The sequence below is a fragment of the Kryptolebias marmoratus genome, linkage group LG15, assembly GCF_001649575.2.
Source record: "Kryptolebias marmoratus isolate JLee-2015 linkage group LG15, ASM164957v2, whole genome shotgun sequence".
In the NCBI taxonomy this organism is placed as follows: Eukaryota; Metazoa; Chordata; class Actinopteri; order Cyprinodontiformes; family Rivulidae; genus Kryptolebias; species Kryptolebias marmoratus.
This window is the reverse complement of record NC_051444.1, coordinates 13009799-13081887: the sequence shown is the minus strand read 5'-3', so window position 1 is coordinate 13081887 and position 72089 is coordinate 13009799. Positions and strand designations below refer to the sequence as shown.

The 72089-nt window shown below is 36.8% G+C and overlaps 1 long non-coding RNA gene across 1 annotated transcript; it reads left to right on the top strand.

The window, feature by feature from the left end:
• Positions 1 to 32686: 32686 nt before the first annotated feature.
• LOC112450583 lies at positions 32687 to 66874 on the top strand. Its single transcript, XR_003039245.2, has 3 exons — positions 32687 to 32893; positions 65976 to 66108; positions 66307 to 66874. It is a non-coding gene; the product is annotated as an uncharacterized LOC112450583 (long non-coding RNA).
• The last annotated feature ends 5215 nt before the right edge of the window (positions 66875 to 72089 follow it).

Genomic DNA, 72089 nt, shown 5'->3' with positions numbered 1-72089 from the left:
AATACATTTACTAAGGCTTTATCCATAAAGGCTAATTACTTCCAAAAACAACATGTCAATGTTTATTCATACTTAATAACTCATGAATTAACTATTCTATTTACTGTGTGCATATGTATGTAAATGCTCATATAAATGTACTTTCACACCATGTGTTAAACTTGTATTAATGTTTAGAGAATGTTTGAATTGACTATGTTGCTAGTAGCTAGTTAAGTCTTTTTGTGAACCCTTCTAAAGTGAAGACTATTTATGCTTTAATGTTAAAGTTAATTTTGGTGAATTGCTAATACTAAAATGGCTGCGACTTGTGCACTGCTGTCTGTTTGGACGACTCAGCAATAAACTACTCAGTCATTCAGGGTCTTGTTCCGCTTCCTGCCAGCAGTTCTCTAAAAGATAAAAGTCAAATCCAAATTCACCCAACCCCATACCCATTATAGTCCTAGCCCTATGTTTTGTGCATTTAGGCTAGAGGGTTGGGGTATCCCAACCAAAATATTTTATATTTCCAAAATATTTTATTTAGTGATGGCCCGATCAAGATTATTTTTCCTCCCAGAAATCTCAGTTTGTCACGAACAGAGACAGAAAACTGAGCTGTAAAAAAAAAATAAAAAATCATAATAACTTTGAGAAATGTTTGCAAAAATCACAGTTTCTAGCTCATAAAATGCTGTTTGCGTGAGGATGGCAGGTGCAAATGGAGCAGATAAAGTTAACTTTACAAAATATCTGTGTTTGTGTTGGCCTTACTTTCAGATCAGATATGTGCCAGGTTGTGCTCTTGGGCTGTGTGACCTTATTGCCTTTATGACACATAAATGCAGGCTTGTTTAAGTTTGGGTGGATAGAATTGTTGCGAATCATATTATTTGCTCCAGGATGTGGAGCCACCTGTAAACAGTATGGTTTACGCTCTTTATTGTTGGCCACAGTGTGGATGGAGCTGTTTAAAAACTGTGGCAATAGCAGTAATCTTGAATGCTCTGACCGCTCAAGTGTAAGCCATGATAACGTCTTTCTCCTTTCCTCTCGCTGCTCTCCTCCATCCTAATCCCCTGCATGCTGTCTGGCTGGTGGGTTCTCTTGCCTTTTTTTTAGGTCCCTACAGAGCTTGGCAACAGTGGCAATGGACCCTACTGAGAAAAGGTGTGGAAATTGCTTTGTGCTTTTCTCCAGCAATTGCAAGCTGGGCAATTTACACCTGGGTGTCCCCTGCCTTCCACTTGACACGGGGTGAGAGTACTGAATTTACAAAAAGGTGCATCAGAGAGACACGGAGAGAAAAAAAATGTGAAAGCAAGAAGACATCATATCTGTGGAAAAAAGAGAGACAATAGGGCTGGAGAAAAAAAAAATTAAAACATGAGATGGAGATAAATGGATTATTGGCAGAGCAGTTTTTATTTTTCCAAAAACTGTTTTCTTCTCAGTCCGTTCTTCAGGACTGGATTTGCATCGGTACATGCAGTGATTTCCTCATTTACCAGATTTCTCCCTCTATACCCACAGACTTCCCCAGATACACATGATGTTTTTCCTTGGGTGTGAGATGACCTCAATATTGTTGCCCAAACGGTTTGTTGTGGCACAGAGTCCCACAGCAGTGTGCACAAACACCTGTCACTGCTCATAAGTCACTTTTTCTATGAGGGTAATCCCGTTTTTGGTGTGAATTAATGGTTGCCGCTTCACTGCCGAGGGACCGACAAAATCAGCCTTCATTACCAGTTTGTGGAACAGGTCCAGGATTTGTTTCTGAAAAAATAAAGAAATAAAACTTTGCCACTTTTCTAATGTGGCAGCTGGGACTGCTTTTTATTCATTTTGTTTTATGTGTCACCTGTGAATTTTAATGAGTCTGATCAGCCCATGGTGCACTGGACAATTGTACGTCAACATAGCAATCTTTTGGACAGCTTAGACAAAAGTTTCTGTGCTACATAAATAATTAAATCAAATCACACCCTGTTACATGGTTGCTCTACCTCGAGAAACGACTGACTTAAAGGTCAGCACTGTTTCCTTGACAAGCTACCTGTGCTGCATTCGAGAACTGACATTAGTGAGATACTACGCACCTCAGCTGTGCTTTGAAATATTAAAGGGATAGTTCAGATCCTTTGAAGTGTGGTTCCGTGGAAGGTTTATGAACAATTAATATTGAAGCTGTTGTAGATAGCTCTTTGAACAATCTCAGTTTAGAGAAATAAAGTTTAATTCTGACTGGACTGATGCTCCTGCCTTAAGACAGCTCCAGTCCCAAAGATTTTAGAGCAGCTTATGGGAAACACTATTTTATAAACCTTCACACTTCAATCATAGTTTCACATTACACTGTTATTTCAGCAGAAATATTTTACCATTCCTGCCAGAAATGCTGCAACAAAAGTGTTAAAGCTAGCTGCTGCTGTCACTATTTGTGCTTACAAATAATGATAAAATCCTATGTACATAACCACGTAATGCAGAACGGACAGCAGCACAAAGGTTTTAAAAACAGCATTTGGATAAATTGCTACAACATTTTTGAGATTGGAGTTGTTTTAAGATGACAGCTGACTATTTTGGTCTTTATCCAGATCAGAAAAGCCTGAATCCTGATTTTAGGTGGGCCAAGTAGTGACTGGGATGTTCTAAAATAATTAGTTTTCAGTGATCTAAGACTGTGTGAATGAAAAGAAACAAAACAAACAACCAAACAAAACAAGCACAGGCACACATAAAAAGATATTTTTTACAGTAAAAATACTTGTGAACATACAGACCAAGACAAAAGAAATGCTAATCAATCCAACACAGAATCACATGTTCATCTCTCAGGTCAACATGTATACAAGTATCATCCAAGCAGGATGTGGAAGAGGTGTTGGGGGTGGTTTGGTGAATCTGTGTGTTTCTTGTGACTCTGATGGATGCCCTATGATTGGCCACATTGTTTATTCATAATCAGACGAATCTGAGCCAAATGTAGAGAGCAGCAGGCTATCAGCTCAAAAATCTGAGCAGAATAGTAATGACCAGGGGAAATCAGGAAGATTGCAAACTCTGGAGGTAGAATTACAATTAGCCAGGTACCTATAAATAATATTAGAGGAAGTTTAAATGGAAATTAATTGATTATATACAGTATATATTATGCACATATGTGCACACTTGTAGTCTGCATGTACAATAAATATAGTAAATGTAAAAAAAATTCATGCACATACTTGTTGTTGGATATAAAACTTATATTTGGCTGCAGAAAGCTGGATAAGATAAGGCAGCCTTACAGAAAGAATCTACTGGAACGAATTTGAACCTTTTTAATTAACTGCGAGAACTCAAAAAGGGAGAAAAGGAGACATAGATCACGGAGAAAGGCAAAGAAAAAAAGAGGGAGAGTGTTTACTGAGAAGCAAAGTCAACATCTTCATTTGATGAAGGGAGAAGAAAACGTGGGAGAGAGAAATAGACTAGAAGCACATGGATAAATGAAATCTCCAGAAGGCAGAAAGAGAAAAGCCTCACAGCAAAGACCTCCTGAAAGAAAAGCAAGACAGGGAGGAGTAGAACAACTTTGCTCGGATAAAAGAAGGAGCGTAATCGCCCAGTTGTTTCTGTTTCTTCCTCCCAGAGGCCTTTTAGAAAACAACTGGTGCTTTAAGTTTGGACAGATAGCAGACAGACGGATGATAGTTAGAGGAGGAGAATACCACAGAGAGCTGTGAGACTGATGAACACACACGCACATGCACACACCCCACACATCAGTGTTCTTCAACATGCAAAAACGCGAAGGCATGCAGATATACGATCAGAGAGAAAAGCATGCGTTTTCTAACACACACAGCACCAACAACAAGCAAACAGGCACTTTTCCTTTGAGCTCTTACTATAGTATAAAAGGAGCAACAGTCACAAGCCACCCCCTCCCCCCCACACACACACCACAGACACACACACAATTCTGGACAAACTTTTCCTTCCTTGTCCCCGTGGAGCTGAGATGATGGAGATGGAGAGCAGTGTGTATTGACTGTGACTGTGACACAAAGCTGCCTCCAACACAAGAACCTCAGAGGAAAAAGGCTCTGCTTCAAAAACAAGACCCTCAGTGTGCTGCTCCATCACTCTGTCACAAAATATTGTGAAGAGAGAAGAAACTGCAGCTTCCACACCATGGACAGAAATGCAGGTGAAGATACAATCTGTCAGTCACGTCACATACAAACTGGACATCCCAATTTATCTTTCTCGTCTGAAAAAAAGTTATATGTTCAGATTAAATTAATGTAGCCGTAAAAATAAACACAAAACAGTTTTAACATACTTATACGAGGAGGGATTTGCATTTCAGGGAACTATAAAGATTTAACACCCAGGCTTATGTTGTTTGTCATTCTGACTTTATGTCTGTTTTATTGCACCTGTTGCTAAATTAATTAACAAATTAACAAACTGGTATACAGGCATATTAAATCCTAATTCAATCCTAGGAAATCTTCTTACATAAACAAGCAGTGAAGTAGTGCTAATATCACTCAGCTTAGGCTAAAACCTTTCATAAACTTCACACCCTTGTTGGAAAAACAAATAAATGGAAATAAAAAAACAGAAAATGCTTCTATTGTTACTTGTGAAATCAGTTTGGCTGAATCCCATCCCTTTACTATTTGCAGCTGTTGAAATATACCTCTATGAAATGGGACACCCCTTCAAAAAACCATTATGTCTTTACATAAACAGACAGAACATCAATATGCCCATATGTGCTGCAGACTTTGACTTTAACAGTTGTCACAGTAAAATATAATGGAGAAACACAAAGCTATTTTTGATATTTTTGAAAAAGATTGACAATAATATCAAATACATTGTTATCCATTAAACTAGACATTACAATTCTGGTGGTGATAGTAAACTATGTCTTAATGGAGACATTTGTAAGTTTTTTGCAAGCAGAGCTCAGAAGGTTGTGTTTGAATAACTAGATAACCTTCCCTCTGCCTTTACATCACAAACTAATCAGGACACCTGTACCTCTTCACACAATGTGGAGGTGGGGCTAAAGGGCAGGGGTGAAATGGGATTTAGCCTTCTCTAATTCTATTCATACAATGCAGATCTTTGCCTTGTGGAGAAACTTGTAGCTTAACGGGCCTGCTGTGTCTGGTAAAGCCTCCCCTGAGACAACCACGATTCAGTTGAGAGGGTGCAGAGATCAGTTTTGCTGTAGGTGGCCACCATGCATGTCTGCTGCGGCTCACTCTGCCAATATAGGTCCGGCCAAACAAATGATTCCAGCATGAAAAAAAAAAAGAAGACAAAGCAAGTATTTAGATCATCAAATCAGCAGGTGTCTGACAAGCAGCATCTGAAACCTCTGCTACATCACCAGAAACTGTTCAGCCAACAGATGTGGTACATAATTATAGCATTCAGTATCACTGCTCGGTGATGCAGCACTGCCACGATACAGCTGCTGACAGAAGGAATTATAGAAAGTATAATATGAGTCAAGACTCTGCTGGGCTACAAAGCATTTTCTTTTCTTTGTGAATCAGAAAAAAAAACTCAAAAAGGTTCACTGTATTCTGGATCAATCACATTTACAGGTTAAACGGTATGCAAAGACTACTGCATGTATTTGAAGGGGAGTTTCATATAACACATTTTTTTTAAAGTACATGGTTCAATTAAGACCCCAGTTCTCACAATGTTTACATCCCTTTTCCCCCTGAGCTACAGAGGACCACAGGATCAAGTTTTAAAGCAACAACAAAAAAATAAAAGGACCCTCAGAAGCATCAAGAGGCATGTTATGGGAATTAAACAAATGTGAAAGTTATTTCTTTCATTCTCCTGGGTAATGGATGACTGATGAGTGGAACAGAGGATCAGAAGCGAGAAGACGAATAATGAGGATCAGCTCTAACTAACCACCTCAACCCTCCGCTAATATCTGGCTCTGTTACTCCATTTCTTGAACCGTGACACTGAAGAGCAAACATGTCTCTGATTTTTTAACAGTTCCCTGAGGAAACACTCATTTTAAAACTTTCTGCAATCCAAATAAAAAAATAAATAAAAATAATGCCAGGGTTTCAAGCTGACAGGCAAACTTCACCAAGCTTTCACAAAGAAGGAGTTAACGTTTTCAAGAAACTTACTAAATTACTCACCCTAAAATCAAGTCAGGCTTATCTAAAGAATCTCTTTTTGTCTTCATTTGATTTCTCTGGTTGCGTTTCCAGTTGTACCTCTCAGTCAACAAGCAGTTATTAAATAGCAGTGTTTGCTTTCTGCTGCCTGGCAGAATCAACGAAGAGAAGGAAATGCTGCAGAAACTTTGACACTGATGACTATATTAAGACACTATAAAAAAGAACTTTAAAGCAGTTTACAGTTTTTGACCTTTCCTGACACTGTGGTTTATAATAGTCTCAATTACTTTTACAGCAATATAGTAGTGTATAATAAAAACATTATAAGCTATCACAGCCTAAAAGTAACCACACACTTGTAGGAGGACAAGTAATCAAATGGTAACTTTACAGCCAGATGCAAAATATGTTTTATTCCTTTCTGCTTAAGCCTGCTTTAAATCTAAATGCAGTATCAATAATGAAAGGGTTTGTGTTTATTCAAATATATATGTCCTCACTGATTTCATATTCTGGAGCACAGTCTCTTAATTTCAACCTTGATATACAGTTTGAGCTTGTGCGTACATTATTTGCATTTCTGTACAAGAAAACATTTCGTCAGGCTGTTTATTATTAGTCCTATCTTACTGGTAGAGTCAGAGATTTGTCTTATTTTTTTCTCTTAATAATAATTTAAAATCAGAAATGTGGCGAGGCAGAGGCCCCATTACAGTACAGCTGTGATTTTCACAACCAGTGTTTGTGTGAACAAAATATAAAGCAGGAAAACAGCTAGAAAAGGCTGGGTGAGCGAAGACACTTCATGTCTTCGTACCTAAGTTTTGAAAGCATTTGGTTTCCCTTACAGAAAAACCACATAAACTTCATGTGTGGAAACATCACATAATTTTACCTGTGAAAGCATGTTAAATTCACATGCGAAATACATGTTTAACACATATTTCCTGAGTGATTTTAGAACATTTTCAACATGTTTGTGTGATCATGTGACCACATGTGATCACATGTGAAGAAACAAGATAACTTAATGTGGTTTTTCTGTATCTGTTAAGTGGAAAAGAAGTTGTTTCCAACTGGACAAATAAACTAAGACTAGCACAAACCTGGTGCTTGCTTGAACTTCCACAAAGCTTCATTCTAAAGCTTCGAAAGCTCCATCATTTGATTAAACAGTGTTATAGAAATACAGCTGAGAACTTGCATACTGTAGATGAGTCCACCTGGGGATCGAAAATGACAACAGGTAAATGAAAGTGAGAAATTCAGCTATCTGAGAAGACCTCAGAGTAGAACGGTTGCTTCTCCGTATTGAAATGAGCCAGCAGAGGTTGTTTGTGCATCTGGTGAAGATGCCTTCTGGACTTAATCTTTAAAAGGCGTTTTGGACATGTCCCGCTGGCAGGTAACCTTGGGAAAGACACAGGTCCTGCTGGAGAGATTATTTCTGACAGGTGGTTTGGGAACTCCTCAGAGACCTGCAGATGAAATGGAAGAAGTAAAGGAGAAAGTAGGGTCTGGAGCTCTCTGCTCAGGTTGTTGCCCTGGTAACCTGATCCCACATGAGCAGCAGAAGATGGATGGATGAATGAACAGGTGCACAAGTAAAAAATGTTCAGATTTAAAAAAAAAAAAATGTTTTAAACAGTATTAGTTATTCAGATTTTACAATTTCAAAAACAACCAACAAAATTAGCCCTAAGCAAATTAGGGGCACATACATGTAATCAGCTCTTTCACTTTTTTGCCAAATTTGTGAAGCTCCTACAGTTTAAAGGACTGTTCTACGTATCAGGATAAACTTTTAATCATTTCATGTCTATGTGGTCAGAACAAGAGCAAGAACAACAGCTTTCTAGCAGTCCAAAAACTTCTTCTGTTGGAATGTTTTAAGTTGTATTTAAGACTTTAAGTTCACCTCAAGTGCCCCTTTTATTGTCATTTAAATCAAATAATGCTGAGGAGGCAGCACCTAAATGGACGTTTGCTGTCTTTTTTTTAGCTTTCTGCTTTGTAGGCAACATTGTTTTGAATTTTTATATAGAAAGTTAGAGGCTTATTGTTGAGTCGGGGTGTGACGAGGCAGATATTTATAGATATATAAATCATTATGGTCTTTATTAAAGATTAATCTAAACAAGCTACAGTCATACTAACCTAATTAATGTCTGACAAATTGGTAAATGTTTTCTGAAAACACATTTCTCACACAAAGTCCATGCTGTGATATAGTCAAGAACGTTTATTCCTCCACATTTGAAGGTCTTGCAGATCTTTGAAGGAAAAAAAACAGCACAGTTCAAATAAATTTTATTAAAGAATGCCTTCTTAACTCCAGCTGTCAGAGAACATCATTTTACACATTTTGGTCTACATCTGAATTAAACAGTGTTTATTTAACCCTAACTGAGATATGGACCATTTTATAGTCCTAGATGTGCAACTTTTTCTTTGTTTCACAGCTGTGGAAATCTCACAGATGCATCACTTCACTCCTTTACTGTCATTCATGCTCTACCAAAACAATGTCTCAACTCCTTTCTGTGAATCTGTGGCACAAAAAAAAAAGTCTGGCAGACAAGATCCCTCTCACCTTTAAGCGATCACTGTTTTCACATTCAGCCCATCAAGATGTCTTTCTCTCCCCTTACTTTTACAAATCTCAAACAGAATTATTTAGTCGTAGCCCGTGGCTATGAAGACAAAGCAAGAAGCAGAAGGCGAGGGAGAGTGAAAAAGATGGGACGTAAAAACAGAGAGAGGCTTTTTATATTCATAACCCAAATCATTCTTTTAATCAACAGAGCTGCTTTTATGAACTGAGAAAATGCTTTAACCAGATCAAATAGATGAATAAAGTGTTCAAAGAGCAAGACATCTACTGTTCTTCTTTTTCTATCCCATGTTTTCTTTCCTTGTAGGTGACAACTATCCTTTATTTATTCTGTCATTTCACTGTCTTGTCAAACTTGTTTTTTTCCACCCTTTTTAGTTTACCTTCTTACATATTTTGAAAATGTGGACATAAACCTTGAGGAGGCCTTTTCTTTTTCTGTAGGTTTAAGCCTCACCGTATGTATTTTTTTTTCTGATTTCCTCACAGACTGAAGTGCTGTCAACCAGCTAAATTAAACCTTAAATTACCTGTGACCTGGTGAAAGCAGCAGAGGGCAGAAGAGACTCTCAGCAAATGGTTAGCAACACCCACAGCAATGATCACAAGAGTTTTTCATGAGCTGACAGAAGTTACAACCCGATAACAAAGTGTAAAACATTGCTCTTTAACCTTTCTGGAAATTGCAAACTCAAATAATCTCAGTGTTTCTTCTGGTGCCTTTATATGTTTCATAAAATAACAAATGCCTCAATGTTTCTTGTGTCACTTCCTGGTCTTGTGGTAAAACAAAAGCACTGTATTTCTGCTGATGGACACAAACTGTTCACCGTTTTACTGCCAACAAAATGCCTGCACTCCACAGTTTGTTTTACATATGAGGAAGGATTTACCTTGTAAGCCATAATACAAAATCAATAAAGTAGTTGTGGTTCTATTGTAAGGCATTTTTCATTACTTCTTTTTCATAAGATTTTTAAAACTCCTTTTAATTATTTTAATGCTTAAAATTAACCCAGTGGTTTTCAAAAAAAAAAAAATACATTTAATAAAATATTAGTTTAAACTCTTAAATTTAGCCAAACAAGATGATTAAACAAAATTAAACGGCAACTAAATGCAAAAAGAAGTTAAAAATGATGCTTTAGCTCAGGTTTATTTGATGATGACAATGCATGCAAAAGTTGACTTTTTACTTTTTAAAATAGGTCTTTTTTAAAAACGGAACAGTTTAGTATCATGAAGCAGCAAACAAGCTCACATTTGTCAGCTTGGGATGTTGGTGGCAGTTGCAATACACGCAAATGCATAGCAGAAATATCCACATACATGCATAACATCTATAGAAAGAAGCATTCACAAAATACACACAAAAAAATACACAGTTTCACATAAATTGCAGCAATTTAGAACACATTCCTTTCTAAAGATCGCTTGAGAACAAACGTCAAGATTGTACCCATGGCTGAGAAACATTCAGATAATATGTACTGACAGTTCCACTTTGTGCCATAAAAAAAGATTAAACATGCTCTGTATAAAGTTTTTATAAGTGGCGGTGGATCGCAGTTTGCAAATGCATAAAACTCCTAAACAAACCAGAGTACAATAAAATTATTTTATGTTGTTTTAGTATTCTCTGCCACGTCTGTATTCTCCTTGTCCTCTATTGTCCCCTCTGTCCTGGATTACTGGTAGACTGAAGATGAGGTGATAGGATTAGGGACTGTTTGCTGAAGAGACAGTAACACAGTGTTTCGCCGATTTCAGATGGGCTTTGGCGAAAGGGTGGGAAGGAGAAAGGGAGAATGATTGCAAGAATATAACACTGCATACCTACTTATCTGCTAGGTCAAGTGGCTTATGACACTTTGACCTTTTCCACAAACAGAAAGCCGCCGTTCATGTTACCTCCAAGATGCTCTGAATTCTAAACATTTTCAGGGATGGGCACACAATCCAGGGAGAGCTGACAAAAGATTGTCAATTTTGCTTGACTATAGAGCCCGAATGTCAAAGCCAGCTTCCTCATTAGAGAGAATGTCACAAAGAAAATGCTAATTGGCCTTACTTCCCAAATAAAGGCTTATTTCTTTTACCGTATCACTGTAGCCTATCTAAACTTGCTTAATGAGATGGGTTGCCTAATGAAGGATGTTATAGTCTTGGTCTGGGAGTTTGGTTCACCTTGGAGTCCAATATTGCTACATGGCTCACCCCTCTATCTCAGTCATTATTCGAGAACCTAACTCTTTGCCTTTACTCCACCTCGTTGGTGCACACAGGCAGGACAGGAGAGGTGACATTGTGCTATGGAGAGTTGCTGTTCAGCTTTCTACTATCTTATTTAGTTTAACAGTTCTTTGAGAGCATCGCTTGCCTTTTTGAGCTATCGTTAAAAGTTTCTGTGTTCTGATTTGAAAACTTTGGCTAAAGCCCTTCAAGTTTGTAAATTAGACAATACCGTTGATGATCAAAGGATCACTCTGTAAGAAAAAGTTAGCTTGTGTTATATTTTTATTTAACTGGACAGTCAGTGGCCAGTGTAGGCGACAGGAGAGATGGAAACTAGACAGAGGGCGGATGACATCCCACAACGACTGTCAGCCAAGTTCAAAGACATTGCAAGTACATATCAAGTGTCACAGCCCACTGAGCCATCAACTTCTTCAAATAGCTGCCAGTCATTTGAAGACAGGACATTGTGCTGGGGCTTTAATCAATTCTTTACTCTTAAAGAATTAAAAAAAATGTTTTGTGTGTAGGAGAGCGTCTAGCTGAGAAACTCAAAGAATTTTTGGATCTGGTTTCACTCTAGGATGATCCATTTATGAGCAGACCACAGATAAAAGGTGAGATTTAGCAGTTAATTTTTAATGGTTTACATGACTTTAACCTTTAGAATTGCAGATGAGATGTGAAGGCAGCGTCTGCGCCTGTTATTGTGGCTTACATAACTTGTTGAAATAACAGGGTCAACACGGCTCGGTAATGAGGTTTCTGGATGTCAAATCAAAGGTCGTCTGACTTCACGCTTCTGTTTGCTGGAACAGTGCAAAAAGACTGTGATATTAATTGTTTTCTACTAGTTAATTGTTTAAGTTGTTTTCAGCAGGGAGTGAAAAACTCTCTTACAACACAATGCATATCCTAACAGAGAAGAAGAATGTGTGACTTGCAGACAAAATAAGTTGAAATGAGCACAGGTTGCAAGACAAAAGGGTGAAAACATTGATTTTTGCTATAATTGAGATTTGCCTTAAAAATGAGTCCATGAAGACACCATTTAGCGATCCCGGAAACTAACATAGCATATAATCTTACTAATCTACCTTTAAATTGTAGTTTTCTAACAGGTATGCCTTCAAAAATAATCCTTGTAATTATAATTCTTTTCATTTTTATTAAAAGCTACCATTTTGTCTTCCAGCTGCTATTGTGTTGGGACATTTCTTGTATAATGTTTGGCATCATTGTGAAGCTTAAGAATTTAGGGATGATTATCTGGAAAGAGTTTTACAACACATGACGGTTTTAGGTTTTGCAGTCACTATAGAAATGCAGACTGTTCACTCGTTAGTTGACTGCATTTATCAAGACGAATCCATCATTAATCTATTGTTTCTTCAAAGAAGAAACCATGTTTCTTCAAGTAAATAGCTGGAAGTTCCAGGTAGGGAACCAGCTGTAAGTCAGCCTGCCACTTTTATGCCTCTGAGCCACCAAGAAAGGTAGTCAAACATCCGAAACGGTCTTTGTATGAAAGGGTGAGCCATCACTGTGGCTCGAGGGTTTGATGTAGTGATGATTAATGGTGTGTGCAACCAGCTGGTTGCAGAATTTAAAATGAGAGATGTCTGACAGATCTTATATGTACTGTAGTGTTCCATATCAGTGTTGTTGAGTTATGCTTCATGCCTCCTTTGGTTCCATGATGTCAACTTCATTTATGAAAGCTTGCAAACTCAAAGGATGTGACAAGCTTGATAATTTATGAAAGGTCAGAGGAAGCTTACAGAGAGATTTTGAGGCCATATTGTAGAATTGTTTCATAAAAAGGCCTAGGTTCTCACTCTCTGATATTAGCCATATTTGGAGGAAAGGGTTTTGGAGATACTAACCATTACAACAAGCACCTCAAATTATTCTGAACTCCTCCTGACTTTTTTGCACATTCAGTTTTGTGATATGACGACTTTTTTTCACTGTTTTACAATATGATTTGTTACCTTTTTAGGAACAATAATTAAACATTTAATCTAAATTCTTATATTACTCGTGTCTTAATTTGATTGGAATACAAAGAACTCTGGTTGAAACATTTCTAGATACCCCATAATTTTATTTTAATATGGTCAAGCATAACAACAAGTGTAAAAGCACTGGTTTCTCACATAAAACACACAGCGTTTAAAAGCCCTAACACAGAGACATGGATCTTTCTTACTGTCATGCACTTAGGTACACATCTTCTCTGGTTGTATCCCTACGGTCTGTGCCTGGCTGTTGGTCGTCCTCTGGTATCAGTGGTATTTGTATGGAGTGTAATTGTCCAAGTGTCTTGAAAGTGGCAGTTGTGAGTGTGGCTGGTTAATGAGCTCTTTTGGAGGGGGTCTGCAGTTAGTGGAAGCAATGCTGGGCTGTGCTCCATGATAAAGGTCACATGCCTTCAGGGAAAAATGCCACAGCATGATAAGATGACCAAGGGAACAGGGACTGGTCAGTGTTTTCACTTGATATTAAACAAAATGAGCAAATTATAGAGAGGATAAAATCCTTCTGGGTGAGGTGGCAGGTCATCTTCTCAAAGAGGTGAATTTAGGACCTGCTGATGTCAAAAAAGGGAGGCTGTTAACTAAAACAGGGGCCCAGTCCACACTAACACAGATAATTTGCAGTTTTTTTCTACATATAAACAGCATTTTTGGTGAAAAAAAATATCTAAAAAGATTGTTACAAATGATTTTTAAAACATTTAGATTTGTAAAAGTTCTTCTTTGGTGCTTTGTGTAGATATTTTTAAAAAAACAATGACGTAGCAGCTTATTTAACCCATGTTCACTGCTGCTTTCTGCCCTAGGAACCACAACAATGAAGCCACCTGTTACCTGCTTTTTCAAGTCTCTCTCTCTTGGTTCTGACTCTGCCGCTATTGAACTTCAAACCTGTGCTGAAAAGATATCAGGAGAATATGTACAGAGGTGCTGAATATTCTTCTATTGGATTTTTGATGTGTTATCAATTTTGACATCATTGCCACCTAGTACTATGTCATGGGCATTTCAGGATGTTTGTGCTTGTATAGATAAAGATATTTTTTCAAACAGAAAGAAAAATATATCCAGAGAAGTGTATTCAGGGCCAGAATAATAAAAAACCCTGCTGTTGATGTGAGGACCTTGAGAAATGGTAACACAAAGAACTTGATAGTACTACTTCTAATGGGTCTTGGTGAGTTCAACATTGCCTCACTCTGCTTTGATTTTTCACTTTGACAACATCCTTAAAAGGAAGGATTATAGATAATTTAAACACACTTGTAGCTATTATTTTATATGCCTTCTCAGGTAAAGTTTTAAAAAATTGCATGAAAAATTAAGCTTTTTGTTTAGGTGAAAGCTGGAAGAAGTATTTCAGATAAGAGAATACACGTTTACCAGTTAGTGTAATTGTAAAATTGAATGTATTTGCTAATTCCATCATTTTAAAAACAATGGTGCCTGAGATCACTAACGTGGCTGCAGTTTGTCACTTTTCACGAATTATTAAACATACTGGAAATCAGGTTTTTGATAAAGGTAATATTTACAGCAGGTACAGTGGTTAAAACACTTTGGAAGTCTTAACGCAGCAGAGAAAATGGTTCTGAAACTAATCCAACTAATTACAGATATCCAGAGGGAAAGATAAAGAAAATCCCTAAAAGCCACTCTACCCAGCATGAAAACACTCCACACCCTGATCTGTGCAAGCGTGTTTCAGCTCAGCATTTGAGCAGGTGGAGGAGGAGGGACATTATCAGTCACAGTCAATAAACCCATTAAGGCCATTAGCATAGGCACTGCTTTGCTTGTCCCTTACTTCTCTTCTGTCTTTTTGTTATTCTTATACCTTGCTCACCTTTCTCCTCATTAAGCTCTCACTCATGGTGGTTAACAAGAGGGAGAAAAACAATCCTGGCGCTTTGGTTTGTGCACGCTGAAAACAGAGATGGGGAAACGTAAAAGCACCAACAGCCTGATAGTAATGGAGCCAGTAGAAAACATTAATGAATATGTAACACCATTTTCACCTCTCTTCAACCAGTCATATTCTCTTTTTTCCGTACCTACTTTTTTCTCCGCGTCTATCCCTTTTTATAATTTGCACTCTACCACTGGTTTTGTTCCTCAGGTATACGAGCGTCATTAAAGCCTGCAACCAGAAGATGACTTTCACTGATAAACAAATATTAACAACAAGTAATTAGTGTGGTCCCCTGCTCACATGACTGCTAATTATTTCACTGTTATTTACAGTTGAACACACTTTTACAGCTCAGTAAAATTAACTTTTAATATTAGTCACTAGTTCTTACCTACAGTGTTCTTTTTATCCATGCAATTGTTTTGAGTCGGTTTAAACAGTTATGCATGATAGTGAATCTATTTTTGTGGTAATAGTCATTCTTTTACTTGCAAGAAATGGCTAAAAAAATAACAATCTTTGAGTGAATTCATATTGCTAGCTGCCTTGCGAGTCAAAGATTTACAAAAAGATCTTGTGTGATACATTAACACTTATGGTATAAGTTAGGAACAATGCTCAAATAGTACCACACCAAATATTAGCTCAATATCTGTGAAAATGACTGCGTTATAGCCATTCTTGTGTTTGCTAAGGTCACTTAGTTGTGACAACCATCATGAATTGCTTGACTCCAAAACTTAATAAGTTGTAAATTTACAACCAACAATTAGGCCTTCTTTGTGAGAGTTTTAATGAAATCCATCAAGTTGTTCACGATATAGACACGTCACGTTTAAAGGATATATATGTGTAGTTATCCAACAAAAGTAAACACAACGACATCCAGCTTGGCAGAGATGTACGATTATGTGTTCGCAAGTGATGAGGAGGAGGTGAGCATGTTGTTTGACGAGCAGGAGGAAGAAGATCTGTTACTACTTTGCGTGTTAGCAGAGGCGATGAAAAGAAGGAGAGTGCGTAGGTGGCATGTTCACCCACTAAATCAGACCAGAACCGAGCAGGGTGAGTTCAGTCTGTTGGTCCAGATGTACGTATTTTTGAACTAACTCGGCCAACTGCTCTTCAAAACTGTCCATATTGCTCGCACTACAACCAACAACCGGTTACTGGAAGTGGAATATTTGAAGCAAGATAACAACATCGCAGTCCGAGCGCTTTTCCGTAACTAAACTCGCCCACGAACTGCTAACCAATCACACAATACTTGGCCTTTAAGAAAAAAATCAGCCAGGGCCTTGTGTCAAGAAGGGGAGGACAAAGCTGCTATGAGAACAAAATGATGCAATTTTCATAGCGCCATCATGTGAATGAGAGCCGATTTTGTGACTTCTCATGGAGTATGACAACAACTTGAGTCAATTGTGAGAGTAAGACAAGACTGAAAACATTTGCGGAAAACTTCTGATTGATACAGACTGTGAAACTGATGTATGACAGACTGATTTTCTGTGTGTGTGTGTGTGTGTGTGTTTGTGTACTATCTGGTATTAATAATAACCCCATTTGCCAAAAGTCTAAAGGTGCAAGGGGCAGCAACTCTAACATTGCTCTTACAAAACTCCTCGATATACAAGCTTCTTCCTGCAGGCAAAAACATACAGTTGCAAAGTTCTCTGCAAGCAACTTTACTGAATACAGAAAACTTTATTATTGCATCTATAAGGAAGAGTAGAAACACCTTAAACAAAAGAACAAGAGTTGATTTAAGAATTATCGGTGTCAGAAGCAACTCTGCTCATCTAATAATAATCAGTGAAATGTTGGATTAAAAAGCAGTGTCTGTGAGTGGTTTTTGTTGTAGGAGGATTTAATGGATGTTATGCAGGGAAGGAGCCTTAAAGAAGAGTGAGAAGAGTTTGATAAAATAGCAACACTTCAACCAAACTGGACTGGGTGCTGATGGAGGGTTAGAACAAGAGCTTTCTAAGACATCGACCAGACTGAACTAAAATAAAAAACATAAATATGATTCTAAATGTACTGTTCAAGATACTGTTCTAATTCTGACCACAATATTACTCTCATTGCCAGAAAATTGTCTCAAAATCGCTTTGTTAGTCGCTATAATACTCAGAAACAGACCATAATACAAATTCCAAGACAGGATGTACCTAAATTTGAGGCCGAATTAGCCAAGATTAATTGGGATGAAGTTTCCAGCCATAATCAGATAAATGATTGCTGCAATACATGTATTCTCAAGGTTTGTAATACTATGAATACGTTTCTTAAAACCCATACAAAGGGCCGAAGAAAAACACAGCTACCTTGGATATCGGATGACATTCGGCTGTTAATGAGAAAGAGAGACTATGTTTTAAAATCTTTTTTTAAAAATAAAAGGACCACAGATTGGCTGCTTTTTAAAAGTTTGAGGAACAAAATAGTTAAAGAAATGTACAAATCCAAAGCTAAATATTACACAAATGTCTTATTAGAAGCTAGAGGGAATGGTAAGACGATCTGGAAACAACTAAACAGTTTACTGAATGCCAATGCACACACTAAACATAAATATGAACTCGCAACAGCAGGAAAAACCATAACTGATCCTGCTAAGCTGGCAACAATGTTTAATGATTATTTCCTCTCTTCAGTTAAAGATTTGGCATCACAGTTTCAGCCAGCTCCAATGGAAACACATTGTATAAAACAGACCAAAAAGTGTTCTGATCTTTTTGAGATTAAGGAAATTCATTACTCTGATGTTCAAAGAGCCATTAACAGTTTAAGTAATTCTCACGCAAAGGATATGTATAATTTAGACGCTATGTTTTTAAAAAAATACAGTAACATTTTAGTAGAACCCTTAACTCATATAGTCAACATTTCCATTAGAACAGGGCAATTTCCCGATGCATGGAAAAAAGCTTTGGTGAAACCGATTTTTAAATCAGGAAGTCGACATGAAATCAGCAACTATAGGCCAATAAGTCTGGTTCCGGTCATGTCAAAAGTGCTGGAGAAAATTATTTTGGAACAACTGTTACTACATTTAGAAAGTAACAGTCTTTTGCATCCGCTTCAGTTTGGTTTCAGGCGTCAACATTCCACAGAGACCGCTATAAGTTTGCTGCTTGAAAAGGTTAAACTATCACTTGACAAGGGACAAATTACTGGTGCAGTTTTTCTTGATTTGAAAAAGGCCTTTGATACAGTGAACCACAATTTACTAATTTCAAGGCTTTCATCATTTAATTTCTCAGAACGATCATTGTCTTGGTTTAAATCGTATTTGGAAGATCGTGAACAATGTGTTGTTATTAATAACAGTAAATCTGTCTTCTGCAAAATTGCAACAGGGATTCCGCAAGGAACCATCTTAGGTCCGGTTCTTTTCAGTTTGTATGTTAATAGTCTTCCTGACATTTGTCCTGAAGTCAATCTGCAAATGTATGCTGATGACACCATTGTTTATACATCGGACAAAAGCGGTACTGCTGTCAGTGAAAAACTTCAGAGCAGTCTGCAGAGATTATCGACATGGCTAAAGGACTCTTGCTTAACTCTCAATACAAACAAAACAAAGTGCATTTGCTTTTCAATTAAGAAAACCTCATTACAGTCTTTGAATATTCAGATCCATGGGGACCCTATTGAACAAGTTTCACAAGAAAAATATTTAGGAATAATTTTGGATGCTCAGTTAACTTTCAAGAGTCATGTTGATAAAATCTGCAAAACTGTTAGGTCAAATATAAACTGTTTTAAAATTATTAGACATTGTTTGACACTTCACTGTGCAGAGATGTTTATGAACTCACTGATCCTCTCACATTTTACCTATGGAGCTACTGTCTGGTCTCAGACTAATCAAACTACTCTCAAACCACTAGCAAGTCTTTATAATCGGGCCTTAAAGGTTTTACATCAAAAGCCAATTAGATTCCATCATTGTCGTATTTTGGCTAAATTTGGCATTTTGGATTTTACAAATTTTCTAAATTATAACGTTTTAAAACTGATTTTTAAGTGTTTAAATGGACTAGCACCAATACCATTAAGCGATTGCATACAGAGACTGCAGGGCAATAGTAGAGCTACCAGAGCAGCTTTGAAGGGAAATTGTAAGGTCCCCTTTCGAAGAACCACTTTTGCTCAAAGTGCACTGTCTGTGAGAGGATCTGCAGCTTNTACACTTTTTTGTCTGTATATATTATGTTGTGTTATTTCAAATGATTTTACTTTTTTTTTTTATTTTTTAAAAAGCCCATCTAGGGACAAGTGCTGCGAATTAGCTGTTGCTATTGCACCATGATGCTAACATGGGACTGCTGTTTCATTCAGTTTGTCTATGTAAATGTGTGTCTGTCCCTATCAAATAAACTGAGAAAAAAAAAAAAAATTCTTCTTTTTTTTTCTTTTGTATACTTTTTTTGTGTACTTTCAGTTTTATAATCATATATATTACTTCAGGTATTATTAATGTATTTCTTTGAAAAATGTACTTTGCTCCTTGATTTAAAAACTTTTAGGCGACAGAAACAGAAGGAGATTTACCTTCCCACCTCGTGAAGGTAAGCTACATGATACGAATCAAGTCCTGAGAGAACAGAGAATTATCTAAAAGCAACAACACATTTTGAATTTCAAACACAACAGTGTCTAACTACCTGAGGCCTCATAATCAGCTTTGTGAAGCAGCTGGATGTTTGCAAGATCAGAAGAGAATTTGTCCTGCCAGGCTCCAACCCGAGCATCTGTGGATATTTTACTCGAGGGCACACACAGTTACCCAACGTTATAAACAGATGATTTTCTTCATGCTCAAGATGGGATGCTGATTTATTTTGAGCTTACAAATAAAGACAGAACACGGCTTATTTATTTATAAAAAGGTTGACCTGCAAAACATGCAGAGTCAATTCATACCGGAGACAGAGCCATTCACATACCATCACTGATTCAAAGAGCATAACTGTGCGCATTTATTGCCGTCAAACTTAACATTCAGATCATTTATTCATTCTGATTTTAAAAGCAGAGGCGATGAGTACGGCATGATTTAATCTAGCTTGTGTAAGGGCGGCGCACAGCCTAATGCACTCAGAACTTGCATTTATTCAATCAATACCTTAATCAATTAAGAAATGCCATGCAGATTTCTCCTGATTAAGCCCTTTTTTTCAATCAATAAATGAATAATTCTCTGTTGCTCAGAGGGCTTGCTTATAAAAATTAAAATCTTAGAAAACTCAAGAAGGGCAATTACACATTTACACCCTAAATTGTCAATATCAATATAAATATAAATATTTACAAAGAAAAACATAATAAATATGAGGAAAAAAATCAATCTATATTAGTAAAATGCACATTGTATAGTAATCCTTATAAACAAGAAAACACTGATAGCTGTTTTTGTTTTTAATTCTTGTGTTTTATTTTTAGCAACAGATCAGTTGTCAAAGTAAAAACTGCAGCTACATGAGCAAACACATTATATGAGTGACCTGCATCAACTCTGGCACTTTTTAGCTGAGTCATTGTTCCTTGTTTGTTTTCTACTAAACACATGCTTTCTCCCTAATGTTTTTCATCCATTTACTGGGCGTGTTGGATCAATGCTACTCTGTTAGAAAGGCCAAACTTAGTCACATGGACAAACACACTTCCACAAGAAAGCTCTTCACATTCAAAATGATAGTGATATTTCTGAACAGATATTATTGCTCAGTGATTTGGTTTTAACTGTAAGAGACATACAACGTGGGAGACAATTATAGTATAAGGTTTAGATTTTTTAAGACCTTTTCTCTCCAACCTCTAAAGGTTTGCTAAGAACAACAGCAGAAAATCAAAAACATTCATTTTTGACTTTGTAAGAGAAAAAAATCACAATCATTTCTTGCTGTTTCTGTATTAGGAGCTTGGTAAAACTCCAGCTTATGATCCTCATCTGTTTTAGTGCGTCCTAATACACACTCTTAGTCTTGTTCACTACCTTTATAGCTTAATTTTCACTCCAAACCTTTCATCTCCCTCTTTATTTCTTTTGCTCAAACACACACACCCACACTCTCTCTCTCTTACACACACACACACACACACACATTCGCCCACACAGAGTGAAGTTGTACCTAGCTGCCTCTCAGGGGTGTGTGCGGTGGTCAGACGGGGTCCTGGACTCCCAGCTCCAATTAAGAGAACAGACAGTTGGTGAGAGGGCGGGAGAGAGTGGAAGGCCTCCTTGCAGACACTGAAACACTCCAGCAGAATATTAATAACAGCTAAGATTCCCACCACATTCTGCCGTCTCCAGCTTCAGCTCTGTTTATTGTGAGTCACTGTCAACTTTGTTCTGCAGGGCTGGAAAATATCTGACGACCCTCAAGGATCAAACTGTGTCATATGAAAATACAATCTGAGTGACAGAAAAAGTCAATAAAGAGGGGAAAAAATAGTGTTCCAGTGAGGACATTTATACCTAAGTGTACAGAAGGTGAGGGCTTGAAATGCAGTTACCTTTTTCATAATCACTGCTAAAATAGATAGATTAAATAACGATTTATACATTTTGGCAACACTGGTTGCCAAAGGTCCTCAACTTTATTGATGGAGAATATTGAATTTAAGTTTTGTTGATTACTTTAAGGAGTTTTTGTTTTGGTTGCATTGGTATCTTAAAATGACTTTGACCTTGTCAACACTAGCAGTGATATATTATAAACCTTTTTTTTGTGCTTAGACTTTTATTTACATGTCGAGGTGAGGAAAACTTGATTATACTTCCTAATGTTGTTGAAATTGATCTTTTTGCTTAAAAAAAATTGGTAAAACTGCTCCTATGTTGTGGTTTCTTGTGAGCTCTGAGCTCACAGTGGTGGATATTCTTTCAAACACTTTCCGAAGTAGAGATGTATGTATATTTAATAAATCTAAATTTGGGAGAAACATTGGCATTGTTAAATTTTGTTGGTACGCTGAAAACACTTTTTACAAAAAGGAAATCGGCAATTATGCCAAATTAAAATGAAACTGACTGTTTTGAAAGAACTGCTAGCCATGCTCCAAATCTTTTCCGTCCGTGTTTCAACCTGCTGTGATATAACTGAAACAAGTTTTTGTTTGAATCAGGGTTAAGATTCAGTAAATCTTCTGACTTGGTCTTTCCCGTTAATGCAGCAATTAAAAGGATGACCTGGTTTGTTGAATCACATTGGCTCTTACATTTTGTGGACGGTTGCATGTGTGAGTGTGTGTGTGCGTATGTGTAAGTCTGTGTCATTTATCAGGTGAAGAGTAGATGGGATTGCACGAGGAAGGACAATCTTCCGCAGAACAAAAACACCTAGCTCTGGGTTTCATGTGAATGTAAGTTTGACATGTACCACCTACTCTGGCTTGAAGGCAGCAGCTTCTTTCAGTAGGATTTATGTCCTGTGCCACACATGAGTGGAACCAGACAAATAATATATTGACATGGCTTTCTTTTTTTTTCTTTAAATGTGTGGGTTTACAGCAACACAGTCAGATGCATCAAGGCGACCTAAAAGAGCAGATGTGCCTCCTATCAGAGGACACCTCCAGTAACAAGGTGGGAACACATCTTCACTGCTCAGGGTTGCACAAGGGGATCTTTTTAAAATTTTAGTCAGTTGCCAATAATGTAACATATTTGTGAACAATATCTTCTTATTGTTAGGCAGATTTAGATTACAGTGGCTGCACATAATCAATTCCCAAGTCATGAGTAGAATAACTATATCTCTGACATAATTTTTTATTAGCAAACCCTGACTAAACTGAGGTTTATCTATCAATGTGCACCACTTCAGACGTTAAGTCATCAGTGAAACGACTCACCTTTCAGTGACTTTGGCTCTTAAAACCATAAATGCTTTCTTTTATATGAACAGAACATTTCAAGTAACAAACACTCAATTATGATTTAAGAAATGCTACTCAAAATGTCATGTACTGTATATAAATACAGTTTTTAAGACTTTCAACACAACCCCCTAATTACAGTTTACACACACACACACTCAGTGGGTGTGCTTTTTATTTGTGTCTCCGTTCCTGGAAACCTGCTTTTTATTATTTATGATGTGAACAGTTAAAAGAAACAGGTCCTTTAGTTCATTTCATGCTCCTAAAAATCATTTGATCTCTGTCAGAAATATATTACAAGTTGATAATACTTATATGTTTGCCATACTATATAGAATACTTAGAGGAATGATAACAGTTCATTAAATATTCTTTTCAGCTGTAAAACCAGTTTCAGCTCATTCTCCTCAGCTGTCAGTAATTCATGGGCAGACAGATGTGCTTTTGTTTTTCTGATGTCACATAAACGATATTTTCTCTCAATAACGCCCCGTCGATAAAAGGTTATTAAAGACTTAAGTGGAAAATTTCTAGTTTTTAAGAGGTCAAGTTATGTTTTAAAAAAAAGGAAAACTGGTGTCAAGCTCTTCAGAAAAGCTAGGATCCTTTTCAATTTTCCAAGCATTTACAAATTAATTCTTTTTAGCAGAGGAAAATATGACAAGTGTTCTCAGCTTCATAGACCGAGTTCCCCATCTCCCTCCAGGTGTTGCCCATCAGCAGGTAATTTCCAGACAGATAGATCCTCCTCCTGTTGTGGAGCAGATGGTGCTAACCGGGACATAATGTTGCTGTCTGCCTCATCTTGTCAGCTCACTAATCAGATACTTATGAACAATAATAAACTTCTGTTGTTAGAATAAACACACTCTGTTAAATGAACTTGTTTTGAAACATAAAAATCTGTGAATATATCTTTTTGTCCTACAATATTAATAAACTGCATAATTTTTACACTACTGCTTATGTAGAGAAAAAAAACAACTTTATAAAACTGCATTGTTATTCTCTGTATGAGTCTCCCAACCTAATCATCCTGTAGCATGTTTTCTAGAAATAGCCATGATTCAATTTTTAGGCGGCCTCTGGCTTTGACAGTTATCCCCCCAAACCCTGGCCCACGTCGCAGGGCTCTCAGATGGATCATTTTCCCTCCTGGCTCTGCAAGCCAGTGGCCGGCCAACATAGGAGCCATTTATTTCCTCTGCAGCATGCTGAGAATAATCTAGGGTGTGCGTGTGCATGTGAATCGGTCTGTGTCTCCATATGTGTGCGTGGCGGAAGCACGGGAGCAGTTAGCAGAATGAAGTGAAACCCGGTTGCCAGTGGGCCAATGCCAGCAGCAACGGCGAGGTAAGGTAATGCTCTGTGTGAGAAAGAATCCAGCATGATTTAGTGGAACTGTCAATGAGCTGGGCAAGGACAATGGTTCACTTGAGCTTGGTGGAGAAATAAGGACAGGACTGGGGAGATAGGCGGAGGCTATGAGGAATATCAGGATGTAAAAGAAGGGGAAGAGAGATTACTCTCAGTGTGGGCCTGAGGATATGGATTGGGATGCGGTCAGCCAAGGCATTCTGAGATATGGGAGATAGAGGAAGGTTTTTCGAGTTGTAGAGACAAAAAGTTGGCAGATGGGTCAGTATTATACACTAAAGTGAAACTCCAAAATAGTTTCTTTATTACTAAAACAAAGTTATAGCATTATCATTTAATCAGTCGTAAATAATACATTAGTTTTCTCAAAGATCTTTGAATGTTTTGTGGAAATGCTGTTTTCTAAACCTTTATGCATCTATCAATGTTGAATAACATGGTTATTCACATAAAGTTGTATGGTTATTTGCAAACAACAATGGTTTCAGCAGCAGCTGACTGTAGCACTTCTGGAGGATCTTCAAGCACTTTCGGCAAGACTATCATAAAATTTCTGTCGAAATAACTGAGTAATGTGAAATTAAGGTTGGTAAAAATGATTTAAATATGTGTTTGCGTGAACCACTGAAATTTAGAAGATTTGAATTTTTCATTGTTTTTAAAGGATAGTGTGGTTATTTTTAAAGTGATGTTTTGTGACACCAGTCTCAGGACAAGGAGCATGGAGAAAAGGGCAAAAGTCTTTGTCCAGGCTAAGCTAATGGTTAGCCAAACGAAGGCATGGAAGAACTCTGCATTAGCAAATATTAAAATTGTAGAATTTTACTGTTTGTTTAGATTGTTGCTATTTTGTGCTACAATGCAAATTATGGGATATGTGATGATCTGATGTTAAGACACTAACTTATGACTAGACTATTCCTTTAAGATGAAAACAATTCACTTTATTCTCAGCCTTGCTTGAAGTAGCCATTAGCTGGTCAGAATTAAACTCTTCCAAACTGAGGTTGTTTATTTAGCTATCTGCAACAGGTAAAATAGTAATTGTTTATAACCTTTCCACAGAACGCCTTCTCAAAAATTCTGAATTATCCAACAATTCTGTAAAATCAACAAAGCTTGTGCTTACTAACATAGTACAATATGTTTCCCAATAGGGTTCAATTTTTAAAGAAATTCATAAAAAACAATTTAGTATAAATTAGGAGCCAACTTTGGTACCAATCACTTTATGAATCTTGCCACCCATAATAACACAAAACAAAAAAATACTTGCACGTTAATTGCATTTTTTAAAACACAGTTGTTATGGGATATTTAATGATTCATTTAATGATCTAGACCTTAATGTTTCAAGCCATGACAGCTCTTTGAAGACTAAAATAACTGAACAGACTGTGAAGTGCACAAATAATAAACAGGAGAAGAATAATGTTGATTTGAAAGTGTGCGATGCTGATATAGAAGGACTTCTGCATCAGTCAGATTGTTCATCCTCTGCTGAAACATGATGTTTGTTTGCTGTTCTTACCTGTGTACCTGTTGGCTGACGCTCTTCCATCTTCATTTGCACATATGGAGCATCTTCTTTTTCTTTTCCTGGTGAAGCAGCTGCTCCCCTTGAATTAACTCTTGGAGGTGTTTCTTCTGCATCACCATAAATGCCTCTCATGTCATCAGTTTTTCCTTCTTTCTCCAGCAGAGTTTGAGGGTATTTGATAAGCTCCTTGTTTTTTTTTTATCACCAACGTGCAGAAAATAAACATTATGAACAAGATAATTGTGAACTTGAATGTAAAGGTAAAATCATCTGATTATTGGTAATATTCTAAAATTACTTTCTTCTCAGCTGGTTCTTTGTATTTGATGATGCAGATTTTGATGAGTGTTGCTCAGAAATTAAACATATGGTTGCTTTAATACCGTTTTTACTGTGAACAGAATCAACTTAGAGGGGATTTTATTTTACTTCAGGTAATCTGATAGATTTTTTTCCCCATTCTAAATGTCCAGTATTGTAAAGTTGCTTACTGCACCACATACAGACATGAAGTCAGTCAGTTTTTTGACCTACAATCTCAATGTTCTTGTGTGCAGACGTTTTTTTTTTTCCGAACACTGGCTTCCTTACCACAGATCAAGTCTGACTTCATAGCTTTGGGGCAGAGTTAGTGATGACAGCAGATGCCCAATACTCCAACAGAACTGTTCCAAAGCCCACTTCAAAGTAGGGCAGACCTCATGATCACTGTATACAGTTATAACATTACTCACAAACAAGACTTTGGAGGTCACAGTACAGATCACCTTGTTGGAGTAATCCCTCAAACCTGGGTAATCCTATCATTTTTATTGTTTTTCTTTTTAATATACTCTATTTTTAACTTCTTTTCTCTGCCATTACACAAAGCTAACAGAAACACATTTATTTTACATCTTTGGCTCAAACCCTCATCAGCTGAAAGCATTTGAATGCAGTTCTAACTTGGTGTTTGACTTTTCAGTAATGATTGCTGCCCGAATGGCTTTTGTGTTTGCCTCTTACTACACGCAGTAATTTTTCTGCACATTAAACTGAATGGCAATAGCTTTGTGGGCACTCATATTTGCTACTAACAAAACTTTTGAATGATCTTTCAATGGCGGTTATTTTATTTAATTTATTTTTTTAGTAGGCATTAAACATTTTAGATTCAGTCCATTTAGTGGCAAAACAAAAACTAGACAGATTACTTACTGTTTGAGCTCAATTTTAGTGGATTTACTTGTTATTTGGCTGTTGATTTACCCATGTGCTGCTTTAAAACACCTTTTTAAAAAAAATTTAATTCTGGCCTTTTTTTTATATTGATGAGTCCATTAACAAGAGGAGACGCATGAAACCCAACAAACCAACCGTCTCTTTTTATTCTCTTCTTTCTGTCATTAATTCTGCCGCGCATGCATGTCTCTCTCTGTCTCTCACACACAATCACACAAACGCACACATCCACACGATGTAATCGCAATCAAGGGTTCAGTGTGTGTAAATGTCAGGTCGTTAGTGATCTCCAGTCTCCTCTCGTCTAATTGGACAATGGCAAATATAGCCGCTCACCATTGATTCCTGCACATCCTGTGTTTTCACGTCCTCTCTTGCTTTTGTCTTTTCTTTTCGCTCTAATTCATTTAACAAACTTAGTGAACAAAGTCATGTATCTTCACCACTATAAACCATTGTATATTGGAAATGTTTTTAAGTTTTGGAAGCTATTTTTTGCTGGCTGTGTTGTATCTATTGACACAATAAATATTAATGTGCTTCTTTTTTAATTTAATTCAGTTTTTATTTTTTTCTACATTTTTGCAAATATTTTACTTTTATTGAACACTACCAAGTTAAGAAGCAGACAGGATAGAAGCATTAGGGAAGACGTCCCAGGCTGCATTCAAGTCAGTGACATTATGATTATGCAACATCTGCAGTAACTCTTTCTCTTCTTAGGTGCTTATAAAATATTTATGTCGTCTGTTTGCCATGCATCAGTCATGACTCATACGGTTTGATGGAATTTTGGGTTTAGCTCTTCATCACTCTTTCTGTTTCTTTGGATTTTGAACTGTATCTTTTACTGGCCTAAAGCAACATGGCTCAGATACAGAACCAGTCAAAGAGATGGTACACACTCTGAGAAATATCCTTGCATGTTTGAAAAAAACAAAAAAAACAAAAACAAAACAAAAACATCCAAGCCAAATAATTAGCAGGGTGTTTTGGAGTGGGCTGTGACACAAATATGCATGCTGCAGAACTGATTAGATCCCAGTGGTTTTGATGGTGTCATAAATGCTTATAATCGTTAAGAAATAAAAAATTACAAAGTTAATTTGTGGCTGAAGCTTTAAACATGCTGCTTCATCATATACTAGGCTTAGTTTTGATTAATATAGTAAACATTTTGTTTAATTAATTATTTCAGATGTTGTGAGACTTTAGAGAATATTTTAAATTAAAAGCAACAACATTTTCTATTCCTTCAGCATTGTAATGTGTCTGTTCCTTCACCATCTTGCCTATATCTTTTAAAAAAAGTATCAATTTCATGCAATATTGGCTTTCCCAAGATAAATAGGTTATTACTGTTTGCTTTTATATCAGCGAAAAGTCAATTGTAAATCCAACACAGCACAAATCCAACCTGCAAGCTAAATCAGAGCGTTTCCCACAGTAGAGGCAGAGATACAGTAGTTGCAGTTTTCATGCAGCTCATCTCCCAGCTCCGATGACATCAGCTACCAAGAGGGGGCACAATTGTAAAGGACTGAAGAGGTGATCCACACACCAACGTGGTTCCAGTGAGTCAGTATGTGTGTGTGGATGAGAATGTGGGGAAGAGTGTGTGCATGTCACTGCACAATCACACAGTGACAATGACTTTTTGTAACTAAGTGAGTGAGTTATTGGGCACGACAGGAGGTTCTTTACATGCTAAAGAACAGATTGTATCTGTTAACACCTACCAGTGCCCGAAACATTATTACATCTGAACAGGCACGGCTAATTACTGAACTTGGTGAGCGTTTTGATACAGAAAGTACAACCCCTTGATAAGATAGGGGAGCATAATTAAAAGACAAAGATGAAGGGATAATGTTTTAAGTATGTATATTTGGAGCAATGCAATTCATTTGTACAGCAACCTGCAGATGTATATACTGTATGTGTAGATGAGAAAAAAACAACTTAAATATTGTAAATCAGAAATGATAAAAATCACATCATGCAAACCAAACGAAGGGAGGTTAATCGTTTCATTGTGTTGGATAGAGCTCAACCCACTGCAACACTACAACGTCTATTTTGTCCTCAAGTTTGATGTTTGTTCAAAACTTTTATTAATTAAAAAAAAAAAAGTTTTTCTTTTTTATTTCTTTCCATTGTAATGATGTTGTTTGTCTGTGATTTGTGAATTCAATATTCACTTCTGTTTCTGGAACTAAACAACAACAATTAGAACTTGTCTTTGAGGGCAGTAAACGAAAAATGAAAAAAGACATTTTATTTTTCTAAAGTAAAGCCATATAAAAACAGTTTATTTTCCCGAATTATGGGTCATATGTTTTTGTTTTATTTGAGAAATATTTAAGCTAAAAATATACAACAGAAAGAAATAAAAACTGTTTTGCAGTTGTGCATAAAAATGCTGTTAGGGTATCATAAAAAGATATTTAGACAAAGCACAAACACCATGAAGATATTGCTAACGATGTAACCTAACATCATTGTTTATTCCTGTAATTAACCAGTCCTTTTCTCTAACAGTCTAAAACCTAAACCTATCTCTTTTCTTCAAGCCACTCTGCAACAACTACCCACTTACTGAATAATTTCTACTAGTTATCTCAAAAAAGAGGTGACTTGTTAAAGTATTGATAGTTTAAACAAACAAATAAATAAAAAAAACAAACAAAAAAATAACCCTTTCATCAGACATAGTAGGTTAAAGGACACAGCAAGTGTGTGGGATGGGGTACAGACACAAGTACTGAATTCACAAAAGTTAATGCTTATAAAAACTGCTTAAGAACAAACAACTGTTGATAAACCTGGCTAAACTGTATCTGTCTCAGGAACACAGGATACATTGTCAACATGGAAACTGCCTCTTTGTCACCAACAATGAAACTCAAATTAATTTAGCATTGTGCTTCAGTGCTTATTTGTAAGTATTATTGTTAAAATCCTGTTTTTATGCCCCCTTTCAATCTTTTCCCTGTCATTCTTGCTGCCATCTATCACTCCGCATTGCCTGCACAAAAGTTGCACATCAAAGTAAATCATGTTTGTGTGGATATATTTAAAATCAATGCTGTTGTGGATGCAGGTAGAAAGATTATATCATTCATTGAAACTGCTCTTTTAAGCACACACATGTATACATAAATTCAATACCGGTTACAACTCATCAACAAAAAGCCTTGATAGTCACTGGTCTGCTGGAGCAGCAACAGCTTGGCTGCTAGAAGATCAAACCAACACATGGCCGCTTATGTTTCATCATTCTCCAAAGGTCATCATTAGTGACTCCCATAGTTGCATGTTGGAAATAATTTTCTGCATTACAGAATCTTCAAAAGGAAAGTGGAGCATGCCCAAACACAGAGAGCCTGAAATGCATGAGGGCCGCAAGAAGGCAATGTAGAGAAAAACAACAGGCTTTGCAACATTAAAGTGAATTTAACAAGAAGAAAGCACGACTTTTCAGCTGTAACACTGTTTCTGAAAAGGTGTGGATTGTCTGCTTGACTTTGTAAGTTGCAGTCAGAAAGGGAATATTATGTATTGCTGTGAAATCCCAATAACCGACATTTAGTAAGTCACTTTCTAATCAAAGAACTCCATATTTTCTTGGCTTGTTTTTCTTCTTATTTATGAAACCACAGTGCCTTGTTTGTTGTCTTTCTTTAGTGAAAGCTGAACCTCGTATTGTTTGAGTTCTTGCCTGATGTTAGTTACATTAATGTAATGACAATAAAACCAGAGGATCAGTCTATAGATAGTCATTTTTCTAAATGATCGTTTTGGTACCACTTTACACGGGTGGTCATGTAATTGTAATTTTCTGTTTGTTAGCAAAAATCTCATAAACCACCTAACAAATTTTGGACAAATTTTACTGAAACTCTCAAAAAGTATTCATTGACTATACCTCCATTCATCCTGCCATTCATTTTCTTCTGCTTTTTTGTGGTTAAGTTGTGGGGGAAACAAGTCCAGGAGGGAAACCCAAACATCACACTTCCCAGCGACACTCTCCAGCTCCTCCTGGGGGATCCTGAGGCCAGATAAAATATAAGATCCCTCCTGCGAGTCCTAAAAACGGAGGCAGCCAGGAGGCATCATAATCAAATGGCCGAACCACCTCAGCAGACTCTTTTTGATGTGGAGTAGCAGCGGCTCGACTTGTGTAATTTCCACTTTCTATGAGCTTTCTACTATAGAGAAAGTTCAGTCTACATTCAGAATCTTTTTCTTTCAATCATTATTCATATACCACATGACTATAGATGAGGGCTGGAATGTAGATGGGCCATAAATCAAGCGTGTCGCCTTTCATCCTAACTCTTTCCTCACAACTGTGGACCAGAGCAACATCCTCATTACTGTGAATGAGGTCCCTTTTTGTTGATCCAGTTCTCGCTCCATCCTACCATCACTTGTGAAGAAACATCTAGATAGTGAAACTCACTTGAGGTAAAGTGTCATCTAAACCCATAGGAAGCATTCCATCTGTTTCCTCAGACTTAGAGGAGTTGTACATCTTCATTTAACTAATGTTTGGAGTCAACCTTATTCAAGGTAGCCACCACAGCTAAAAGACCTTACCAAATAGAAAAACCTCAGTCAATTTACAGATATTGAGCTTGAATTTGGTAGATTAATTTTCAACACATACTCTGAGAGCTACACATTGCGTGAATTTATTGTTAAAAAATTTGAAACGCAAGGTGGTAGGAGATTTGCTCTCCTTCAAGGAATGTTACTTTTTAATTGTTTTAGAAAGTTGGTGTGGTGAAACACAACAGACCCTTGTAAATAAAGGTGATTTGATAATCATAATAATTACTTCATAATTACCATTAAATGTCTAACTGGGAAGAGGTGAAAAAAAAAATGAAGTAAACCCAAGCTCATGCAATGTTGTGTTGTTGTTATTGTTTACTTTATGCAAATGGTCAGAACATTAAGACTTATTTAGGAGCTACAGTGATCTACACATCAGGCTTAAGCCTCTCCACTACCAACAGCCTCAGTTTCTGAAATGATTACAATCCTATCAGTACCTGAAACACTCCCGACAGTTTGCTGAACATTGATATGTTGGGGTTTTTCATCTTGTGGCACTGAACTTATTGTGTGATATTACCAGGGCTAACACTGCTGGTATTTGATGTGTGTTTGGTTGGCATGTGATATTGCTGGCTGGGTGTGCTCCACATATCACTGACCTTTATTGATTTTAGGTCTAAGAGCAATTTCTTCTCGCTGATTTATGTGATGATAGACAAACAACGATGTGTGGCATTAACCACATTTAGATGGAGCCAAGAATAATCCATAAGTAATTCAGCAGAGTTAACAACAAAATCAGGGGCAAATTAGGCCCAGTTTAATCAAGCTGAGGAGGCAAAAGGAAAATTGTGACTCAAACCACCTAAAGGAATATCTCAGATTTTTTTTAAATGAGGTTGTTTGTTTGTGTAGACAGTAGTCCAAGTGGTTTATGCTTAAGGAGAAACTTTATTTAAGGAGGCACACTGTTAGAATTTGGGTTTTTGTATTCAGTTGTTTTTTTGTGTTTCAGTTTAAGTTTATTGTTTATCTTATTCAGTTATCTTGTAGTTGGGTTCTTGTTCTGTGTGTCTTGTTCCCTGTTCTCCAGCCATCATTCACTTCTCCTCAGTCTCTCTTGTCTGTCTGCCACGCCCATCTACACCTGCCCCAAACCTTGATTATTCCCTCACCTGGGCCCACTTTCCATAATTACCCTCTGCCTATAAAACCTGGCCATTTTCTCCACTTCCACGCTGGCTCATTGTCATACTTTTGCCTCCTTAATCTGCTGCCCTTCTGGTTGTTCAAGTCTCGTCGTCCCCCATGCTATGTTTGGTTTTCATCTCGTCTCAGGTCAGTTCATGTTTTGTTTAAGTTAGTTAATGTTGTTGAGTTTAGGTTTTGTTTGCTGCCACATCAGCTCTTTGCTTCTGTATTTGATTATTTTGTTATTAAAGTAGTTTTGTTAAGATGAGTCTGCGCTCAGGGTTCGCCTCCTTCTGACCTGTTCATGACAAACACTAACGGCTACTTGGAAAAAGGTGTGGAAAATAATGACACAGAGTTTACTTGAACAAATGTAAATTTCTAAGGGTTTGATTTGTTTTAAATGGCAAAACATTTTCTCATAATGAGGCCTTCTAAAACAACTCCACAAAAATACTAATTATATTTTAATGTTTATTAGTACATTCATATGGACGATTACAATTCCAGGTTACCCCAATATACTGTAATCACAATCGTCAAAAGGTGTGGATTGTTGTGGACTATTCAGATGTCAGCACCTGTGATAACCGGAAGGAAAAGGCTGCTGTCCAGGTTTTTGCTAGCTGGAAAAGTTTCCATCACACATGACCATGGAAATGCTAACTAGAAATGTACATTTTAGGAAAGCTTTGCATATTTTATAGTATTTATTGTTGCTGCATTTCAGTCTGTCTTTGGTATTATGTGGCTGATCCAGCATCTTTACATTCACTACTGTATTTGTCACATTTTAAGTGTGCATTTTAGCATGTTTAGTTTGAGATAATGCATTGGAAAGCAATTGGTATGGACACATTTTACTAAGTGTATTTGCTACTAACAGTTGTAGCTGAACTGAGATACAAAAAGGGCTGACAAAGGACTATTTCTGTATTACAGTAATTTTATTTAGAAATGTCTGATCAAACTCATTCCACACAGGGCAAACTAAACTTCTTTTTTTTTTTTTTTTAGGTGTGTTGCTGTTATTGCTTACTTTTATTGTTTAGCATAATTTGTTGGGTTTGGAATTTTTAGTTTTAAGCTTGAAGAACACAATGTTATTCTCCTCTTTTACAACAGAGCTATTTGCAACAGATAGAGACACTTTACAGTCAACTGCTCATCCATTTAGACCAGTATTGAGCTGGAATGGAGCTCAGCCTTCCTTATTTGTCTGCAAACATACCATTGTCTTAAGAGTTAGGCTTTATTTATTAGTGCTGGTTTTCTTCTAATATTGTTTATCTGATTGTTAAGGGCCTCTGTTTCAAGCTTTCAAAGAAGTTTGAAAGTAAAAGGTGCTGAAGGAAGTTAGTGCTGTCCCCTCAGTTGGCAGAAGGGGGGAAAAAAAGCTACAAAACTTGAGTAATTCTGAAAACAAACTTCCACAAAGCATACATTTCTACTGTGACTTTTGGTGCATTCTATGTATGATACTACAACATTTCCACAAAACAGCCCCTGCTTCCAGACATTGCTTCTATTTGTGAATAAAAATTCAGAGATCTCAGCTTGTTTATTTATCTACAGACTTTATACTTATCATCCCCAGCAATATGAAGCATATAAGATTGTCAGCATTAGTCTAACTGCATTTTCATTTGACTGCAGGATTTCAGACATATTACATGAGCGATTCCCTGCCTTGCAGAACATATTACAGTACCTATAAAACAGGACTGTGATATCACTACATGGTCTAATTGCTTGCACCAACAATTGTTTTGACACTGATAGGACTCTAACTTGATTATTGGATGTGCCTCTATCCCACATCAAATCGATGCTGTATGTTATGTAACAAATTGTGCAAGATAAAGGTTGCACAGACAGCAAGCCTGCACAATATTGGACTTAAATTATGAATCACTTTTACAACCTGTATGGAATTGCAGCTAAACACTTCTAGATGTCCTTGAATTTTGAGATTAATTTTGTTTTTGCTGTCAAATGAAATGAGCAGAGATTTATATGCCACTGTTCATTTCTTTTGTTCAGCTCTGTATGTGCAGTAAAACACACTTAAGAGTTTAAGCTGAGAAGTCTCTTGTCTCCTTGAAATTATTTACCTGTACAGTCAAACTGTGCAATGCTGGTTGGAATAAATTTGAAGCAATGCACTTACAGACTGCATTGAAGTCAAAAGGAGGAAGATGGAAGATCTTGAAAATCACTGCATACAACTGCATTTCTGTCTGAAGTTGGGTTCAGACTACCAAAACAAAGATTTGTGTCCAGTTTATTTTTTGGAAGCCATCACTGGTATGCATACTAGAGCTGTTATGTTAGTAAAATAGAGAAAAAGACAATGAATGACAATTACATCTTTGTAGGTGAAGAGAGATTGTTCGTAAAATGACAAACAGGATGCTGTTATTCAGAATTAGATTATGCTATTACCCTGATTGAGACAAAGTATTCAAAAAAAGATGAAAATGAAAATTCAGGTTGTGCTATAATCCAACATGTCTATGAGACTCAGTAAATGACACAGAAACTCATTAGTCTGAAAATGCCAGAATGTCAGATTGTATGAGACCTGGCAGCCAAATAACTTTCACGTTCACAGTTGTCTTTTAATGTTGTCATGCGGAGCAGCTTTTTAAACACTTCTCTAAAAAGACAACATGGCCAGTCATCAGCAAGTACAAAAGCGGAAGGAAAAGATAAATGGCTGAGGATGCTGTTATCTACCACCAAAACCTGCTTGAGGTCAAAAGATGAAAAACGCACTGCTCAAAACAACAATAACTGGGTTTAATTAGGACATAAATAAGCTATTTCTTGCATCCTGGCAACTGTTTAAATCATAGATTACTGTTAAAATAACTGTCTGTAGTAATAAACTAACAATATATCAAACCAAATTTAAAAAAAAAAGCAACATAATGTAAAAGGTGTTGCTTATTAGCTTTATAATAAGAGTGAAATAAGATAATTTGATGTATTTTATCTGCTTCACTAGTAGACAGGTTACAGCAGATAAGCAACAACAATAATAATACTAATAATAACAGAAATGTAATATAAACCAAATTTGTGTCTCAGTTTTTGATGACAAGTACAATATTAAAACAATCAATAGTAATTTCCCAACAATACATTATTCTGCAAAAATACAGAAAGGGAAGTGGAAATTCATTCCCCAAAGAGGGGATATTCTTGTGATTATTTGTTAATAATCAAAAAAGAAAACTAGGTGAAGCAAAACCAAATCCACCTATGATTTCTAATTAGCAAACAGTAATTACATGGACGTGTTCACAAAGTGATCTGTGAACACTGGGACTTTGTTTTAACTCTGCGGTCAGTGTGCAGCTGCAGGTTAGCTTTGTGTCTCCAAACAGAACAGAAAATAAGAGGAACTAAGAAAAAAATCATTAGATGACTTCACACACATAGTTGCTGCATTAATCAGGGTGTTATTGATTCAACCCAGATACCTTGTCTGAGTTGCAGTTGTCCTCTTTCTAAAATGGCAGAGCGGACACTGTGTTTCTTGTATAACCGAGCTCTAAAAGACCTGTGGTTGTCAGTAAAAAAAAAAAAAAATCAGAGTTTTTGTGACAGCTAAGACAGACTTTTAGTTTTATGCTTAAACTTAACCAACATTAAAATATTAAGTGCATACACAATTTACTTGAAAGTAATAATCAAGATTTTTTTGACCAACCTCAGTTTGGATAAAAAGAGTTTAATTCGGGTCAGAATAACAAGCTAACTGCTAGTCTGAGCGAGGCCAAGACAGAGTGAATTGCTTCCAGATTAAAATTCTGCATAATTCCCATAGATGATATTGCCGTTCAAGTGGCAAACTTTTATATCACTGTCAAGTTCCCTTTACAAAGCTATTTACATTAAACTCTATAGTTGTCTGCGAGCATAAAATAGCAACAGCAGGAGCTATCTGTAGAACATCTGGTTTGGCCTTGGACACTTCCAGCAGGAATGTCACAATAATTCTGCAGGATCAGTTGTGTAATACAAAATTGATGGTGGTGTAAAGGTTTATAAAATATTGTTTGCATTACTGTTTTTTTGAAGACAGGGTTGTTATAATGGGGGCAATCTACTTCAGTCTTGGACCAAATTGGACCATCATTGGCCTGACAATTTATTAGCCTGAAATAGAGTTTAATCCGGTCAGAATTAAACTCTATTTGTCCAAACTGAAGTTGAACAAAAAGCTAGCTACAACAGGTAAAATTGTATTTGTTCATAACGTTTCCACAGAACTTCACTCCAAAAGATCTAAACTAACAAAGCTGCTGGCCTGTAATCGCTTATGATGGATTATTTTGATCCTTTCAGTTTGGCAGTTTATTCAAGTTAAATGGGCTTCTGATGATCAGCTTGAGTCTCAGCTGTTGTGTGAAAGCAGCTAATGAGACAGTTTGTTTCATCTTCACAAACCGTTACCTGATATTAGAATCACTGTGTGACTGTATGTCTAGGTACATTTGTGTTTTTGTAACAACAGTTGAATTTATTCCACTGGCTCATACTGTAGGCGGGTTTTCAGAGATGTTAGTTAAGTGTGCACAGAATGAAAAAAAGTGTCGGTGTTTGAGACTGAGCAGAATTGTGAAGTCATTCCATTTGCACAATAATGAAGTGGGGTCGGAAGCCATCGGCAGAGTTTGCCTCCCACATAACTGTGCTCATGTTTTAATGGACTCTGTGCGCCATTATTTTGCTGACCCTAACTTATCACTGAGGCCTCAATTACAAAGAAACGGGGACAAGTGCATGTGTTTGTCTCTGTCCACATTTATCTACTCTGGTAAAATCATTTTGCTTGACAAAAATACCTTTTTCAATAACAAACAGCATTTGTAACTATATGGATTATTGTATTTTCAGGGTTTATAAATTATTTTCGTCTCACTATAGTTTTGTGATTGTTTGAACTTACAGCTAAACTTCCACACTTGGCATGTTTTGCTGTTGTTAGCCAGCTAAATGCCTCAAGGGATAGCCAGTTATTTTGGTCCAGGCTATCTAACACTGGATGGACTGACAGGAAGTGTTGGTAAAGACGTTTGCAGACAGGTGGTTTTTCTCTGACTTTAGTGCCATGTTGACAGTTTCATTATTTTGCTGAAATGCTTCAAATATTATAAATATCGAGACAATTTTGCAGATGGGCTATCACTGGTGTGGACATGATGAATTGCTTATGGTGATCCCTGACACCATCTGCAGGTGATTTCTGAACGTCTTTAAGAATCCGAACAAACTTTGGCACAGATTCTTCCTGGTTTTTTGGGGAAAGAATCTTAATGACTACAGCAATCAGATTTGCTCTACATTTAAATATTTTAATTGCTTGATGAAAGCTCTTAAAATCTGATAGGTGCTATTATAAAATGTGTGATTGGATGAGGAGCCAAATGCAAAACACAGGAAACAGGTGTGACGGCAAAATACATCTTTAGTTCTCAAACTAAAGATGTTGACCAAACAAAGTAGGTAATGTGAGGGACCAAATAATAATAACAACAACAAATACCTCACCAAAAATATAAAATGCCAAATTTTAAAATACAGCCATTCCACCGAAAAAGTTTAGTAGACAAATCAGGGGAAGACAAGATCCATAAATATACACCAGGGGTGACAAGATACTGGTGAAAACAGTCAAAACAATTACAAGACCAGACCAACAGGGAAAGTAAAAGAAGAAACCACCTGCAGAGACTTCCAAAATAAGACAGGAACTAACAGTGGGGCTAACAAAAGCAACTAAAGCTAAAACTGAAACAAACCTGAGGAATAAAACAACAGAAAGAAGATCTTTACAAAATCCCAAACAGAGAACCCACAAAGTTTAAAATCATGAAGATCAAACAAAAAAGTAAACCAAGATTTGCAGTGAAGAATACATTTTTAGAGTTTTTTTTTTTGTCTGTCCACTACTTTTAAACCTTAAAAAACATTTGCTTATATGACTTAAATAAAATTTTATAGAGATTATAGTAAAAGCAATGGAATTTTAACATTTTCTAAAGCATCATATGGATCAAAAAGCAGTGGAATCAATTTCTAATAATATTATTTCAAACACAGGTTTGCTTTGGGCACCGTGGCTTCACCAGCTGAAGGAAACTAACTCTTTCTTCAAGCTTATTGCTATTCATGCTCTCTGCTGCTGACTGGCCCTTAATTATTCAGCTGAATAAATTACCTATAAATCAGAAAGTGGAGTCATGGCATGCCAGGAGGGAGTGGGCCTGTCAGCTTCAAAGGGCCAAAACCTGCCTAGATCCTTTGGGTTTCACACCACTTAACACCAGTCACTAGGTATATATGTCTAGGCTTTCATAAGCCCAGCTTAAATGTCAGGAGGTTGGTTGCTCCCAAGTGTGGGGCTCAATATTGAATGAAACTCATATTTAAATCGGCTTGCGTGGCTTTAGTGACCTTCATTAGAATTAAGGGAATAGAGGTTGAGGGGGAGGTCAACAACATGGCCAAACTGAAATGACTTGGAGTTTCCCAGATTTAAATACTGTAGAAATATCCTTAACAAAACACACTTTAGATCTGTGTTAAAATGTCTTTATTTTTCCAGCATAGTTGATAATGTTCTTTATATAAATTTAGACTATGCAAATGACAAAACTGTTATGAAATCTTTGCTGCATTAGAGGACATATTTAAAGTGAAATCTTTGTGCAAGATTTCCACAGTACCTGTTATGCTTTACTTACGAACCTTCAAAGGGACTTGGGAAGTCTTGGGTGAGTAAACCAAATGACCCCGGTCCCTCCCATAGTGATTTCTGTCAAGGTGCTGTTGAACAATGTGCTTAACCCCAAGCTCCTCCAGTAGAGCTGTCAAGTGCAAGAGAAACGGCGAGAAATTATGTGTTGCAGTGGTTATCTCCCCGGAGTGAATGTGTGTAACTGAGCCAATGAATGTGAAGCAGCTGGTTGTTGAAACAGGATGAGGGCTGGTCAACAAAGCTTCACTGAATGGATAAGCATAAACTGAGAAATCGAGTTGCAGCACAAGAACCCATATGGAAGTATTTGCCTTTTCTAACCACTAATCCTCTTTTCTTTCTGATGGGGTTGGAGAATGTTGAGTTTTTGATTTACAAAAAAAAAACAAAAAACAAAAAAACTAAGCAAAGAACAAAGCATGTTAATAAATGATTTGCCTTGACAATCGGTTGGTATAAAAAAGCACTTCAAACTGGGCTTTAAATTTCCAGGTTTGCTTCTGAACTCATTAGCCTTGGGGGGCAGAGTGTGTCTCTGTGGCCCAAGTATCTGCAGTTTTGATGTGAAAGCTAAATGAGCCTCACTAATGTCATATAACTGCCACTCTAGATTCCCGCTAGTATTGTAATTGTTCCTGTGACTGGCTGCACCCCATGTCAGACGTCACTGACAAGTGAATTAAGTAATATTATAACACTAAACTAGAGTTCAAAACTGTACACTTTGGGCTTGGCAACATTAACTACAACTGATATAAAATGAAAAGGGTTTTGATTACAGGATATTAAAATTTCATTAAAATCAGTATAAGGTCTCTAGTGGGAAATGGCAAGGAGCCAAAGATGAAAACTTTGCAGCAGATTGACCTAAACCAATCAGCTATAGCAGTATAACCACTTTGTTAAATTGAATAGTTTTCTATTTTTTGCAGCCAAAATGTCTCTGACCACTCAGAGTGTGGACAAAGAACATCTACAGGTGTGTCCTGAGGTTTCTGGTATCAATACTGACTTTTAAGAAACATATTTTCTTTGGTCCTATAATTTGTGGGCTGATGTCTCTGTAGACTGGGGGTGCTTTCCACAGATGTCCTTAAACTCAGCTCAGATTTGTTTTCTGGGATTTAGGTGTCTTTTAGATATTTCAGGAGTAGGACAATAAATATGAACTGGAATGGTGATGTATAGGTCATCACTTTGGTTTGGTGTTCTCACACAGCAAGACTCGTCTCCAGTTAGAATCTCAGCTGGTGTGGTTCTGTGTGGAGTTGGCTTACTTTTTCCAAGCAAGCTTGGGTTTTTTTTTGTTAAATCTTTTTTTTTTCTTTTGTTATTTGATGATTCTAAATTTACTTCATGTGTGAGAGTACACAAAGTTTTGACTGCACTGGTCTGTTTTGGATTGAATTACACTTTTTTTTTTTCTTTTTTATAGTGCCCTGAGATTACTTTTGTTATGAATTGGCACTATATAAATAAAACAAATTGAATTGTTTGTCCTGTGATTGACCAGAGACTGGTCCAGGGAGTACCCCATAACTTACCTGATGAGTGATAAGCTGTAGCCCTTGTGTAAACCTGAACAGGACAAAGTTGGTTTAGAAGATAAACATGTATATTATGACCTGTATGTTTTGTAGAATATTTTCGTATCTCATTCTTTGACTACAGTGTTGCAGTGTTATTTGAAAAAAAACAAACAAAAAAAAAAAACTTTACTTTTGGGCAATTATAGTACAAGAGTTAAATCTTCTTTATATTTCTGTATCTAGAGCAGAATCTTAAAATAAACCTCTCTTCACAAAGTCCAGAGCTGCAAGGATTTCAGACTGCTAGAGTAGAGGGACCGATGTGCTTATTTACAAGGTAGTAAAAATGATAGAGCTGGAAAGAACTTCAGAGCTGGCTTGGTCAAGACTACAAAAAGGGTAAATCTAACCGGGCAGGTAATAAATAATCTCTAATGAAAAACCAAAGACAATAACTTTCAACAGAACCCTCTTGAAATAAATACACAGCAGCAAACTGGTTTAACAAAACAGACAATTTATCCCTGGCACATCTTACAATTTACAGTTGATACTGGGACAAGAGTGTCCGATTGCAGGTCAGCTTTGCCAAATACAGGAACAAGACCCTCCTAACACAACCTGATGTAATCTGTAACCAGTTTTCTCATGGTGGTACAGTATAAAGCTTCTGAAATATGCACCTTATTGCATGTCATGCATCTTTGTTCACCCACTAACCGATGTTGCATTGTAGTTTAATGAGCTACAAAAAGAACACCATATCTCAGCAGTTTTTTGCCACAAACTGCAGTGAATCATCTTCATGCTGCTTTTTCTTTTTCTGTATTACTCTGTGCTACAGATTCCATGTTTAAAGATAAGCCTTTCAGCATTGTGGGCTTGATTACAATGTTTATTACCCATCAGCTGAAACAAAGCAGCGTATCCAGTAAAAGTGGCGGCAGCATTGGCGACAGCCCATGCAGGTTAATCTGCCAGCCATGCGAGCCTTCAGGGCAGGGTTTGGTAATGTGATTTAGATGAGTTTCCCACGCTGGCATGTCACCACCGTCTCCCCTCAGTGCTCGAGCGACAGTCCCTCATTATACACAGAGCCAGCGTCAGACACCCCGCCAATGAGCGTGACACTTTCTGACACTGGCACAGCCGCGTTGCTCAAAATGACAATGAAATGTAAGACAGGGTTTAGAAAGACAAAATTTACAGTTTTAGAAATATTGACCTGAATTGCCATGCAGTTCAAACTTAAAATAACATGGTTCTTTTAGACAGAACATATTTAATCTTTCTGAGGGCTATACTGTCTATTTGGAAAACCATAGCATTTTGATTCATTATCTGAGAAGTCTGTTAAATGCTCATTCTTCATCTACCTCTGCCAAACCTTGGTTCATATGTGTATTTAATAAAAAATAAGGATTTGTAGTAAAAGAGAAATGTACTTGTGAAGTACATTGTGAAGTTTATCAGCAAACATAATGCAGATGTAGTCAAAAGGATGTCTATAACATCCATAACTGCATGTTTGTTTAGTATCAGTGACGATATTGTTTAAAACTCTGGCATTAAGACTTTAGCCTTCATCTCCACTTCTGACTTCTTGTACCGAGGTTGACTGAACAATATTGTGCTCATCTCTCTCAGACCAGTTTGAGAGCAAAGAATAAATGACAAGCAGCTCAAGCTGTTGTGTGTTGGTATGTGTGTATGTGCACGTAAGGGTTTTGTTGTGTCAGTCTTTATCGATCCTTAAAAAGAAAGCAGCAAATGACTTTCCGTCTGTTTTCATTAACCCTACAACTATGTTGTCAAAATGTCTATCCCTTTCAACTAAATCAAACAAAACCAAACACTCAAGAGCACTGACAATTGCATCCTTTTCATTTAGCTGCAAACCACAGACAGCATCCATCCTGTTTTGAACAAGGACTTTGGGAAGTCAAGGACAAGGACAGATTTCTTCATTCCTCGTCCCTCTGGTGTTCTCCAACTCTAGTCTGAAATCCATAGCCTGGTTATCTTCACCAACCAATTATTTGATTAGAAGAAAGACGGGTTTAAACCATTTAGGCCACTTCATAATAAGCAGAGGGCACTATATGATCCCTGGGATCTTGTGAATACCACAGGGCTAAGCCTCAGTATGAGAAGATTTAATCTAAAGAGCTTCCAGACATTTTCAGACTTGCACCTGCAGGTAGTAATGCAGGCACATGAACCTAAATTTACACAGATACATTCTTTTTAACACAGAACACAATATATGTAGTATGTAATACATGCTATCTACACTATGATACACTGATAATGCCTTACATCAATCAATATTTGAAATTTGCTGAAAAATCTGAATGCTTACCATTGACTAAATGTTTGAAAATGATTGCCTTGCACCTCTTACACAAAAAGGTTTGTTCTCATTTGTTTAACTAGGCTTGCTGAACTCTTTGCATAAATGCCATAAACCTGTAATTGTTAATAAAAATGCAGGTTAACGGAGACTTGCGGTATTAGTGGAGACTAAATGGCAATGTGTGCTGCATCCCAGCGATGGAATAAAATGCTCAGGTGCTGTTTTACATGTAAAACAGAATGAGCGTCATGTAAAAACATTCAACAGTTTCTCTTGCTCGTAACTTGCTTTCATTGCAAAAGGATATGATGCAAGAGGAAAGCAATGTATTCACATGGGCTATTGATTCCCAACTCAAACTGGTTAGACTCTCACAGCTAGATGCTGGCATTAATATTGAAAGGACACAGTGCAAAAAACTGAGGTTCAAAGGAGCCTTTAAAAAGACAGAGACCCTATAGTGAGGTAATCATGTGATATTTCAGCGGGTCATACCTGAGCACTTTTACCAACAACAAAAGGGCCAACATGTTGTTTGTGTGTTTTTAAAGTTATATTTTAATTAGAACATCAACATTGCATCAGCAGAAGATTTGTTTTTATTTTCACTTATGCACTTACTGAATCTAGTCCAACTAAATACAAAAACGCCTTCTGTAAGAGTTTAAAGTGGCTTATTTACTTCATGCTGGGAAGCACAAGATGATAGTCTGTTACTTTTGACAGCAGGTTTTATTATTGTGAAAAGATATGCAGAGAGATTTATTTTTGTTCAGCCTCCTCAGACAAAGCTTAACTTTTTTTTGATGAACTGTAATTTTTTCAGCTTAAGAGTGAAGAAAGTCAGCATGAATATAGGTTCTCTTACAGCATTAAAAACCCTTTAAAGTATTCTAATATCCCTAATTAATAATGCCAAGAAACAAAAAAACTGAGCTCCTTGAGACTTCAAGCCCACATAGTTTCCATGTGTGATAATAATTTGTCTCCAAACTTACAAAGATATAGTAAACACTAAGTCTGCTTTGAGCATGTAGAATATTATTTCTGAAATTAGTGTCCTTACAGAGGATCTTATTCATGCTAAGGGTGAATAAATACTATCAGGTGAGCTGACAGATACCTACAAGCTTTAAAGTTTTATATTACTGTCACCAACTGGGCTGGCAGTGAGAGAAAACAGATTGCATGTGTTGCAAATCTAATCTTTCAGCTAATCAAAGGTTGTGTGATGGCAAAAACAAAACAAACTTTTCTGGGAAGAAAATAAATGAGACTGGGAATACTCAAATTATATTTGCATATTTATTTTGTTACACAAACTTCATGAGGTGAGATGTTCTCACAACCACTGTTTGATGGTGAGGAGGCCTTAAGAAAAAAAATAAGAGTAATACTTTGAGACTTTGATGAAATTGTCTCTGTTCATCAATGATTTGAGTCATGCAACTTCACTCAGTTATGTGACATTTACGTGCCAAAAAGTACGAGAGTAAAGGGTGTTTCATTAGAGGAAAGTTGTCAACATAGTATTTCACAAAATTAATCCCAGTAAAGTTGAATTAAATAAACAATTTTAAATGATAAACAAAACAAATGTGTGAAATAGACACACTTATTGGTCCACTTGTGAGTTTATTTGAGTAACAGAAGAATCATAATAAAGCTTACTGACAACACCACCATCCACAAGGCTGAAAAGGGCTCCTTTTGATGCTGGCAAATGGTGTGTTAGCGTCACTGTCAAACCTTAATGAAATGGGTATTTATGCATCCAGTCGCACAGTTCAAACTGATGCTAAGTTTTCAACAGAATCTGTAATCAGTCACCGACTCAGAGCCCAGGGGATGGGCTGTTCTACTAAAATCTGAGAGAAAAGAAAATCCTCAAAAAGAATAAAACTCCAGTTTGCCTAAAGTTTTCATCTCAGCCCATCCTTTTTTTTTGTTTTCTTACGCTTAAGAAAGGATTAAAATAAGTTTTATTTGTTTCACCTACCATCAGACAACCTTTACTGGAAAATGTTTGGCGCAAAAATTGAAAAATATGAGCTAATCTTTCACAATAACAATAAAGAGCACAAACTACTATTCATTAGACACTGAAGTCAAACTTGATCTCAACATTGAATGCTTTTTGATGGATACCGGGAATGAAGAATCTCACCCACCTCTCCACGCTGTACAGGACAACAGAGATGTTTTCCTGACTCATTATTCAGATATATACCCACACAAATATTCAACCAAACTTTGCATTATCATGAATTTTCAGCAGCAGCTTGTCAGCTCCCAGAGGACTTCCTTACAAACAAGACTAAAATCTGAAAACAAAAAGCACTGTCACAGCATACCAACAGAGTACCAAAGTGTAAAGCCTAAAAAGACACGCATCAAAGTTCACTCTGATTTAGGGCTGTTTCCATTTATATGCACATAATACAACTTTTCTTTTTAAGAGTTAGTTTAAAGTGTTGTAATACAAAACATGCTTTGGGGGAATCAGAATTAAACACTTGAGCCTTCAAAGTATCCAACTCACAAGAACTTAAACGGGATGAATAATATTATTACCTGTACATCTGTAAAGTACTCATTGGACTTCTCATTGCACAGATGGCATGTTTAAATTTTAGTCATTTAATGCACAGTGATCTCAGGAAAAGGGCACAATAAAATGTTAAGTACACTGGTGGAATCATAATCACTTTATCTTTAAAGCAGAGAGCGAGTTGCACACTCTTGTGATTCATCATTTAATTTTTTTTTTTAAAATCACAAACACTAAAAGGAAAAATTACGTCAAATGCTGATCGACAAATGCGCTAACACATTTGTATAGTTTAAATAGAACAAATTAAAAATGCTAAGGTTATATTTATTTGAATGTTCTTGTTAACTCGAAACACTGAGGAGTAAAATTTATGTCAAAATAAAAAACACATTTATTTTTTAAAGCAAGCAGGACATCACAAAAGCTAAAAGTTAGTACAAGGTTCATTGTATTATGAGCTGGCTGCACCAAATGTGCTACCTGGTAGTAGCATGGATAACACATCTGGACATTTAAAAATGATATGATGGAGAATCATTTTGATATTTTTGACTGAGTACATTTCCAGCTTAGAAGCAAGGTTTCACACTATTCTTATCTCAAAGTAAAATGAAAGCAAGATGGAAGTGATATTACTTTGAGGTAAACAAGATATTTATTACCTCAGTGTAGGATTATTGGTAGTTATATGAAACTTTTTCCATCACATTGGCTGACAAACATCATTTCATTTTTTTTTTTTTTTCACATTTACGCAACAAACACAGTTATAAAAAAGTATGCCATGCTAAAAGTGAGTCACCCTTGACAGCTGAAATTGTACACAAATTTGGCAGGTGAATGAATTAACTCATGGCCTGAAAATGACTAAAATACAAATATAAATGCACATAAAAACACCTCATGTGTTCTGAAAGATGGATTGTTCATAATCTGTTTATTAAAATTCGTCTGATTGTAAAACTCTAAAATATATGAAGTTTCAAAGCTTCTGAAAATGTGAAAAAACTGTTAAAAAAAAGAACATTGGATCAACAGCTACTTAAAAGATTTCCACAGATATCAGGACACTTCAAGCGCTCTGACAGGGCTGACATGGGTCCTCTTGATAATAAGGATGGGGGCATATAATGTTGACAGGGTGCTCCATGGTTGGAGAGTTTATTTCTCTTCTACCCTGCTGTCAGCAACAGCCATCTATATTTAATATTTTCATTTCCCTCCATTCAGCCCAGATGTCCTGATCGTGAGTTACTTGCAAAGCTTAGAGCCATCCGTTTGATATGACAGAGATTTCCTAATGGCTACAATATATTTAAAAAGGATTTTGATAAAAGCTAATAAAAAGATGAGAACACACACTACTTGTGTTTACACACAGTATCATGGATAATTTAGTAGAATGACTAAAACAAACCTTTAAAAGGTCCCAAACAATCAAATAGTATTGCAACTTCAGGTCAAAAATTAAAAATCATAAAAGCAAAAGAATAGTCATATGTATGTGTGTGTGTATGTATATGTATATGTGTGTTGTGTGTATGTATGTATGTATATATATATATATATATATATATATATATATATATATATATATATATATATATATATATATATATATATATTAGGTGACTTTGTTTTGTCATTTCTGTTCTGTAATGCATTTTTTGTCCAATCTAGTTTATAACTGTGTTTATTAAAAACATATCATTACATTTTACTTTATTATTTCACTGAGTGAATGTTGTCTTTTTTAAAGATGGAAACACAAGATAAAACTTATTCCACACATTATCAAGTCTCCTTTCAAATCAAAAACTAATAAATCCTTTCATTTTATGGAGATAATAAGTTTTTCATACCCATATTATTCTGTTTTGTGGAAGGTAACAAACTCAAGCATGGGGCTGCTCTCACGCAAGTCAAACAAATTTAAAAACCAGTCCCTTTATAATCAAGCCTGACAGTTTAAGACTCCAAACCAGTACAGTACCATTTACTCACCAAACGTAAGATGTTGAGATTTGATAATCTTATCATGTACTCAGATGTTCGGCTTGGTTCAAAAATACTGTAACGTACGGCATCTCTACCACTGAAAACATCTGTACAGCTTTTTTCAGAACATTTAAAGAGATTCTATAGAGCCCCATATGGAGGTTAAGCTTTCACTCAACCTGTATTTTAGTTTTTAGAGCCATTAAAGAACGAAACACACTTTCTAATGCTATTTGGACTCCAGTTAGTAGATTTTTACTTGGGAAAACAAACAAACAAAGAAAAAAAATATTACACAGCAGTAACACTGATGAAGAAATAAATAAAAGAACAAATTAAATTAAAAATAGGAAACTTAGAATATTTTTATTTAAGCTTTAGTTAAACACCAGATGCAAACCTTTAGATTTGACTATGCACGCCAGATTACACACCTTAGAAGAGCCAATTAATGCTCCAGCATGGAGACTGGGGTATGTTTTATGAGTTTTTAAAACATTTTTTATCTGAGTGATCCCCAGGGTATGGTGCCATGCTGTGATGGTAGACATCCTCAAAGAGAAAAGGGAAACATGAACAGCTGCTGTGGCTGCTCTCCTCCTGGTCTAAACCAAACTGTCCTCATTCTATCCAAGTGTCTCTTTGTGATTTTGTTTTTGTTGACCGAATGGCGTCTGCTTTCCCTTTTTCTTACATCTCTGCTGAAACTTACAACCAAACACAGGACAAGGAGGACAAGACATAGATGCTTCATTTTTAAGTCAAGACTGTCCAGTGAAAAGTGCGACATAATATTTGTCACAAAATGTAATTTGAACTCATGTTTCTGCTGACAAACATGCAGACTAGTGTAGGTAACCTTCAGAACATAATTTTCATAAGTCTAATTTGCATCATGAGGAAGTTTTAGTTATCCTCCTTTTTCTATGTTGTCCCCTTCGACATGAGAATTAGCCCCAGTTGTCTGACTGATGTGTTATTCAGGACACGGTGTGCTGCTGTGCTCTGTATTCCATCGACAGACACAGTGGGGACTCCTCAGTTAGTTGCCAGCATGTGAGCCTCTGGGAAAGTATTGTCCAGATGCTTCTCTCCCAAACCAGGAAGTTTCATTGCCAGCAGGAACTCGAAGCTCTAATTTTACATAGTTATGTGTGCCACTGTGTTTGTGCATGGGGATTCTTTAGACTGGTTGCTCCTTTATGTTAGAGCAGTTAAACAGTGAAAATAAGTGTTTTTTTTTTGTGGAATATTGGCACCAAATACCTTTTTTATTTAATCTGAATATTAAAGGCATAGCTTAAACGGGGTTCAAGTTCAAGTGGGGATCTGTGGAGAGATCATGAACAATTAATTTCTTGTTGTAGATAGCTCTTGGAACAATGTCAGCTTGGAGAAACAAGAATAAATTTTGATTGGCTTGGTGAGCTAACAGCAAGTCTGAGAAGGGCCAATGCCAAAGTAGATTGCTGCTGTCTTAAATGATAAATGGTCCACTCTCACATACCAACTTTTTTTTTCACCCCTTCAGATTTTGCAAAGTGCTTTACAATTTCTCTCATTCACACACACGTTTAATACTTTCAGTTATATATTTTACACTCTCTATGTTCAGCACTCTTCAGGAGCAGTGTCGGTGTCTTGCCTAAGGGTTGGAGATCAAATCCCTAATACTCTGGCTGGAAGACAACCTCCCTGTCTTGACCAAAGCTGCCCCACACAAAACTACTCTTCAAATTGTCATGTGAACACGAATTTAAAAGCGTTTACACTGCTGTCAGTTTTGCCTTACACAACTATTTTAATTAAACACTATGGTTATTTGCAACTGTAAATAGCAGCAGCTGCAGCGAACTGTAAAACTTCTGGTACAGCCTTTGGGCATTTCCAGGAGGAATGTGTGAAATTTGTGCTAGCATATCTGTTTAATGCAAAATTGATATTTTGACATTTCATTTTGCAGTGTTGTATCTATTCAGCACATACAGGATTTTATGGATCATGGGAAAACACACAAATGGATGCAAACTGGTAATTGTTTAAGTGCTTGAGTGCAAAGTCGTAACAATTTTATATCCAACTGGTATGCAACGTATACCGTTGGTTATAAAATGGCAACTGCTGGGTCGGAAGTGGGATGCGATTTGTTGGGAAGATTTGAGCACCACCCTTAGTAAACAACACTATAAATCTATGTGACTTCTGTATTTTAGATCGAAAGCATTTCATAGGTGGATGTACATGTAATCCTAAAAATTTCTTAAAATTCTGACAGGTTTTATTGATTTTATGAACTTTAGTTTCTTATTTAGCGAATAATTCTGTTTTTGTTTACAGGTAAAACAAACAAACATTTGAAATGTTTCAGCCTTTACTTTTCTTTCAGATTTCAAAATTTTATTTTTAATTTAATTATCCCTAATGTGTTGATGTCATTGTCTTAATCAGTATTTTTTTTCTGCTCCTTTGCTGTATTTGTGGTAATATCAGAAGCCTTGTGGAGGTCTTAACATCACTGCAGCAGCTGTCTGTGCTTTAATCTGATACTGGGGTTGTCATTATCCATAAGAGGAGACAGCCTGTCCCTTCCAATATCCTTTGTGCGTCCATCTCTTCCTTTCGCACCTAGACTTGCTTCTGTCTGCTTCATAAATATTCAACATGCCACAGTGATTCGTGCACACAATCTGCCACTCTGCATCATTTCTGCACCTGGACACATGGAGGTTGACAGTCACCTCTGTTCAAACCTGTTTTTGTGTCCTTTATTTACCACCTCTCCCTCTCCTTTTCAGCTTGTATCTGTATTATATTTTTGACTCCTCCTGCCAGCTCCCCTCTCCTCACACTTCTCAAACCTAATCTTACTTTGTCCTTTAAACAATCCAGGCTTTTTTTTGTTAGTTTGGATAAAGGGTGAAGTTTTAGATGCTTAAAGTGGGAAAACATTGAGCTGGAGCATTAGATTTTTGACAAAAAGATTGGCAAACAACAGATTGTTGGACACATCTTCCTTTTTCCTTGTTTTCAAAATTCATGGTTGCGTCTCTCAGCGTTCCACTGCAGGCAAAGGTCAGGGTTTGACTCATTAAAGTTTGTTAAGCGAACAAAAAGTTTTTATATTAGAATGGAAGGAATACAAGGAGCCCAGCTTGTTGAAGATATGAATGCTTGAGTAAAATAGAGCAAAAGAAAATTCAATATAAAGGTAAATTACTGAAAATAAACATTAACAGTATTAGTAATATTCACAAGAGTGAAGAGCTGGTATCAGGATCACCCGGTGGCTAATACCAAATATAAACAATCTAATAAATCAAAAACATAAACAAAGCCCTCAAAATTATGACAAAAGAATCACAAACATATAGAGAGATTTTGGTGTATTATCCAAAACTGGTAATATGGAAGTTTTGGTATTTCAAGCTTGAGTGCAATGAATAAACTCACTCCTGGTGCACTGGTGCCAGTGTCATTGAACTTTAGTAATTTTCTGTCTATTGCAATTTTATAAAGACATATTTCCACAATTTTGATGACCACAAGAAAACCATCTCCATCCTTATATTTGGAGATGCAGTGGTGTTTAAAACATAGGACTAACAAAAGCTTCAATAAATGTGTAATAATGTTATGTTTAATGTTACATTGATTTAAAGTAATGCTTTTTCATACTAAAACGTTGAAGAAAAGTAATGTCTACAGTTCTGTTTTTATGTTACTTGATTTATTTTCCAATTTTACCTAATTGATTGAAAATGATTTAATTAGGATCATAAAAATGCTTTTGAATAAAGATACTCAGCAGGAAAAAGACAAAAATCATCTGACATACATTTAGGCTATGCTGATTATAAAGTAAGGTTTATTCTAAAGCAATTTTACTGTAAGAAAAGCAGGAAAAAAAGAAAAAATAATAAAACTAAAAATATTCTTAGATTTGTTTTTTTATTTTAAAATTTACAATCACAACACAAGAATTTTTACTAATGAGAAATACTGAGCAGAACTGTCACCCAAACCTTTTCATAGAGGTGGATTTTCTGTACCCCCACATTTGATCTAACAGCTGCTTGTCATTGCTATTCCTCACTTATTTTTTTAAAGTTCTTTACAAGCTGATGGTGGCACACTATACTTAGGCTGTTAACACATCTGTAACACATATTGGGAGGCAACACAGACCAGCACATGTGGAAGTGCAGTGAGATGCTGTGAATGCGGCATAACATAGCCAAAGGCATGCAACCAAGTTTCCTGGTGTGGGGGTGAAAGAAATCAGGGCAAAGAGGAACGCACAGGGTGAAAAGAGCAGAAAGATAAATAGACAAGACAGCAGAGAGAGATGGAGAGAGGGGGAAAGAAGTTTGAGAAAGAACGGTATAGCTTGAAAAGACACTATATAATCAGTTTTGCTCGTATTCAGGTTCGGTCGGTTGTTTGGTCTGCTGGTCACAGACAGGACATTTACACTCTGTGTGTCTAACATAAATCATGTCACATGGCTGAATGAACAGACACTGCCAGCATTTTAGCTCCAACAACACCTCGCTCTGTGCAGCCCACCCTGCTGTCAGACACACAGCGCAAAGTCAAGTGTGCACTATGAGGATGTACAATAGGCACAGTCATGCAGACAACCAGAAGTTGTGTACATTATCATCATGCTTAGTGAAAGGAAAACACGCTCGAGCTTCACCAAGTCTCAGTGTGGAGGAGGTCTTCCTAATGTGTTTTGCAAAACATTTGAACGCCTCTGTCTTCTTTTTGTATCCTCATATTTCCATCGCTCCCCCACCTCTTTAATATTTATGTCTCTTTAACTTCAGCAAACTTAAGATTAACTTGCACTGCAGTGATAGTGTTTATTATGCAAAGTCAACTAAACAAACCATAGTTCCACTCTTCTGGTTACTGTGTTCTTGTGCACCACCATGTTGGATTGATAATATCTGGCACAGGTTTCGAAGGCTGCAGCTCTATCCTTTTGATGCTTGTACAAACACAGGGCCTGAGACAACAGACTGCAAATGCTTTGATGCAATTAGCCAGCAGAGTGTGAAGCAGAAAACCTTTTGTAGCTTTATACACAGCTCATGTAAGCAGAGTCAACAGACTAGGACGCAGAGATCAGTCGACAGAAGCCCAGATGCTTTGTTGACGCCCTTATATCTCTCGTGTGTCTGTCACAGACCGAAGTAAAACTAAAACTCGTATGAAAAACAGGAAGGATGACAGGGGCTCTGGTGGGAGCTACGCTGTCCTGCTGTGTGTGGTTGGTGAAGGGCATGATCATACAAAGTGTATGGATTTTGCTGGAAACCTTTAGAAGTATTCTCTGGAATTCATAGAAAAAGGTCAGGTGATGACAGACGGGCTGATAAAGTTAAAGCATAAAGGAGCCCACATGAGTGCTGCCATTTCATTTTTTTTTAAATGCAAGATTAAACATTTTGACAAGAGAATAAAGTATAGTTCAAATTAAAAGCAAACCAATATGTAAGTTCATATATTTATTTTTCTATAACAATAAAAACTATGAATGGTCTGGATGTGGCATTTGGTGGCTAACAAAAACAGTTATCTTACCTAAAGCCTTGTAACATTTGTTTTCATTACCAAATGGGTTTACAGCACATATAAAACCTTTAAACACTGACAAAGTAAGTGGGATTGGAAATTCAGACAATCTGTTTAAGATGTGGCTCACAGACCTTAAAATGTTAACTTCAGACCTCCAGATCTTCTTCTGTAAAGTCTATTAGCCAAATTTTCAAACTTGGTTGTTTGTCAGCATTCAGAAAAAGAAACATTTGCAACATTGAGTGCCTATTTAAATCAAGTTGCTCTGGCCAAAGTAAATGGTTTTAAAAATTGAACAAGCTTTTATGACCCTTTCAATGAGATGCAGTCATTTTTGTCTAAACGGATGGCTTTATCAGCAAGACGTTGAATCTTAATTGTCACAACAATGTAAACAAGGTATGTTCATCAAATATCTTAGATTTCTTAACCAAATATGACTCTAAGTTCTTTAATTCCCAGTAATTTCACTACACATTAACTTTACCTTTTTGTTGAAGCTAAGTTTTTTTTCTTAATATTTGCTGTTTTGCACAAACTTAATTTAGCAATTATTTTTACAGTAGCATCATATCAGATTATATCAAGCTAAAAGTACGACTTTACTGTTTTGCTGAGGCCAGAAAATCCCCAAATAAAAGGTGTTCTATAATTTCGTGTCAACTGCAAACTTTCAGTTGTGTCTTGCCGCTTCATCAGAGCTGAATTGAGAAATTTCCCAACCTTAGCCCAAATTAACCAAGCGCAAGAGATCTCCCACACATTGCAAAACTTTTGAATAAAAATGAAACTGTAGTTTCCTGACCAAATGACCCCCGTCTCTGAGGATGACTCTGTACCAGCTGACTGAAAATACTGGGACTTGCCCCTTTTGTTTACTGTGATAAATAAATTATTGCCACAAGAGAGGGTAAAGCAGGCAGGAAGCGATGAACGGCAAGTAGAAGGAAGAAGAAAAGGAAGAGGCGAGGGAGTCCGGTGACTCAAACTGATAAAAACAGAGTGAAAGTTGGGCATGAAGTGGGAAGGAAATGAGGGTGAAAAAAAGAGACAGTAAGCAAAAGTAAAAAACAGCGGGGCAAGAGTGTTTGGCAAGCTAATTCCCAGATATCGACTCTGCTTTGATTAGTAACTGGAGGGAACCTTTTAATGAGAGCGTTCCTTAATCAAACCCCAACATAACACTAAGCTGTCTCTTACACGGAGCTTCAGACTTCCTCCCCTGTGAAAGTCAACAGATGATGATCCTGCTGCTCTCCCCCAAACTGTGAAAGTAATCGCCTACTTAAATATGTTCAGACACTCAAGTAATTTATTATCTTCAGCAGCGTTATTGCTTCAGATTAAAACCTCCTTTCTGGGAGCTTAAGGAGGTGTATATTGATGTTTTGCTGGGCACACTGGAGCAATAATGGGGCATTGTATAGTGTAATTGTCTCCAATACCTGGGCAATGATTTTCTGTGTGAATGTCTTCAGGGAAAACGGTCTTGTTGTTGCTAGAGAGTGATGGGCCAGGCTGCCAGAGTAGTAAAATATAATATCTGAGGGAGAAATATGGAGCACCACGAAGATGGACAAAGAAGAAGAAGCGACACCTTAAGGGACAAACAGTTTGAAGCGCATTATGTGCACTATAGACTGTATACCGCTGGTCTACTGAGAGTGGGTTTGTCTTGGTGGTCTCCAGTGCGCTCATTAGGAAGCAGGGACAGCATCACAGTGCCCCTCCTTTCCCAAGAGAAAGAAAGCAACTAATTAGAGGTCTGTCCTCCTTCCTGACACATCCACATCCCCAATGGAGCACCACAGCTAAAGTGGAAGCAAAAAAGCAGCTCCAAATTGTATAAAAGGAAGATGATTTTTATTTCAAAGATACATTAAATTAAACATAGCACAAACTATTGAGTGCTGCAGCAAATAGCTTAAAATTATGCATTGTTTTAAATGCATACAGTGTATTCTGACAAACAGTCATTTTAGTTTTTCAGCTCTTTAAGTTCATAATTTAGTCCTTCAAAGCAACAATTTCCAGCTACCCTTTTCAAACCAAACATTCAAACTTTGTCCTTCCTCCACTGCTAAATGAGCAGCAGCGGTGGTTAAGCTAAAGTATAAAAGTAAGAAAACGTAAGGTTGCACAGATTCAAGAAGAGGCCAGCCAGTGATACAGCACAGATAAACACATCCACAGCCCCACTCAGGAGCCCTTCTGCATAGCCTGGATGAACCTGTTTGATAGATGTGCACACAGACAAGAAGCTGGAATGAAGAAACAGCACTTGTAGTTGGTCGCTTCGTTTTTAGAGCCGTTCCTCCTGTGTGTGGCCAATACTGTGTCTATACACTTTCTGCCCAAATGCTGCAGTTCGCGAACACACAAAAACAACAAGAAAAAAAGATAGAAAATACCAACAGTAAAAAAATGGTGGTCATAAGGCATAATTAAGAAAGAATGCTTTTCTGTTAGCTTCATATTATTCTACTTGGGCCCAGATTAACTACAGGGCATATAATAATGACATTTTAACTGTGAAGTTTTAAAATTCTATCATGAACATGATTTAAATTATAAGCTTGAAAATGTGAACGAATTAATTTTTATCTTCAGCTCTTTTGCATTTGTATTTATGAGACGTTCCTGGAGGCTGCAGTGGCTTGGTGGTCAGTGCAGCAGGCTTGTAATCCTGAGGAGGTTGCAGGTTTGAGCCCAGGTTGCATCAGGATGAGCATCTGGTGTAATAAAATTGCCAGATTGTTCATGTGAGTTTGCTAGCTGTGGCAACCCCTGAAGATGGGAGCAGCTGAAAGAACTTACTATGAATAAGTATCTTTTCACAGCACAGAATTTGAAGAGGAGTGTTTATTAGAAGTATACAAAGTCAAGTAAGGTTTCGATTTGCAACTTACTTCAAATCATCCAATACTTACTGACAGCAAAATGCACGTCTTATTTTTGACACGTGATAAAGCTGGTACTATTGCAATCTGAAGGATGCAGTCTTGCACAGCATTGAGTATTCGAAGGAAAAACATGTGTCAAACCATATTTTTAATTAAAAAAACAAAACAAAACAGGAATCTCAGATTAAAGGGAGTTATGGCATACATGCTGAAACTTTTTTCAGTTCTTTATATTTTTTTCCTTCATTTTTTTATGCGTTTTGAAATTATTTTCACCAGCATTACACCAGAAATATGTAAAACTAGAAGAACTCGGAGAGTGCAAACCTTTGCCAAGGCCATGGGTCATTAAAAAATTGTTGAATCTGGATCGTGATCCGGATCACCACCAAAATTTAATAACTTCTTCCTTTTTAATGATAACCCCAACATTTCCTGACAATTTTGTCAAAATATCTTCATTAGTTTCGAGTAATCTTGCCAACAGATGGACAAACAAATCAAGCAGCACCACTGAAAACATGACCTCCCTGACGGAGGTAATTACCAAATGGCACAGTCGCAGTGATTATTGACTTTTAGAACTCAACATCTGCTCACAGTCATCTCAGGGCGGACAGAAGACTGAGCAGATTTTTGACTGTTTGTTCAGAATATTTTTCTTAATATTGTAATTTGGCTACATTTAAGGCTTTGCTTTATGTAAAATCACTGTCTGAGAAATGAAGCCTTGTTATACCCCTGAAGGGATTTTTTTCTTATCCATCAGAACAACAATTCATTTTGAGCTGAGCCAAAGAATGCATTGTGCGGCGTATGAGAACAACAGAAACTTGTATGTGTCATTGGTAATTATAGGTTTCTGATTACCAACAGGTCTGTTTGCAGCTCCATGCTAATTTTCACTGGTCCTGGATGACTGCTTAGGTCATTATTAAAATGAGTTGGTTGTGCCTGAGTTTGTAAATCAATGAATTTCTGAATTTTGCTCTCAGATTCTGAAACTCTCATGGATTTTGTCCCAGATAGTAAATTTGACCCTTAGTCTGCCCGCATTCATAACGCTACTCAATACAATATCCCTAAGATTATAAAAAATAAATTGTTTTAGGTTAAGTTATGACTGGAATGTATTGGAATTAAGCAGATTTAATTGAATGAATTGTAATTTTGAGATAAGTTGTGTTGCAAATTGGTACTACAACAATAATCAGAGGAGAATAAATTACAATTTAGTTAAAAGTATGTTTGTCTTTGCCAATTCAAATCACACCAGAGTTTGTGTGGTGTTTTCTAAATATTGTCATTAACACATTATTTAAAAAAATGCACAAAAACCTTCATGTTAGGACTTATTTCAGTGCTGCAGTCTTATTATCAAGAATTTACCTGAACTTTAAGTTTTTCTTCTTTAAATTTACCACATGAAATGATTTATTCAAACTATTGTTCACCTATGAGGTGGTGAATTGTTGTTTGTACATTGACACAGATGACTGATGTGATGATTCAAGTCTAACACTTAGTGTAATGAGCATAAGATTCTCTCTCTCTCATGTGTGTTGTTCTTCATCCTTTTACCATCTTTCTTTTATTTGTTCTGGACCTCTGTTTATCTGAAACATTTATTTTCTGCCATGCCACCAAACTATCAGGAGGAGACTACTGGTTAATTCTCCCTCAAACTTCTGATCAATGTTGTATGTAAGGGATACTTGATTTGATCTCAACACACTTGCCTTTCAATTGCTTCTACTCCTGAAAACACCAAGACGACAGGATATAGAAATCTGTGTGGGATTTAGTCTCAAAGAAAAGAATGATGCTGCTTTCTCTTCATTGACTGTGGCACTAAACTGTACGTTTACCATAGTACATGTATGCCTTCCTCTCCCTCTCCAACTTCAATGAATCAAAGGCTGCTGTGGGAGGAAAGCAGAGCTCATTAGCTGCACTTTCCAGGGAACCTCTCCCTCAAACCTCTGACAGCTTCGCTCTGATCGATAGCTGTCTTTCTGTGGTGTGTCTGCCTTTGCTCAGGCTTGTGACTAAGCTAAGCGCTGCAGTTCTTCGATCTAGATGGACTGAATTACTATGTGCTCTACGGGGAGGCTAGACTTTGAGCAAGTGCTGACTCCAACTGACATGTTTATATATTTTATTTTTTAAAGAGAATGAGCTGTCAAAAGCCCTCAATATTTTATGACATGAGAGGCACAAGGTAGGGGGGATGCACATTGTATCAATGGTGACTCAATTTTGTTGTTGTTTGAAATGAAATAACAAAGTTGAAAAGGCTCTGGTTGCGATCACACATCTATCGTTCCATTTTCAGTTATTTGAAGAGAGCTGCTTGCGAGTGGTTGGAGGATGTTAGCTGATTAAATCTTGAAATTCATTTATTATAAGTATGACATGGTCTTGCCTTTTGAGATGAAACATAGTTTGCATGTGAACGAGGAACGTGCCTGAGGATTGTTAGACTATTGAGTCAATACTTAAGTAAAGTTGGCATTGCTCTCCAAAGTCTGTTTCAACAAGATCAAATTAACTAGAGTTAGTAGATGTATAGGTGTATGGCATAGCTTAGTTCTTGCAATACTGAAATTTAGGCTTAAGTTTAGTGTAGTTGTGACAGCCAGTGTTAAAACCAAACATATAATCTAATATCACCAGATGAAGTTGACTAATTTCACTATATTTGACAATATGAGAGGGTTCTATTTTCTGGGAACACACTTACTAATAGTGACATGAAATGTAAACTAAACACATCAGTTTGTACTCTAGGAGTGTTCAAAACAGCCATTCCACACTAAAAAGGTTTGAGACAACACATTAGATGAGCAGTAGCCATAGTGGTGATCTCCTGTCAAACCACACCATGAGTCTACACCTTCACGGGTGCAGCCAATTAACACAATTAAGCTCATGCAGACTGTCACAGCACCACTGCAAAGCCAATAAGAATGCAGAACAACATAATACTAAGGACACAGTGTAACTTCAGGGGCATTAGCTCATAGTTTTTACAAGTAGACATTTTGAAAATACTGTAGATTTAACGTAAAATGTCAAATAGCCTCTTCAGGTATCATAATCTAAAATACAGTCATAATATTCATGGCAGGAGGTAGGCTAGTCAGGCTGAAGTTCAGATATTAAATAATGGGGGGAAAAATTCAACTAGGCATTATTTGATAACTTATTTGTTCAGTCATTTACCAGGCACAGAAGGGGGTACCAGATAAAAAGCAGCACTTCTCTCTCTTTAAAATAATCCGCTCCACCACCACCCACTCCTCTCACACACACACACACACACACACACACACACACACACACACACACACACACACACACACACACACACACACACACACACACGTCTAAGGAGCATCCATAGACGCAGGACAACAAAAGAAACTTTTATCTAACATGTATGATGTCTGACAACTTTTAACACAAAAGGACAAAAACCTTTGCACTTTGAGGTTCCTCAGAGGAATGAGAGAGGGAGAGAAGAGGTCCTCAGGGTGCCTCTTGTGCTTCCGTCCTGCTGAGTTGGCCTCTGAGTCTCACCGAGCGCTGGTTTAAATTAGCTGTGGCTTGCTGTTAAGCCCCTGCTTAATATGCTCCTGACTGAGAGAGTGAAGGAGAGCTGCACAGAGAAAAGGGAGACGAAAGAGAGAAGGAACTTCAAGAGGGTGTAGAAGATGAGGTGGAAAAAAACCAAGAGGAATCAATGTGGCATGGAGAAAAAGGGAGGATGAAGTGCCAAAGACTGTGTTTGTGAAAGAGAAAGACAAGGACTATAGGATACTATGCTTAGATAAAGGAGATGGAGAAAGAGAGGCTAGACAGTGTGAAGGAGAGAGAATAAAATAGTCAAACAGAGAGAAAAAGAATGAACTTCAAGGTCTATATTGAGTTGCGGTGGCAGCACCAGAGAACCTGAACAGAATAGCCTTGGCATTGCCTCTTTGGCCAATTAATGTGAAGCTGTCTGGGTCCGGGGAAGCTATTAGACTCTGGGAGAGAAAAACACATTAAAAAAGAACAGGAATAAAGTTCACTGCTGCTTCTCTATAGCGCTGCTTGTATGTTAAAGCCTCTTGTTTTTCTTGACTGAATAATAGTCTTCATTCCCCCCCTTCTTCCCTCTCAAAGCCTCTGGATGTGGGCAGAACATCTCTGCTTTATTAAACATCTCACTAGAGACAGGACACCCTCGTTGACAAGCAGCAGCCTTTATTAAAGATGCCGCCGAGTGAAAATGGGGGGAGCATTGAGATTCAAATTGAGGGAGACAAGAAAACACTGTGTGACCGTAGCTTTAGTTAGTTAGATGAGAGACAGAATTTGAATTGATGTTAATCAAACAAGTAACTGTTTTTCCTTCTTGTTAAATAAGCAGTTCCTCCACTTACACATGCAGGGTGTGCACACCAGCTGCACAGGATAAATAAGTACGACGCGTTTGCACGCATGTTGTCAGGTTATGTCGACAAGCCTGTGTAAAAAAAAAAACATGCAGAAATAATTATGGGTAAATATGCATAGATGCACATATACCCTGTAGACAGGGATATTTGATGGTCAAGTGTTTTACTGAAAGACAACAAAGCCACATCTAGCATTCATACTTGTTAGATGGTAACATAAACCACTCTTCCAGAAAACATAATTAATGCATAAAAAAAAATTAAAGCATGACATTTTTACAGGAGCTAATTTTCATCAGGTTTCATTGAACTAATGAGCTATTTAGTGCAAACAATAACCACAGAATATCAGGAGAGTTTTGTGCCATTCTCAGCTTCTTGTAGCGAAGCAGTGCTATGTTTAGATTATTAACACCATGACAGACAGGTTGTTTTAAGCTTTGAGAGAGATTTGTCCGTGTTCTCCAAATCAAAGCCCGGATCAAAGGAATAAAACATGTGTTAGATTCACCCTTTATATAAATGTGGGAGACTTTTTTTGGCTGGGCTTATTACTTATAAAAAAATAAAACTCGCGCACCACTGATGTTCAGGTTTAAAATACATTTTGTGAGAAATGTTTGCTTTTTATTTCACTCCATAAATTTTTAACTGTAAATATGGTTCACTCCAAATCAATGTTTCGTGGAAAAGAAAGCAATTGTAGCTGCCTTTGGTTCCAGAATATATGAATTTAAAACTGGGTTGGGTGGAACCAAAATATTATGTGTTCGCTTGAAAAATCTACCAGATTCGGATCTTTTCTGGTATAATTTGCTTTATGAATAATAACAAAATCTATGTTTTGTTTTATAAATGTACAAAATAAGTTTACAAAGAATAATGAAAATTATTACACTATAAAACACAAACCGAAATCGCACAAATACCTTGTTTCTGTATTATAATTTGTTACTTTTTGAGCTTTCTCTCTTTGTGGCAGTTATCTACGAGGAACTGAACCTCCTCTTTTGTTTTTTGTTTTTGAAATTTGTTCTCCTTAAATGTTTATCCTGGTCATTTTTGTGATGTTATGTCAAATAGTTATCAGTAGTTAGTACCTTATCAGCTGTGACATCAGTCGTAGAGCACAGAAGTCTTTGTCCAGGCAAGGCTAATGGCTTGCCAAGCAAGGACTGGATAGATAATTAATAAAATCTAATGGAGTGTTTTTTCACACTGATATGTTGTCCTTTAGAGAGTTGTTTAATAAGCCTGAAAAACAACATAAAATTGGCCCTTGTTTGACCAGCCATTAGCCTGGCCAGGACAACCATTTCTCCCCTTTTTCCTCATACTCTATAGTGTATGACTAATGTCATAAATAATAAGATACTGAGTATTGATACAATTTAACAGAACATCACTACAAAAATGACCAGACTATCCCTTTTAAAAGAAAAATCTGCAACTCACTGAAAATAAACCATCTTATAGATTTAGTACAAATGCTGCAAACATTTCTAGATGATCAGCAAAAAAAGTGCAAGTTATCATGTTGAATTATACGAATATTAGAAACAGTCTCTATCAAGAGAAACAGGAATGGTATTTATTCACTGGAAAGATCGAACAAAAATTCATCAAAAATAAGAAATGAAAAGTCAAAAATCAACATGTGTGTAAGTTTGTTCTGTGCTTTAGTTTGATCAGCTTTGCAGCTCACGTGAATCTTTTTCATCTGCTGAAATGCATCAAAAAAAGTAGTTCAGACATTTTTGAATCTCTGACAAAATCAGAGACGTGGCCGATGGTGGAAATGTTGAGTCAGGTTGATCACAACTGGACTGAAACCCCACTACTCTTTGCCCATCTGTCTTTTGTGTTTGTTGTCTCATTTGCTCACAGGGTCACGGTGAAGGGTACAACTCTGCAGCCAAGTGATTTCAACTTTGTGTTCACAATTTATATTCTAACTAGCATCTGTCTTAGGTCATGATACTGAAAAAATTCAGAAATGTTATCAGTTTTTCAGCAGAGATGAAATAGCTTTCTCAAATGTTTTTAGCTGATGTGTATTTTCGTTGTATATAATTATAGGAGTGAGTTTTGCTGGAGGATAATTTGCATGCAGAAAAAAGAAAACATCTGTTTCATATTAATATATTACAATAAATGTTCTAATATGTAAAATTACCTCCATAATCTTGATTCAGTTGAGACTGTTCTTTTACATAAAGCGGTAAAAAAAGACATGATTTTGAAACATGACTCCTCCAATCAAGGCCTCTCATATCTTTTCCATCTGTCCCTTAGTTTTTTCTGCCCATCTTCCAAAAGTACAATGTCCTTTATGCTCTCCTCTGATAACACCAACCACCCCCCTCCACCCAACCCTGTTTTTGCCCCGTTTCTTCCTGTTCTGCATGGAGCTGTCGTCTGCTGCTCTCTTCACTAATCTTTTTTATTATTTTTTGCAAAGGTGTATTGTTGCCATCTGTCTCTGGCACAGACCTGAGCCTTCACAAGCATGCACTCTTTGGCTTAACACCAGATTCTTATCTGATCAAGTGTGTTTACCACTACAGCACATCTTGAGCTTACACTGCAAGGGCCCAATATTTTGCTGAGAGATTATTTGAGGGATTTGGATCTTAGGTATACGATTTCCCTCTGGGGCTGCCCATTGGATATTAGGGTAGTCACTAAATCATTTTAGCACTCTAAATCAATACACAAGTCTGATATAGTGATAAGAGTAAATTTCTTTGTTTGATTGTTTATTTATTCCGTATCATTAAAAAAAATGACACATCTAATACATTACCTGCTTTTAAACCCCAAACTTTCAAACAAAACCAGTACAATTTTTTTTCATGACAAAAATAATATTTGCATATTTAATATGTTTCTAGTTGTTTTACCAAACATTGTATTACACAATGGTATCTTACTGTATATAATGTAATGTTACATAATGTTTTATATGTTCCCATTACAGGGTTCTGGTTTGATGTGGAGAGGGTTTTGGTAAAGGGTTCTACATGCCTGACAGCCTGATGAGAACTGATGAAGGCCTGCACACTATCTCATCTTATTTTGATGTGCTGTCCCAGGATCTGCCAGCGTAGCTCATACAGTACATGATGACTCAACTGTGCTAAGAAGCTGTCAGTGCTACAGAGGCGAGGCTATAAAAAGATCTATTACTGTCTCACCAACCAAAGATGGGTCATTTTACAGTAAAGACTCATTGACAGCTGACGTCTGTGGGAGATTTTAAAATATATATTCATAAATTTAAAATTCAACATTTAAAATTTGTATTGTATTTAGTTGAAACCTTTGTGTAAAACTGTAACTTTTATATTTCATGTAACTAAAATCCCAACGAAATATTCGGGCATGCAAAAGTGGAACTTAATTATTTTGATAGATTAAAAGGATGTGATATTCCAGTTTCACAATAGGTTGCAGAGCTGCAAATCTTAGAGTTAGAACTGAAAGATTTAATTGGAGAACAGTATTTTTTGTTTCCTCCTTTTCTCATAACTAGACACCTAGCTTTAAGACACTAACCAACTTTTGCCCACACTGTCTTCAGTGGGATATTCGATATGGAGCAAAATATTCATACCTCTTACTGGAGTATTTTGGAATAAAAAGAAAGAGTTCATATGATAGCTAAGCAGTTTTAATAAGTCCTCATTTAACATTTTTTTTTTAAATGCTTGTGTGCAGACCAGTACTAAAGTTTCTGGTAATCTGTTTACTTTACTATTTTAGGAAGTTTCCTAAATTTTAATCTCTGTAACAGAAAAATAACAGCATAACAGACAATCACAAGACTTGTTTAAAAAGTTACATATTTTCCAATCAATGCATGCTTGTTTTTGTAGTTATGTAATGTCTATTTAGCGTATATAAGCACAGCTAAGTTTTAAGCTGACTCTTATTTCATTTTTTTTTTTGGCATATCACTCATTGATTCCCAGTTGGTTGAAATGTTGATGATAGATAACTGCAGTGTTTTGATTGTCAAGTATAAAGAAGAACAAAAAAACATTTGCTTTTATAACATGTGTCTGCCTGGTGATGGCTGAACAACCATGACCTTTTGGAGCATGCACATCGAGTAACTGAGTTTTTTTCTGAGGTGTCTAGCCCTGGACATTTAGAAGCAGGCCAGCTAGAACCTGTGGGCTGGACAGTGGGACCTACATTGATTAGACTTGTTCCATCATACCTCAAGGATTTTTAGTTTAGGCTTGGACAATGTTTTTGGCTCCTGTGGTGTTTTGACTTGGGCCAAATCTGAGCAGTTTATGTGGTGTGCATGGGCACATTATGCTGCAGTGTGAGGCAGCTGCTGACAAAGTCACTGCCATAGGGGTCTGCACAAGTTCACCTTGCAAGTCTGTGGGGCAGATTTTTGTCCCACTGTTTGTTGGAACACAGACTTGTCTGTAACGCTATGATAAATTTTGGGGAAGAAAATGAGTAACTGGCTTGATTTTATTTCAGTTTAGATGATATTCTTGACATCTACTGCCTATAATTTGTCTTCCTTAACTCTAACTGATAATCACATCTGATGGATGACCCAAATCAAGTCTTCCAGTAAAGAGTCTGCTGATTATTCACATTAGTAATATTTAAGAGACATAGCTGTTTAACAATAAAAGTTCAAAGAGCCTTATTAAACTAGATCAATTGTTCACATAAAACTTATTTTTCTGTTTCTAATCATGCTTTGACAGCATGGTTTCTGTGACTGGAAGAACAGACTGAAATGTATTTATTCGATAGTTTGACATTTTTATTTCAGAGAGAGTTTTTATTAGCATCCTCTAAAAGGACCAAAATAAACAATATTATAAAATGATGGATGAAACGTATTGCTCAGGAAATGAAGAAGGAAAAAAAACAAAAAAACAAAAGCAAGCGTTTCATCAAGGTGTTCATATTTACAGAGTATTTTGCACAAAATACAAAAATGAACAGGAACACATGGAGCAGTGCTTTAACAACAACAACAACAACAACGTTTTTTTATTATTGTTAAAATGTTTAGGTTACATATAAATGGCATATTTAATCTTCTTTGCAGTTATACATTCAGCAGCAGATTGTCCAGCTGTCTGTAGGATGATAACTGCATTTAATGACCACCAGGCTGCACTGGAGCTGAAATTTCAGTGCTGCAAATGACCCTGGAAGGCCTCTACTCTCTTCCTGAATAGGTAAAAAGAGAGGGGGATGTTGGTGGGTTTTACTTGTAACATGTTTTTTTTTTCCAATTTATTAGTTCACAGTACTCAAACATCACAGTGAAAAGCAGCATCCACATAAAGTAACCCCAATGAATGACCTCCTTCTAAATAAAGCTTTCAGCAGTGGAGGATAAAACTCTTTGTATAACACTGCTCTCTCTTTTTCAGGACGAGGAGGCAAGCACTCTGCCCAAAAGACTGTTTTCCATTTAGCGGTGCCATCCGTTTGAATGTGTGTTCAAGTTTTGGGTGGCGGCACATTAAAAAAAAAAAAAGAGCAGTCCAACAAGAAATAACTCTATATTTGCTTTCTGTTGAGCTCCAGCAGAGAGTTGCCCAGATGGCCCAATCAGGGAATAGTCTGGCACATGCATCTGGGGCCAGCAGGCCAGATGGAGAGCGAAGCAGATATGGGTTGAGTCATAAGAAGATAACACATCCCTGGGTGAAGGACAAGTGCACACCTATTATAATATGGTTACCTGTGTGTTTCTCTTTTCCATACTACTTGATAATGGAACCTTGACAGATAGATGATTAAGTTGAGCAGAGGCAAGACTTTAAGTATCCTAATATTCTACTAATAATGATGGTAAAATCTATTTTACTGAGGAAAAGAGGATTTTTTTTTCTGCCCTGCTAATACCAATATATTTCAATAAATTAGGATTACATAACAGAGTTGATGACTTGTGATTTCTTCTCTTTTTTCTGGGTCCCTTTAATTGATCTCTTGATGTAGTGATAAAATGAATATCTTTACTGTCAATAAAACACTGGGCATTATTTGAACCTAAATTAAACTACAATTACAAAAAATTACATGACAGAAAGAGCTATTCCACATAGACCCACTGTCCACATGGCGAGTATCCGAGGTCAGTGTTGTGTGAGCTGGATGTTAGGTGAGGCTGGGGGCGTGTGTGTTGATTTTCAACACCGTACATGATTCTAGAGATGTAGGAATGTCACCTTGCTACCTCTCCTCCAGCTGGAGGATTTTCAGGTATGTTACACCAGAAGGAGACCCTGGGGCAGACCCAAAACTCACTGTAGGGATTCCTTCTGGCCAGGGAAACCCCAAGAATCCCCCAGGAGGAGCTGGAGAGAAGCACTAGGATGAGGGATGTCAGGCTTTCCCTTCTGGACCAGCTGCTTCTGTGACCCATCCTCAAAGAAGTAAATGAAAATGAAATAAGAAAAATACATTTTAACATCTTAAAATCATCTTACTTCAGTTTATCACATCAGCTTCACTACTTATTGTAGATGTACTGTATTGATATACAACAATAAATATTCATAACAATAACAGAAATATTTCTAATAGTTCAAAGCTGAGAATTTTAAACTAAGGTAAAATATGCTGCTGCATGCTTTTTCCTTGTTGTCTGTGCATTTTAACCAGCTCTTCTCATGTCACAACCTTATCAGTAGTGAATTTAGTTTTCATTGCTTTTGAAAATGCTTGTTGGTGCCAACGCATCTGAAAAGCGTTGATTGCTTGAGTTTCAAGATCAATATGTGAGAATCTGTAGCTCAGCCAGCAGCCACTCTAAACTTAAGATATGTACATGTTATTTACAGATGAGTGCTGTCCGTACAGCAAGAGGTAGCTAAAGTTAGATTTGTGATCTAATTTGCTCAGCTTACCAGAACTGTTTCATTTTATAGTTTAAAAGAATACATGTTTAAGTGACTTCTAGTCCTCAATTACTTTCATTTCTAGCAATGTGAACTGTTGATCAAAAAGGGAGGGAAAGAAGAGAAGTTAACTAAATTATTGTAACAAAAATATATAGACAAGTTCATTTTATTTTGACACTGTTGGTGTACGAATGTTAACTAAAGCTAGAACTTTACAATGACAATTTTTTGGTTTTGATTTTACTTATGCAAAGCAAACAGCTGGTTGTTCTAGCTTCATATAGCTTTGACAGTGGTAGACAATACATTTCTCCTTGACACAGTTTCTACAGGTAATAAAAATAATTAAAATAAGCATCTCTGAGATCCACAACAAGATATCGCTTATGATGTTTTAAGAGTGGTCTTTAGTCATCTAAAACATGCAAACAAACAAACAAAAAAAACAACCCTATGTTATAGGAAATGATTTGCCAAAAAAAAAAAAAATGTTTTCAATAATCCCTCCCAGTTGGAACAGGAAACATATTTTCAGCCTGCAGGGATCACTCCATGATATCAGCTGTTTTATTTTTTTATTTTGTTTGTCCACCCCATACTGAAAAGTTCAGGACTTGATGCTTCACACGCCCACGGTAATACCTCCTAGTGCTTGTTGCAACAAGCGCTAACCCACAAGTTAATTAATCCAACCTGTCTTACAACCACCCGTCGACCACTTCATCAGCTCCGGTCAGTAGCTGCGGTAAAGGGTCAGTAGCTCCCAAACGGCCGAGGTGCTGAAGCGTGAACAGACCGCTGTGGAAGCAATTGCCAGCAAAGACAGAGGTGTCTGTCATAAAAAGGTGTCTGTAGTTGCAAAACAAGTTAAGATCCTTTCACAGAAGATATGTTCAAATATGGTTGTATGTAGATATTTTTCCATGTGTTTTATTTCTTGAAAATAAAAGTTTATTCATTAATTATTTGAAAAGGTTCAATTTGAGCACAAAATGATACCCTTTAAAACATACATGGTAAGGCATTCAGCTTTCTTTTTCTTTTTACACTGAGCTCTATTAGGAGAAAATAATTGGACAAGATTTCCACTGTTTAGAAAATTACCGACTGCAGTATCTTTGGTATCTTCAGACTTCAATGATCAGTCACAGATTATCCATATTAACATCAGACACTGAGGCTTATCCCAAGCTTGGGATAGAAAAGGAAAATCACTGAAAAGTTACAAAGAGATTTGTTTGGTTTTACAGTAAATGTATTGATATGTCCACACTTGATTAAATGTGAAACCCTACAGAACATCTTTTCAGGTACCATTACATAAAAGTGCAAGTTAAGTTAATAAACATAGTAAGCTGAAAATACATCACATCACACACAAACCTAATTGTCTGGTAGCATTCAGGATAAATAGCAAACACAACAGAGCTAGTTAAAGTTAGTAAATGGTAACTATGGGAGGAACTTTGTGGAATTCTGGTCTTAAGTAGAGCTGCAGTAACGCAATAAATAAAAACAAAACAAAAAAAAATAAACATCCCAGTACAAGGAACTAATAAATTAAGCTGAAATATCTTCCCCAGTTGTGTTTGGTTTAAGGAGCTAATGAAACTAGCAGAGTATCTCAGTAGATGCACCATAATGAGGACTGATTCAGCTTAACAAGCTAAGAGATCATCACAGGTGATAATTTTCTGCGTCTTTCTGTTTTGTGGCCTATTGATTCTTGTCTCTGTCCTTTGAGATCTTTATCAGCCATTCATATAGTGCAAGAAAATATATCTAACTTTTGCTTTTGCAGTGGATAGTTAGTGTTTACTCTTGAGTTCTTAAAGAGCTTTAAAAGTGCAGGCACCCTAAAATCATTTGTTGTTTATTGACTTAAAAGTCTTGAATCTTGTCCCCTTACTGAAGCGATTCTAAAAATTTTGGAGATTTTTATTTTAAAACACATCAATTATAGGGCAGAGTCAAATGTTTTAGGCTGTTTGATGAATATCCCTTCTTCTAGAACTTGTTTCAGCCAATAATCTCAAATGGTTCCTGCTGTTTTCAGCTGATGCAGTGCAGCTGCTTAGTGTAATGCCTTTGAGGACTGTTGCTCCGGCACCACAAAGGGCTGTTTTTATTCTGCTCCAAGCAGTAAATCCAGTAATGACAAGATGCACATGGTGACAAGGCATTATACAGCCCAGACTACCTGGCCTTCCATGTGAAACCATTATGCAGGATTTCTCCCTCCTGCTGAATGCAGCTGCACTGAGGGACCTACTTATTACAGCCCAGATGTGTCCGTAATCCATCACTGTCTCCCTTACCCCCATCATACTTCAGAAGGTGTCTGGAGCATGGCCCCCAATTGCCTTTGTGCACGTGTGTGTGGATGTAAGCATATTTGAGCAAGCCTGTTCTTTAGGTCTGTCTGTATTTCTTTTTTTTCTAACTGAAAATGAATAATGAAATAATATTTAATTCACATATATATGAATGTGCATGTATGCACATCAGGTATGTGAGTGTTGTTTCATTAGTCTGTAGTCTGCCTGTGACACACTTGTTCCTCTTCCACACCGGTAGTTAATACAATATTAATTAAAGTCATTAAAAGGTTTCTAACAAGTATTGTAAATATTAATGCTGGTCATGTTAAGCATCTTTGCTCCATCTTTTTGTAGCCAGGCTCTAAAATTAGGTGTAAAAAATGTGTGAGTAGTTCACTGTGAGTAAAACACTCCTGCCTCAGCTGGTACTCAAACAACTGGAGTACAAATGGTGTGATAATGAAGACCCGTGATTTTAGTTTTACTTAATACTAGTTTCTCTTTTTTATTGTCAACACAAATAATGATTTGCTTTAGTTCATTTTCATGGCTTTTTTTTTGACAATTTTCCTACTAAGATAAATATGAGGTCAGGTTCAACATTGAGCTTGATTTCCATGAATTTTTTGACAAAAAATTATAAAGCTAGCTTTGGAGACAACCCATTTAGTTTCAAGTATTGTTAAAGCACAAAGGGCAATTAAAACATCAAATTAAGACCGCCACTATATTTGGAAGAGTCTCTGCACAAAAGATCTCTGAAGAGATGATGATAGTTCTGTCAAGCACAGCCGTATCATCCCCACATGGTGAAAACACACACATTGTCATTGTCAAGAGACTTTTTACAGCTATCGTTGTTTGCATCTCATGTGTCGAGGTGGAGTGAGGGACCGGGCTGTTTTCTTCTAGGTAACCAGATGAATACTTAACAGATTTGTAGACTCTTCAGGTCTATTTGCGCAAACCATTTTCTCTAAACACAAAGCAATTAAGCTTTAAACAGATTCCTCACCTAACAAAGAGTTTTGCTTTTCTTTGTTGGTTTACATGGTCTTTTACTCTGCTCAGCAAGCGTATACACACTGTGGTCCAAATCAATACTCTGATGTACCAATATATTGCCTACAGCTGCCGGCCACTCTAATGAACAACTATTTGAGATGAGGAAAAGCAGGAATCAATTTTATCATGTTCCCAGTAAACCATTTATGTTGAAGATATTCAATTGTTATCCTGGGGAAAGCGTTCATCAGTACAGAACAATTTTCCCACTGAAATAGCACCACGTGTTCCTTTTGCAGCGCCTTTGACCCGAGCTATCTCAAGTGTTGCAATAATTGCCCAGTCAATACACCCTATGTCAATTACATCATGCCAAGAAACCGAGAGGCAAAAACAAGAAACAGGCGCAATTTTACAATGCTGTTTGCCCCCAGGGCCCAATCTTTCACTGGATCAATACAAACGATGACACCGGATGACAACAGAATGGGTAATATAATCTTTCATCCAGAGCCACCAAAGGAGTCTTGGTACATGATATGTGGCGGCTTTACTGGATTACAGTCACAGACTCTGCCACTAATCTTCAATGTGTCCAACTAACAAGAGGAAGAAGTGTGATACTTTAAAGAGTTTGCAATGCTCTAAAAGTGGTAAGCTCAAAGTCAAACTCAGTTGATAACAGACAGATTTCTGTATTTACCCAAAGGTACAGTTACCTAATTTTTATTTATTTCTCTGTGTAAAACACATAAAAAACACCTGGTCCCAGAATTATCAACAAGACTTCAGATTTGCTAATCACAAGTGAAAGACAGACCATATTCAAGCCAACATATATCACTCTGTTTTACTTTCAATCTACATGTCCCTTGCTGCTCAAACATTTCTAAGGCTATAAGCAAGATTCATTTTGGCAGCTTATTTCATTTGACAAATATTACTGTAAAAACACGTTTGAATAATTTGAAGAAGATC